We start from the raw sequence: 72,089 nt of genomic DNA on the forward strand, positions 1-72,089 counted from the left end.
TAAGTGGGATCCTAAAAAACACTGCAAGTATCACCAAGGAAAGGGTCACGACGCTGAGGAACGTTGAAAACTCAAAGAAGCTATTCAAGACCTGGTTGATGACAATAAAACTTCCAAGATTCTAGCCATCGCAGAAGATCAAACATCCTTCGATCCTTCACTCCTTATCACACCTGTAGGTGAGCCTATGATCGAGATAGCTTATATAACCTCTATTGATGAAGTGGCCATGATTGAAAAGGATGAAAGAATCTTCTTAAATAATACTTGGGAAAATTTGTCAAGTCTAAAAGAAGACGTTCGAAAACTGCAAGATGTCATTACCATGCTCTTGAATGTGGTAGAAGGACTAGCATATCGAATGATGGTTATCGAACAAAATTCTCACCAAGGATTTAATGAAGAACTCAATGCTCCTAAGCCACGGGCAAAACGGACCATTGAAGAATACACACCAATAGAAATGACTTATGATGAAGCTTTTAACTATCTTCATGATCAAGGTCTCATTCATCCCGTTGGCCCCAGTCAAGATCCACCACCTGAGAAACGATCTCCCAATTGGGATCCAAACTCTTATTGCAAATATCATAGAGGCCATGGTCACACCACCGAAAAGTGTTTTACCCTCAAGGATCTCATTGATTCAGATCACCTTCATGTTCCTCCGAGCAACATGAAGGCCAAGAATAGTAACAATAATAACAGTGGCTGGAAAGAAATGAAGAACGACAATCTTTCTTCTTCCAAAACTACCCACTCAAACCACGTTAGCAAGTTTAACTTGGATGAGGTCCTTGCCATGAACAAACGAGGGCAAAAGAGAAAATTCACACCTATTAGCATAAGTTATGACATAGCATTCGATCGCCTTCATGCTAAGGGTCTCATAACTCCTATTGGACCATTTGAAGATCCGCTAATCGAAAGGAGGACGGCTAGCTGAAACCTCAATGCACACTGGAAATACCATCAAGGTAGGGGTCATACTACTGAGAGTTGTTGGAAACTAAGGGAGGTCATCCAATATTTGATTGATAATAACAAGCTTCCCATACCTCCGGCCGGCAAAAAGACCGAGTGATAATAGGAGTGCAAGACACAAGGTGAGCTTCAACGACAAGATTTTGTGACCTCCTTTTCTATTTCTTTTATTCATTCTTTCCCCAATAAGTCTAGCATAGGCACCTTTTATTTTCCTTGAATCTTATTTTGTAGGGTTTTCCTTTTTACCTTTTAATAAAATGAGCATTTATTTTCTCGCATATGATCATCGCATTGCATTGCATTAGAAAAAAAAAAATTCATGTCGAACTAAGCTCAAGGTATACCAATGATTTCAGGCACCCCTTGTAGCCACATCAAATCATCTTTCACCCTTCAAATATTTAATCATTTCTTGATAAACCACTTTAAGCCTCGTCTAACGATATACCTTTATTTTTTCGACCCACATCTACCTAACCTTGGGATGGGATGATGTGCAATTTATGCAATTTTTAAAGAACAAAAGCTTGAGTGATTAAAAATAGCAAAATAATAGAAATAATAAAAAGTGTACAAAAGGGCAAGTGTTTCAATGTCATTGATATGAACATTTCTATGATAAAAACACGTCTCATATTGCGTCTCTTATCGAGTGCTCGGTACCGTGCTTGAGAAACATGAATGCCAAGTGAGTGATAGACCGCATGATTGGGATTTCCCACACTTATCAAAATAAGAAAAAATGCAAAAGCAAAAAGAAAAATAGAGCAAAAAATAATAAACAAAAAAAAGAGAGAGTTAAAAAGTGAAGAAACCTCAAGCATAAAAATATAAAGATTTCAAAAACAAGGTTGCACATCTTGGGGGATTATCTAGGGTATTGAGCTTTTATCCCCTTCGTCTTCAACCTTTAGCCTAACCATGTTACAACCCTTAAAAGACCTCTTTGAAGTATACACACACACTTGTGCGAGGTTCGGCTAGAGCTACGTTCAGCCTGATTCCTAACGGATACGTTAGCAACATCTCATTGGGGTGCGACCATAATAAAAATGCATTCATATTTACATTCATAATTGATCATATCAAGGGATCTCCTATGATCATCCCTATCCATTTAAGAGCTAGACTTGGGGGCTTGATCCCTACATCATAGCTTACCTAGCCTAAGAGTCACCATCATTTGACTTTTCTTGATATAATATCTTTCCATACATTTAGCCTTTGAGGCCTAACTTTAGAGTATCACTTTCACACACATCACAGATACATGACCAAATAATCCCACCTTTAGGAACCCTTTGTCATGAAATCTTAACATAACGTTGAAGCATGCATGCCTTGTCATATCAAAATCATTCATCGGTGTAATCATCATTGCATCACAAAGTATGAAGTGCTTAGCCTCCGTGCCTAAGTTACCCAAATACTTTCATCATCAAGTCAACAATTCAGATAGCCTAGGATGAATTAATCCTTTCACTATGAGATACAACGTGGACGCATACATTTGACTAAGCTCATTCAACATACCATCCAACACTTCACTTCTTCCTTTTTGTGATTTTCATTTTCGGGTGAAAGTCGGTACCCTCCACAAAAAATGACGGAAATTTTTTGCTTGCCTTTTTGCATTTTTGAGTCGCACAATCACATTATAATGCACACACAAGTCATGTACGTTGAGTCATGTCACCTTGAATTGAGTCTAACACGTGTGTCAAAACACATTAAGTCACACAAGAGTCATACATGTGTCAAAACACACTGAGTCAACCTCAAGTCAGTCAATCACCTTAGGTCAACCCTAAGAAAAACACTAACAAAGTCTTTTGCAATCTTTTGATTTTTACAGGATACAACCATTCAGCAAAGCTCTTGTTCGCAGCCAACCGGACAACCTCAATAAACATTCAAGAATCAAAGCTCTTTTGTTCAGAGACGCGTAGACATTCCAATCAAGCTCTTTTGCTCAGAGACGCGTGGGCATCCTATTTAAGCTCTTTTGTTCAGAGACGCGTAGACATATCAAAAAGCACTTTTGCTCAGAGACGCATGGGCATATCATTCAAAGCTCTTTGTTCAGAGACGCGTGAACATTTCTTTTCAAGCTCTTTTGCTCAGAGACGCCTGGGCATCCTATTTAAGCTCTTTTGTTCAGAGACGCGTGGACATATCAAAAAGCTCTTTTGCTCAAAGATGCGTTGGCATATCATTCAAAGCTCTTTGTTCAGATACTCGTGGACATTTCTTTTCAAGATCTTTTGCTCAGAGACGCGTGGGCATCCTATTAAAGCTCTTTTCTTCAGAGACGCGTGGACATTTCTTCTAAAATCTCCATTGTTCAGAGACGAGTGAACATCCCTCTAAAAGCTCCATTATTCAGAGACGAGTGAACATCCCTCCAAAAGCTCCATTGTTCAGAGACGAGTGAACATCCCTCTAAAAACTCCATTGTTCAAAGACGAGCGAACATTCCTCAAAAAGAAGCTCTTTTGTTCAGAGACGAGTGAACATCAACGGCGACGAAGCACGACCATAACATCAACAACGGCAAGATGGTGTTCCCTAGCTTGTAGAAGGTTGTCACAACAACAATGCAACAACAAAAATTGGTTACTCCAAAGACGTGTGCTCGACGGTGCAAGATACGTGTTTTTTAACATATTTAACTAACGCTACTTTTCAGGTATCGGCATCACAAGAATGATTTAGGATCGAAGAACGTTCTGAATCATTCTCTGCCCCTATCGCTACTTTAACTTTTGTTTTCGAAACTTGCGTTTCTCCAAACTCAGTCAAAGTGGGGGCTTCTGTAGACACCCAAATGTGTCTCCCCAAAACCAAACCCAGTGATAAATACCTTTCTTGTCATTTGATTATCGAATGAAGTAAAAGTGAGAAAGGTCCAGTGATGTGGATTTTTTTATTAAAATATCTCTCTTTCTATTAAAATGTTTCTTCTTTCACTCTATTTATGAAAATTTCCAATCCAATTTGGGTTGGTCTATGATAAGGGTCCAGTAATGGTGTAGTTATATCAGCTAGAAAATACCTTTTCAACGATATATTATAAGCCTAATTTCGATGAATAATGAGGAAGTTATGGCCAAAATACTAAACTGGGCCCAAACCGGATTTTACCTACGACCCAATGATCGTGTGGAGGGTCCAAAGGTTTAATCCTATTCTTGAAATAATTAGGATTTATTAGAAGATTCTATGAGTTTCTAAAAGATCTTAATTATCCTTTTTGAAAAGATATAATCAAAGAATTTGAAATTGAATAAAACTTTCCTTTTGTAAGTCCTAATTCTATTCGAATTTAAAGATGTTCAAAGACAGTCATATATTATTTTTGTGCCTCATAATCTTTATCCAAATCATAGTTAGTTGGATATATGTTGAAATTATCTTTCCAATGATATATTATAATATTAATTCCGAGCTATAACGAAAAAGATATGAAAGAAATACGAAACTCTATCCAAAACTGACACACTTCCACTATTTCGGCCATATCTTTTTATATACAAAATAGTTTAATCTGGTTCTAATTGAGTTGGAAATTAGACTTCAAGAGATTTCCAACGACATATTATATGACTACTTTGGACTTTTGGATCAAAAAATATGATAAAAACAAAATCCGCAAAAAAATTGTCCCAGCGCCAAACGACAAGTCTGTCGCCTGGCGCTGCTACCTATCACCTGGCGCTGCTCCTATCGTCTGGCGCTAACTCCTGTCGTTGACGGCAGGAGGTCTTTTATTCCGAATGGGACTCGAACTCTTTTCTATCGTATCCCGAGCTATTTTTTCAATAAATAGGGGTCGTATCTCCCCATTTTTAATCATTCACAACAATCATCTTTCTCTATTCTCTCTCTAAAAGCTAGAAGATTTCCTTCTCTCTTTATTCTTTTGTCTAAACCTTCCCTTTTACAAAATTCCACATACATTAGCTCTAGACACACCTAGCCAAGTTCGAGGTTGCCTTCGCCCTAGACGTGAAAGGTTGATAATTTATGAGGGTTTGGTCACTACTACAAAAAGGAGAATACACATCGCCTAAAATAGGCTATATAGAGCGCCTCTAAGGCGCTTCTCTGAGGGGGTGCCCTATAAAGTCTACACAACGCCTGTTTGAGGCGATTTATATCTAATAGAATATAGAACGCCTATCTTAGATAGGCGCTCTCTATTCCATGCATAAAATAATAAAAAAACATGGAAAACAGAGTTGTCATCTACGGATAGGAGCTCTGTAGTGATGTAAAACATGAACGCCGATCTAAGATAGGCGTTCTCTTTTCCATACTTATTTTTTTAAAAAAAAATATTATTATTATTGTTATTTATCAATAATAATAATAATAATAATAATAATAAAACACCATACTGAATTATAATAACAATTTTATTTATCAAAAAAATATATACAAATATCTCAATTACAATAAATTAATTTAGAGAAACAAAAAATATATTGCTAGTACAAGTTTAGACAACCACCACTGCCATTAATACCAAACGCCAACAACACCTCCAAGCACCGCACCAATCAGCTATACAACCACTTCCTTTGCACACGCGTTCTAATTTCTATAGCAACAATTCAGACAACCACCATTGCAATCAGAGCAGTCGCAACCCACACCCCTGCTCACGAATTAACCACCCACAAATCTTAACAACAACAACCAAGAACCAACACTTCAAAATAAAAAAGAAAAACAATACATAATTATTGTTATTGTGGGTACTCCAATTTACTTAGTAAAAAATAAAAATTAAACCAAATCAGAAATTTTGAGATTTAAAATTAATAATTGAGACTTAAAACAAAATGATCGATAATGAAAATTAAAAATTCGAATTAGAATAAAATCTAAATTAAAACATCGATAGAAAATTGATAAAAAAAAAAATTATAATATGAAAACCAAACACCCACAGAGAAACCGCACCAAAAACCCACAAATCTAAAACAATTGAGAAGTTAAACGAAATTTTAAAATGAAAATCAAATAAGATATCTGAAAAATAATGAAATTATGAACTTTAGATCGGAAAAAAAAAAAAAAAAAAGCCAAATAATTCATATCCATCACTTTAAAACAACGAAAAAACAAATTTGAACATTGAAATTAGAACACAAAAGAAATTAATGTTCATATACCTTATTGCATCTATAGACTTCTCAATGAGTTTTATTGCAACTTTATACATTGAAATTCGAACACAAATTTAAGCTTCTCCGGCTCGGTCGACGACGTCAGTTCGGTTTCGAAATTGGCTTTAATCTACTGCGGGTTGGAGCCTTGGAGGTGATGATGGCAGTAGAACATGGTGTAATTGAGAGATGAAGTTAGAACTTAGAACTTAGAAGAGAGATAACTTAGATAAAGAGTTAGTGTTAGAGGAGGGGGATGTGGAATGAAATAAGAAAGGATTTTGAGAAGTGACGGCTAGCTCTTAATTGAGAGGAAGGGAGTTAGGGTTAGTGACTTAGTGGTAAACATAATGCGGTTTTCTTTTTTCTTTTTAATTTTTTTTATAATACTTATAGAACGGTTGATCAAGAGAGGCGCTCTATATTTTCTAACGTAAATCTTGTATGTATCAAATAGAGCGGTTAACTTTGATGGGCGCTATCTAGGTTTAACATACAAAGCTCTTATCTTACATAGGCTCTCTGTATAATTCTAGAGATTGCCTATACAACTTGACAGTTGTGTATTGTGTGTTACTTATTCCTGTTTTTGTGGTAGTGGGTTCCAAACCTTATTACAATTCTTTGATTAGATTTATTGTTTTAATATGAAGTGACTAACGTGTGTATTTTGTTATTAGAAAGAGGTACGAGGCATCAAAGTAAGTAATTTAATTATTGATCTTTTGATGTGAAAATCATGCTTAGATTATTTTGTTGATTCCTAGTATCATGTTAGGATGTTATATTGCTTCCTAGTATCATGTTTAGGGTAATAACTAAAATTTCTAATATCATGTATATTATTATGATGCTTCTTATTTCTAACCTAATATTATGTTAGTATCATGTTAGGACTAAAGTCTTGATCTTTATTGTTTAGTGACATGATAGGATTTGTTATTAATCTTGTTAATATCATGCCTAGGATCTTGCTTATATTATTATGCTTTATTGAGATTGAGATTATTGTTATTATGATGATTTATGTTTATTATGTTGCTTGATATTATATTATTATTGTTATTGCTTGATCACACCTTTTATGCATGTTTAAAGGGAATTTGTACTTGTAATCACGCTTAACAAGATAATTAATAATCTTGTTTAGGTTAATATGATTATAATTCAAGTGATCGCCAAAAATAGTTTTGTTTGTGCATTAATATTCAACCAACATAGATAAATAGGTTTAGGGTTAATATATTGATTGTATGTTAGTCAGAAAGCGCACATGAATACTAGAAGAATAAAGTAGAGGCTTATTTTAATTTTAGGGCAAGTTCAATCTCTTTTAGGTTGGATTTATACCTTCATCCCCGAACTTCCAGTCATGGTTGTTCCAAACCTATTGGAGTTAACGATCTCCTAGATCGTTAAGGGGTGTAACCTTCACCCTATGAACGGTTTACAAGTTCCTAAAACTTGTTGGCGACTCTTTTACTCTAGCTTCCTTCCCTTTGGACGCCACCATGCTTAAGTATATGATCACAGTGGGGCTCAAGTGTGGGATGCTTGAAATATTCCCTACAACACTGTTCCAGCCATCAACAAATACATGGGGATCAATTTCTCTATCCCAAACTACTGCACTTAGCTTTTTTAAGAAGTCGGTTTCATTATTAAACTGAGTTCCATCCTTTTCAGGTACCTTCTTCATTATGTGCCACATACATATAACTTGTGTTAAGTCTTGGTAAAAACCTTTGTATGGCAATACCCATTGTAGGGGCTTGATCAGTGATTATACAAGAGGGTTCTCTTCCCATACACTTCAAAAAAGTTTGAAATAGCCACACAAAAGATTCTATATCTTCTTTAGATAATAAAGCAGCACAAATGTAACACATCTCTTATGATTATCAACTCCAATAAAAGGACAAAAAACCAGTGAATATTTATTTGTATCATAGGTAGTATCAAAAGATAGAGAATCCCCAAACAATTCATAATCTCTTCTACCAATAGCATCAGCCCAAAAAACATGAGTCAAGTGCATGTTTTCATCGACACTAAAATCAAAATAATAACCCCCTTTACTGGTTTTCACTTTTTGTTCAAGGTTTTGAACAAACATTGCACCATCAGCATTAGAGATATAAACTTTCAAGTCCCTAGAAAAATATTTGAAATCATTTTTACTACCCCTGGCATTTTGAAACCCACCACTAAGTTCTTTCATGATCCTATACGACATAACAGCCCCTATATTTAACTTTGAGTTGTCAAAAATAAACTTCTTATGAGTAAAATTTAAACCAACTTCATATTTAGTAACCTGCCTAGTAATAGGTGTAGAAAAAGGGTGAGAATGAGACTCATAAAAACAATAAATCATATACTTCCCACTAGTACAAAACCTAAATTTTATCTTAGCAGGACATCTAGCTCTCTTCACATTCTTTCTCATTAAACATGCACCTTCAACTTATTTACCAGCTTTTTTGTTATTTGTCACATACCCTTCTTTGCTACATAATAAATATTTAATTACAGTAACTCCTTTACCAGTAAGATCATCCTTATTCTTTTGTACTTTAGTAGTACTAGAACGGACTTTAAATCCACACTCATTAGCATATTTGTAATAAAAGATAATACCATATTCAAGAGTATCAAATGTCATTCCAACAAAAGGTATATTTTCTAAAGAACAACCAGGCATATCCTCTTTATCACCTCCAAAATTATAATATATCTTAGGAAGCACAGGCTAAGTAGGTGTTTTGAAAATTCTTACATTCTTATCTTCAGTAGTAACAGCAGCAAAACAATGATCTACACTTTCAGTCATGTTCCTAAAAAGTAAATGAACCGAAGGAAAAAGTAAATAAACTATAAAAAAAAAAGTAAATAAACTATAACAAAAAGTAAACAAAATTGAAAAAATATACTAATAAAAACTATTAGAGACATACTAAAACGTAAATGATTCAAAGCAAAAAGTAAAAAAAAAATGAAAACTTGAACAAACTACAAAAATGAAGTTATAAAATTAAGAAAAACTAATAATGAAAAACTAATGACTCAATGCAGAATGTAAATTTAAAACAACAATAAGTTATACTACTTTATTAATAACAGCAAGCCATATAGCAACTATATGCACAATATCTACCATGAATTCCGTAACTGTAAAACCATAAAATAGAAATTAAAAAACCTAAATCATAAAAATAAAACCCAAAATCAAACACTAAATTGTATAGAATAATTCAAAGAACAATTAATAAGTAAAAATTGATAAAAAAAATTACAATAAAAAACCCTAAATCGGAAAACTCGTAATAAGATAAACAATGAAATCAAAATAAACAACGAAAATACAAATATAATTAGAAAATTACCTCAATGGATGAAAAAATTCGAAGAATGAGAAATAATTGCAAATTAAAATTGAAGAAGCGAAGAATGAAGCTCGAACAAACTCGCAGCGAGAGAATACAATTCTAGAGAGAGAAAATGCTGAAGCGAAGAGAGAGAAAATGAAGTGAAGAGAGAGAAAAACGAGGGAGGTCATTCAAAGTGGCAAAATACCAAAATTCCATTACTGAAATGAAAAAGGCAGGTGAAGCAAGGACCGTTGGATTGAGAGTGATCAACGCTCCAGATTAGTTCCTAGTTCCTATTCTAGACTTAGGTTCTCACATGATCCCATTCTACTTGCTGAAAAGATTGTTCCGCCACTATTAAGGAGGATTTAATTTGGGAAAGGAACCAAGCTTGCATTATATTGAAGTTTTTACATCCATGAGTTGAGATTCCATTGGGTAATTTCAAATTATTAATGACATATTATATATGATAACATGTGTATGTATTAATTTTTATATGTTATAATTGTGTGTATTCGTCATGTATTCTCATATATTTAATCTTTTAAAGCTATTATTCTTTTCATTTCGATTATTGCTCTCCTTGGGTTCTTTGCCTTTATTTTGTTGGTTTTTGATTGGGAAGTATGGAGTTGATGAGTTGAAAAGAGCTATGAAGCATTGAAGGCATATTAAGGAAGAAAAGAACTAGGTGTTTGAAGTCTACTTCGCGGCCTACTTCAACAGTCTAGGCCTCCTTGCGGTGTAGCTCACAAAGGAGCAAGAAAATCATAATTAGCAGTTACCCATAGCTTGCGACTCTGCTCCGCAACCTAGTTTCTGTCACTCATTGACTTGACGAAATCTTGACATATTTAGAGTCCTAATCCTAAGAGAAGACGACTACTATTTTTTGAGCATATTAATAAGTTTTAGATAGTCTTTTATTTTATCACTTACACACATTATTATTTTAGAGAGTTTGGTATTACGTTCTTCTACATTGTTTCTAGGTTTTGTTTTCAAGATTCAAGATTTCATAATTGATTTCAAGTATTGATTTCTTCTCTCAATCCATTTATTATTGTTAACTAGTGATCGAGTAGCCCAGACTTTGCCCCGGGTTGCTATTTTTGTAATCGTGCAATTGAGTTATTTTTTTAAGAATTTTGAAATACATTACTGAATGTGTTTTTTTTAAAAAGAAAATAATTAAATCATTTGGTTTACACTCATGTATTCTTTTTCATATTTATAACATGCTTAATAATGGGCTAAGATGGTTAATAGCCAACTTTGTAATAAGTGGTTTGGTGTTCGAATCCCCTTAATCTTATACTCCCTTAGTCTTATAATATATTTCTTGTTTTCTTATTTTGCAGATCCAAAATGTTGTTCTTGTTTCTATTTTTGGATAGTATGTAAAGACCATTATATCCTCACTTTTCTAATTTTATTCATTGTACTTCCTAAATTACACTTAAATTTGACACAGGCCTTGTACTTTTTCTTATTGTCTCTCTCTAACCTTTGTCTATAATTGTATTTTATTTTTTACTTTTACCAATGTACCTCATCCACCTTTCCCTCCTTTTTCTTAAATACTGTGAAAAAACACATACAGGAAATATATTATGGGACGGAGGGAGTATTTTATATGAAGTAATATGGGTTTCTTAAGTGATGTGGCATAACGATTAAGGTTAATTCAGTGATCATGTGGCATAAAGAGATGTTGGGTGATGTGGCACCATGAAGTGTTTATGGAGTGACGTGTCGTAATTTAAAGGGATCTATGTAGCACATGGACGTTCTTATATACGCCTTTTAATATATTAGTATAGATTATGTCTTCTTTATTAAATATCATTCTTGATTTCATGACTATATGTGAAAGTTTCCTTATTTCAAGATCTAGCAGAAATTGAATATGGTTAATGCATGCTTTAATTCCTTAATTCTGTAATGATAATTGCGATTGATTTGCTTAATTGATTGTGCTCATGCCAATTCAAGATTAGGGATAATTAGTATTGTTGTTAATCCATTGTTTTAACCGCAACGGGAGTTGGGTTTTGACGGGTTTGAAGTTCTTCACGGAATTAGTTGAGTGGATAACTAGGAAGCTAAGTAATGTGCTTAATGTACTTAATTTGTATGATTTCACGGAATTAGGCTTAATTATGATTAGGGAAGCCATTGATAACTCAGGAGATCACCAAGTCACCATTAGAACTATTTAGGGATTACTTTTCCTCGTTAACCAATTGAATCATATGTTAGGGGTAGAATGATTATTGCATTAATTGTATTCGTGGTGATGCTTGTTCTTGGATGTTTTTAACATTTGGTTTATCATATCACTTAGATTTAATCGTTTCAATTAGTTCTTCGGTCATTAATTCTCACTATCGTTTTAAGAGTACCAATCTGGTCAATCATCTTAAAAAACAATTAGAATTGGGTTGTTTGTTGGAATAATAATAGGTTTTGACTAAATGTCGCCTGTGTTTATTTTGTTTACCAAACTGTTGTATGAGGTTAATTTTTTACCAAATTGTCGCTGAAGTAAATTTTTTTACCAAATTATTGCAAGAGGTTTTTTTTTTAATTTATGAGTACCAATCTGGTTAATTAGCAAGGTTTTACAACTTTTTTTTTTAATTTAGTAAATTGTATGTGCAGGTCTAAGTACAAGTTTGAAAGGGTATGAGTTTGATGGGTTCGCAAGTAGGGTATGAGTCTGAATACACTAAACTTGAACCTTAGCCTACCCGATACCATCGATATCCACACCCTACCTGTACTCATATTGTCTAGGCATGGTCCTGGACTTATTGACATCCTAAATCACGATAAATAAATAAAAAATTCAAAAGTATAATTATCCAAACACTATTTATAAAATAGGAAAAATTGATAAAAATAATCTCAACTTTCACCGGTTCGCTCAAAATAATCCAAACTTTGGATTATTTTTAAATAATCCTAAATTTAAGGGTTTGTTATTCGCTCAAAATAAAATTAAATAGGGTTTTTCTACATAGTACTCCTAAGGTATTCACTTTTCCAAGTTGTGCCTACCCATTTTCAAAATTCTATGTTATAACCCCAAGATACTTGTACTGTGTATGATGTAACCTTGCTGTTAAGTTGCCATTAGTTTTATATTTCCTCACCACCAAAACCCGGCCCTCACCACCCTAACTAATGCACCCAGCCACCGCCACACCTAGCAATCGCCACACACCAACAACCCCATCATCGCATATCGCCTCACCCACACCAAAGAAAGTGTTCGAATGAATGGACGAATTTTGTTCGAAAATTTGCAGAAAATTTCAACAAATTAGTTTAGGGCTTTAGTTTCATTGGATTCAAATTGCAAAATTAAGTTATTTTTTTTTATTTTTTTGTTGTTTCTTTGTTTGTTTTTTGTGTTCCACCCGGTTCATCCTTAGGGCTAATCCGGATTCGAAGATCAGTTCTAGGTGGTTAGGTTCCACTCCTCTCCCGATTGTTGTTGTGGGGGATCAAACACGAGTCCTCCCTATCAAGTGCAGTTCTAATCACCACTACACCAAATCCAATTGGTGCAAAATTAAGTTGTTAATGTTGTTTTCGCTTTGAAATCAAAGAGTTTGGTTCCAAGCAATAGAAAACCCTAATTTTTTTCCCCAATTTGATTTTCAATGTTAATTCATCAATTTTGGTTCAATTAGTTTGAGATTAAATACACACTTGTTTTAAAAGTTTTTTCCAATTAAATTTGCACGAATATGCATTTAATTTTTTGGTTGGAATTTTTCCAAGGAACGACGGTGGTGGCACATTAAGTGGCTAGGTGTAGTGGTTTGCTGGGTGAGCTTCGCAGAGTGGGTGCATTTTGTAGGGTGGGTGCGGTGTCTTAGGTGAAGTCCGGTGGCTGAGGTGGGTTCTATGGTTGGTTCGCTGGGTGGGTGGGTTTGGAGAAGGGAAGGGTTGGTGATGGGTGGGTTTGCAGTAGGGAAGGGTTTATTTTTATTTTTTTAACAGATATTTTAACAAAAGTTAACGGTGTTAACTTTAGGATTAGTGGAGGGGTTACAGATTGGAATTTTGAAAATGGGTGGGCACAGTTTGGAAAAGTGAATACCTTAGGGGTAGACCTGGCATGCAAACAGGTCGTTCGGGTCAGGTCAATTTCGGCCAATCAATATTCGGGTCGGGTTCGCGTCGGGTCGATTCAATTTGGGTTTCGGGTCAATGGTAATTCGGGTCGGGAATCAGGTCAACAGTTCGGGTCGAGTCGAATTCGGGTTGGGTCATTCTTCGGGTCTTACTATCTGGTCAAGTTCGAGTCGGGTCAAATTCGGGTCGGGTCAAATTCGGGTCGGGTTGAGTTCGAGTCAGGTCCATTCGGGTCAGGTCAATTTTCGTCTATGTCGATGTAGAAATTTGACCAATAATATATTATAATTATCAATACATACAATGTAATGTATAACAATTGAATATTAATAATATATTCATTAGACAATTCCAACATTACTATGTACACAAGACTATATTTCACATGTATGATCACTATCATTGATTAATTGGTCAAAAATTCAAATTAGATTAAGTGAATAGTAGAAAAAAATTCAATGTAACACTTAAAAGAAGCTAAGAGTAATAGTAACAATAACAATAAGGAAATTTTGATAATTACCACTATCTATTGTTGCCAAATTAAAAATACCACCTCAAGTTTTTTTTTTTTTTTTTTTTTTTTTTTTTTTTTTCACCTAGTTTTTTCCAAAAGTTTTTAAAATGCCACCACTTTGTGAGATGACATCATGGTAGGACCCACAAATTCGTTTTCCCTCTCCTTCCCTCGATTTCCCCTGTTCTTCTTCTCCCCTCTTTCAATTTCATCTCTAAAATTTGATATCATTTACAAAAATTTGCGCAAATTAGGTTATAATTTATACAACCTAACCTAAAACGAAGTGAATTGATTAGATTAATTAGGGTTTGGGTAATTAATTTGGGGGTTTTGCTATATTGGACAAATTAGGGTTTATGAAGTTAAAATTGAATGAATAATTAGACAATTAAACAAGTAATTACCATGAAAACACAATTAAACATCCAATTGGGGAAAAAACACTAACATTGTAGTGGTGATAAATCATTTCGATGATCATGTTCATATGCAAAAAAAAAAAAAAAAAAAAAAAAAAAAAAAAAAAAAAAAAAAAAAAAAAATTACAGCCAAAGATAAGGAGAGAAAGTGAAAAATGATTATTGAATGTTAGGGTTTGACTATAAATTTGGGTGAGTGAGAATACAGTAGTGGGTGTTGAAGATGATAGAGATGAAATTGAAAGAGGGGACTTGAGGAACAGGGGAAATCGAGGGAAGAGAAAGAGAAAGAGAGGGAAAACGAATTTGTGGGTCCTACAATGACGTCATCTCACAAAGTGGTGGGATTTTAAAAACTTTTGGAAAAAACTAGGTGGTAAAATTCAAAAAAAAAAAAAACTTGTTCAATTTTGGCAACAATAGATGGTGGCAATTATCAAAATTTCCTAACAATAATTAGTGTTCCTAATAAAATGGAACTCTTTATGAGTTACGAGTACTAAATTACAAGCACATTTCAACAGTATTATACATACAATACTATACTGTTTAATTTAGTTTAATTTCGATAAGTGTTTATTTGGGTAAAGTAATCAAGCCCTAAATTAGTTAGGTTATTTTGAGTATTTGTTAATTTTGGATTGGATCATTTCAGATATAGTTTGGGTCGCTTCGGATTTCGGGCATGTTCGACTCAATCAATTTGGGTCAAAATTGGGTCGGGTCGGGTCACTTCGGGTTTCGGATCAGTTCGGATTGGGTCGCTTCGCGTATGTGTTAATTTCGGCTCGGATCAATTCGGGTATCGGGTCAATTTTGGGTCGAGTTAATTTGGGTCGGGTCAATTCGAGTATCGGGTCAAGTTTGGGTCAACTCCACTTCGGATCGGTATGGGTCGGGTCACGTCAGTTTTGTGTTCTAGTCAATTTCAAGTTTACGTTTTCTAGTCAATTTTGGATCACGGATCGAGTCATTCAGATCGGATCAGGATTGCCAGATCTATTTAGGTGTATTGTGTAAAAAAACCCAATTAAATATTACCGAGTACCTCAAACTTTTTACAAGAAAAATAGAGATTTAACTTTTTTTTTTTAATAAAAAAGTTCTTTTATGTGTTAAAATCACTTTCTCTCTCTCTTAAAAATTCCTCCCTCTTCTTCCTTCTTGTTGGGAGTAGTGATAGACCACTACCAGGTATGGGCTCGTTGGGCCCATACCTAGGACAAAAACGTAATTTCATGCATTCCTTTTCACAGTAAGTCACAGAAGTTACTAAGCAGTAAAAAAAATCTTCTCTCTCCTCTTTACTACTTTATCAACTGAAAAACCGCTTCCCTCACCTCCTGTTCTTTAACTTTTCTCCTCTTTTCCTCTTTCTCAATTGCAGTGCTCATCGAGTCATCGGAAAACGGTTGGTGAATTTGTGTAAATGTTTTGTTTTTCATTGAATTGGGATTTGTTGATTAAATTGATACTAACGAGGTTGTAATACTTGTAAAATTTGTACTCATATTATTATTGGGATTTGGTTGATTTTTTTTTTTTTGTTTGGGTTTGGTTGGTTCGTCCCTCGTCGTGGCAGACCTGGCAGTAGAAGCCATGGATACAAGTATACAACATAAGCTTGGTGGTCTTGTTTCATAGTTTGAGATTTAATTGATATTTAATTATTATTTGTAAATTTTAATTTTATGTGCATACTTTGTACACTTATTAAATTAGTTGATGAATTTCAACCAGATTTTCTAGATGTAATTTACGGTTTTTTTTTCTCATTTATTCTACTCTGTATTATTTTTTTAATAATCAAACTATTGACTAAAAATCTACAATAGACAAGCATAAAGATAATACAAAAACTGGAAGGAGATTTAACTTGGGTTATAAAAAGTCAATTTTGTAAATTATGGCACTTGATTAGTACGCAGAATTTAGAAGTTCGGGTACGTTGTGACCCGACCCGGAAACATCAGGTACCCGAAACACGAGTCATGTCATGGGTCGGATTCCAAACTACCTAAAGATCTGGATACCCAAAAACGCGAATTTGAACACCCCTAACTTAGTAACTAAGTATGTTTGAGTAAATCGAATCAAATCGGATCGATTACAATTCGAAAAAGATAGGTTTTTTTCGGGTCGATTCGATTTTGACACCTCTACTTGTTGGTACAGTTATGGGGCTTATGGCCACGTTTACTATCGTAACATAGCTAATGTTATGACTAAACCAATATATAACAGTATCTATCTATAAATGATAGCATCTATTTCTAAATAATCGTATCTCTTTATAAATGACAGTATATCTTTCTATGTAACAATATCTCTTGACAATTTTTTGTATGCGTTACTCGAGTTACTCGGTCAGGGGTTACTCGAGTTGCCGAGGTTACTCAATTTTCTCGGTTAGGGGTTAGTCAAGTTGACGGGCTTACTCAAGTTACTCGGTAGGAGTCACTTTACACCCCCTCGAGTAATTCATGACCGAACCCCTCAAATAACTCTAACCAAGTAACCCCTGACTGACCCCTCAACTCCTCAAGTAACCCCTGATCGAACTAGTTCAATAACCTCTGACCGAGTAACTCGAGTCACCCATGACTGAGTAACCCCTCGAGTAACTCTTGACCGACTAACTCGAGTAACCCCTAATCGATTAACCCTTCAAGTAACCCTTGACTGAGTCAACCCCTCGACTAACCCATGTCCGACCTGATTTTACAATAAGATTAATTTAAACCCGTGGTAAATATACTCGCAATTGATGTTAAATTGAATATAGTGACCCTAATGTTAAAAAAAACTCATTAAAAAAAAAACCTCTTATGACTTTTATAATAGCACAATGATATAATAACCTTTATTTTAACATAATGACATTTTTTATATAAGGTAAAATGATCATAGTGTCTCTAATAGTGGTCCACAATAAAAATAATGTGGACCATATTTTTTTTTAGAAAAATGTGAACCCGATGTATTTAAGAGTTAATGACGGTACATCTTTCTATATAACTGTATTGTTTTGTAAATGAAAGTATATCTTTCTATATAACAGTTTCTATTTATAAGAAACAATGTTATGCAAAATTAATAAAAAATGAGAAAGAGATCTATTTATAAATGATAACCTCTATTATTTTATTTTAAAATTTAAGTATGATTCCACTTATTTAAGTGAATAACCCTTTTTCTCATTTAAGTGATGGAGTGCTTTCCCCTCACCTGACTGGATGTAGTTTGTTTATCGAGATGAATATGATTCGATCATAGTTTGTCTCAGTTATTTAGACTTAATTTTCTGTTGAAAGACTAAGCTAGCTTTCTTGTTGATGTTATGAGTATTCACATATATATAGCTTAATAAAACAATATAATCCATAACACATTTCTATATATCTACTTTTATTTTACCTACTGGTTATTGTTATTACATTCCTAAATTTTAAATTAATAATTTTTTTTTTCAAGTTTTAATTGTTTTGTTGAAAGTATAGTTTATTTTGTTGTATTGTATGTTGTAGGTGAAGTCTAGTTACAGGGAATTACAGGGAATTATTTGGAGTACGTGTTATGCTAGTTGTAACGGTGGCATTCGCAACCAACAATGCCAGTTACAAAAAGTCAATTTCGCGAGTTACAAATAGCATTTTTTCTACTAGTGCTTGTCCGACCCGATTTACAATAATATTAATGCAAACCCGTGGTTCATACGCTCGCATTGATGTTAAATTGAATATAGTGACCTTGATGTTAAAAAAACTCATTAAAAAAAAAATTAACCTCTTATGACTTTTATAATAGCACAATAATAAGAACCTTTATTTTAACATAATGACATTTTATATATAAGGTTAAACGACCATAGTGTCTCTAATAGTGGTCTATAATAAATTAATGTGGACAATATTTTTTTTTAGAAGAAATGTGAACTCGATGTATTTAAGAGTTAATGTTAAAAATGACAGTATATATTTCTATATAACTGTATTGTTTTGTAAATGACGGTATATCTTTCTATACAACAGTTTCTATTTATAAGAAACGATGTTATGCAAAATTAATAAAAATTGAGAAAGCTGATCTATTTATAAATGATAACTTATTAACTTCTATTATTTTGTTTTAAAATTTAAATATGATTCCACTTATTTAAGTGAATAACCTTTTTTTTTTCCTCATTTAAGCAATCTACATACTTTAAAGTAACTCTATTTGCGGCTCATTATTGTAACCCTTATTAATCGATTTATATGTGATTATGTCAATTGGTCATACCATGTGGCTAGCCACATATAAGAAATTGTGATATTAAAAACACAATTTTGAATTCATTTAGGAATTTTGAAGACTTTGTCATAAAATATTAGATATTTTGGTCGCTTGAGATTATTTTTTTTACTAAAATGTCGCTTGGAATTAGTTTTTTTTTTTTTTTTTTTTAATTTTTTTTAAAATTTTTTTTTTTTACCAATCTAGTCAATAGGTCGCATATATTTATACATAACATTATTTATTTACAAATAACAGTATCTAAACAAATATAACAGTTTGTCTTTATAAATAACAGTTTTCTTAATAGTTCATAACGGTTTATCGGTTACAATTAAACTTACAATTAAATTTGAAATTAACAACTTTAATTATTACAAATTTTCAACTTTAGTAATGTGAAATTAACAAAACATTACTATATTGATAATAAGTAATTTATCGTTTATCAACACATTACTACATTATAACAACTTTAGTGATTAGAAAATAAATTAACAACTAGGCATGACTTTATTGCCTTATACAAGACTTATTTTAGTTGTTTTTGGGGTTTTTACGGCTCTCGGGAATTGTGCCTTAGGCCTTTTTCATCCTACTATGAGCATGTGACACGTGTCATAACCTTCTTAAGAGCATGTTCTCATACGTTTATTTTTAGTTCAGTTCAGTTCAGCTCATAATTTCCTTCTCTTATAAAATATTTATTTCAGTTTAATTCAGTCAATGAGAACAGGCCCTAAGTCTGAACTATGGTTTTGAGGGACACGTGTCACTATGTTTGGTACATGTGTCCAATGTATGTTTATTGTAAACAATAGTCAAATTCCTAGAATAATGATATAACTTCAAATTAAGTACCCGTGTAATGGTATGATAACTATGATTATGTTAGTTACTACTGTAATCTAGTAATCTTACTATCACTCTCTATGTTAACCTTATGAATGTACTTTAGTTCCTATTAAAGTTTCTAAATATAATGTAGAGTAAATTTAAATTCATCAGAAATATCATTACACAATAGTATGCAACAATATATAACAGTTAATTAAGCTGCATATAACAGTATATGCAAACAAAATTACGCATCAGATATTAAAAAAAAAAAAAAATCCAATGCAACCATTTTTGTATAAGCTTCTTCCATTTCTGCAAAACAGAACATTCACTTTAGTTCAATTCTTTACTTCAGAAGACAAGAAAAAAAAATGATTTAAAAAATCCATAGTAGAAATAGAACACAAAAATTATAGTAGTATTGCAAGTGGAGCAGTACCTTCCCTGCAAGAATTGGGTTGATCCACATCATTGGCTCTATCACATTCTTTCCGGATGAAACTTTTTTCCCAAATTAAGGTGGTCGAACAAGATAAAATTATTGAGTAGATTAAACCAACACCATATTCAAAGGGAAAATTAAGCAAGCATATTCTTATGACTTTGATGCAAGACCCACTGATACGACCTTTCAAAAACCTTCCAATTCTCTCAAAGTTGTTCCAATTAAAAATTAAACTCTAAAACAAAACAACAATTTACCAGATAAAGAGGAATTTAGCTCTACGAAGAGCTACAGATCTTCACGGATCGGAGCTTCTTCTTTTCAAAGTTCAAAGGTAGCCGGAGCTAGGATCTCTTCTATGGAGCTTTACGGTTTAGTGGTTTTCCGACCAAAACAAAACCATTCTCGCGATTTCTGTGTTTTTTCACAGGTTATGATTTTTTACCCCCCTTCCATCACTTTAACCTACTCTTATTTCTTTTAACTTTAAAAAAATTGCAAATATTATTTTTTTATTCTGGTATGGACTTGACATATCCCATACCAGGTAGTGGGTAATACTTACTCTCTTGTTGGTACCCACTGCATTAAAGCGAGTGACACAACCAACAGAATATTAAAAAAAAAAAAAAAATAGAAAAGTGATTGCTTAACAAAAAGTGAGAAAGGAAGAGTAAGAGCTCTGTACCATTTCTTGCTGACTCCTGAGTCAACTCGTTCTTCCACCTCTCTCTACTCACTCACTTCACTCACTCACTTTCTTATTTCAAACCCTCAATTCTTTACACCCCATTTTCCTGCAAAATCATAGATTAATGAAGAACTAACACTAGCTTAATAATTATGTAAGTTTCTCTCTTTTTTACAACCCTAAATGATTTGGGTTTGATTGTTTTGAGCTGATTTTATTTTAATTTTTTTACTGTTTTTGTTAGCTTTGCTAGATTTTATGTGATGGGGTTTTGTAATTGATGTAATTTAAGAAATTTGTGTCATTTTTGGGTAATTATTGGGGGTTTTTGAGTTGAAATGATTGCTATTTAATGTGTTACTTTATATGGTTTTTAAATTTCTATTATGGGTGTTTAATTTGTTAATTAATTGTGTCTGAACTAGCTTGTAATTGATACTTTTTATCATGATTATGTTTTTTGCTTGTTGAAAACATGCAATGATATCCTTGTTGATGTTGAAATTATAGCTTTCTTACTTCACTAGTCGAATTGTATTCCGAGGTATGTTTTAGCTTTGTTGCTTGTTAAGTGTGATATTGTGTAGATTTCGAGTTTGGTAAACTCGAGTTTAGTGAGATCTGGGTTATTTTGTGAGATATATACTTATTGCATACAACTCTCGAATGCCCTTTAAGTTTCTGTGTTCTTTGAGTTGTATTAACGCGTCTGGTTTCAGTGTTTCACTATTTAGGTGTCCATTATCTACTATATATAATTTCATACAAAAATGTTGTCAATGCATGTTAAGAATCTTTTCATAGCCAATGGAGTCGAATATGCACAATTATTCTGCTTTTAGATTGTAAAAAACTATAAATGCAAGTGATCAATTCACTTTCAGCTCTTTTATTTATTAGGACTTAGCTGTGATCACTGTGTAGTGAATCAAGTCAATTGCCAAAAGCACCTCTCTTGGGAAATAGCTGTCTAAAGTTGACCCACCCTTACCTGAGATCCTCATTGGAGGCGTTGGAATGACGTTGATGCTGTATAGTTTCACTCTTTTCAGTACGTTTTAGAATTTAAGCTCTTCATGGCTTGTTGTGTCTGTATCTTCTGCTGATAAAGCTGACATTATGTGTCCTGCATTGCAGATAATTAGTAAGGGATTATTGCACTTAATCTTAACAGTGGGTGACTATGAGCTACATGATTCTTGGGGAAGATATGTGAACCACAGAAACATGGAATGGAGCTAAGAGGATTTTTTCTGGTTTTATACTATAGTTGTTAATCGCCGTGAGGGATGACAGAAAAAGCAGTGGTCAGAATTTAGACAGAAAATATTACTGCTGGAAACGATATGCTGTCATCATAGCTTTGGACTTGGTGGGGGGTTGAAACATTCAATAAAAACTACGATCAGCATGTCATATCCTGGATCACAAAAGCAATTTGGACTCAGTGACTTGCAACTTCTACAGCAGCAGCTTATGCTTGCAAGGTTACAAGAACTTCAGAAGCAGCAGCAACTTGGACAGTTGGGTGATGGAAAGCCATCAAGTTCTTTGAATATGCCTCTATATGCTAAACATACTGCAGGTGGTCAAATCCCTAGTGGAGCGGCTTTTAATGCATCAAATATGGTTGCTGCCAGTAATTTGAACTGGATGCATCACAATGGGTCTTCTTCCATGCCAGGAATAAACCAAGGTTCTGCATATTCCCATGGTGAAGGATTAATAATGAATTCTGCTTTGCAACAGCCTGATAGTTCTTATTACGGAACACCTATATCCAGTGGGCGAGGCAATTTGGGACATTACTCTTCTCAGCAAGGAGTACCTTATAGCTCTGTCTATACGTTGTCCGTTAATTCAAACGACAAGCTCGTCTCACCGTTGTCAGCATTTACTAATCCATTTATGGGTGATAAGCCTTCTGCTTCTCCAGGTCAAGGTCATTCCATAGATGGGTCTTTTATGCTAAGGCAAGGGGTGCAGGAAAAAGGTTTAGCTGGTCAAGCGTCTGCTCAAATGATAAGTAGTGGAATGTCTTTGAAAAATTTCCCACCGGTGAAGGCAAATGCCTCACTGAAAGCATACGACAGAGCAGATGGACAATGTAATGTTTCTAGATTCCTGCATGAACAAACCAAACAAACTAATGGTTCTCAAGGTACAGCTACATTGGATCCTCTAGAAGAGAAGATCTTGTTTGATACAGAAGACAATGGTTGGGACACTTCTTTCAGCAAGCTTGCTGCCATAGACTCTACAGACCTTATGGATGCTTCGGGTCATAAAAATTATATGGATTCATATTCTTCTATTCATAGTGGAAGCTGGAGTGCTCTGATGCAGTCTGCTGTTGCCGAGGCTTCTAGCAGTGACACTGGTATCCAAGAAGAGTTGAGTGGTTTAAGTTTCCAGAATTCTGATTCATGCATTAGGAAACAACCTACAAATCTCACGTCAAATGATCAGCAGCATGGTAGATGGATAGATAGTGAATTGAAGAGCTCTTCAAATAATCCGAGAGCTCCCCTGTCATCTGTTGATTCAGTGGTAAGCTCTGTATTCCCTGATTTTGACTAGTTCATACTTGATTTTTTTTTTTTTTTTTTTGTTTTGTTTGTTGTTGTTGTCCTCATGAATATGTAATAAACAACAATCTGAGCATCTTTCTTGGTTGCCAACTGTCAACAGCTTATAAACAGGTCTGTTCCAGCCGAACACCCAGTAAATCATTGGACTGTCATGAACGACAAGAATTCTAGAGGTAATGCACAGTCATTTATCATCTTCTAGTGCTAAAACCACTGGCCTGCTGATGTAACAAAGACTTTCTGCAAGAATGCAGATCTTTCTCAGGGGAGTTGGACTTCTGCTGTTTCAAGGTCAGGAATGATGAGGAATGATTTTGATAGTCATAGTTACGTGCCTGTCAACAATGGTACTGATCAGAAAGACTACATAAACATGGGACTTGACCACCAGTCAAGTAGTAACCCCATGGCTGTTAATGCGCTTTATAAAAAAGCAGCTGAGATATATGGAAATCAGAACCACTACAGAAGAGAAAATTCAAGTGACAGCTACAATTCAAAAGTTTCTCAAGCTTATGTAGCTCAAGCAGATAATGGATGCTTAAATGCAGAAGATTCTGAATCTTCTGCAAGGAGCAGCCACAAGTCACAAAACCAGGTTGGATGTCATTCTTTGTTGAAGGGAACTTCTTGTTTGTGTAGAGGTGAAGTTTGTATGATTTACCATGCTAAATGCTATGTGTAGGTCCTATGCGTATCCTCGCCTGGAGCTAACAGTCAGCAAGAGTGTTTCAGCCCCTTAAAGTCCAATGATGTTTTTCGCACAGATACTGATGATACAACGATGAAGGTAATCTATTACTTGACCTTAGATGAGAACACTTATCCCTTAAGTGCATGTTATGGCTAATTTATATTCCTTATGGGCATTGAACATCATTTCAGGGGAAGCCAAATTTGTCAGGTGATGCATTTTCAAAAGGCAGTCCAGCATCTGACATATCTGCTTCATTTGACAGGTCAGTTATTGGTACTACCCTCTAAATTACATGGGAACTAATGTTATTGAAGTTTGGCTGAAGCTGAATTTGTCCAGTATTTTTTTTAACTATCCTATTTGAGCTGCTCTATATAGTGCATTTGCAGTTCATTTTCCCCGCTGCATTTACTGATCCTTATAGTCTAAGTGTAGCTAATCTATGCAAATGCTTATGCTTTAACTTTTTTTTGTTCTTTTATGTGCAAAGCCTTATCTATTACTATATCTAAAGTAAATACTTCTTACATCACCTTTGTACACGGTTTATCCTGCCAAAATTGCTTATGACATCATTTTTTTTTCTTTCCTTTTTTTTTGTGTCTTTCCAAATTCAAAGATTGGGTAAATAGTTCTTTAAAAATAAATAAAAATGTGAATATCAATTAACCAAAACACATTAATCACCTTTTTGTTTCCCAAAAACCCTCTTTGAAGCGAGTTGTATAATTTGTTGCAAAATCAATTAGTTAATATTTTTATTTTAAGAATTTGAATTTTTTTATTCTAAATTACAGATTGTACGGGTACTTATTTAGCTAATATTTAATTTGGTGTCGGTTTTCTTTGTGAAGACTTGTCTATTTCACCTATCACATATTCTTTTGAGCATATTATAACTGGCTAAAATGTGTACAGTCAAAATACATCTGAGCCAAAAATTTCAGTTTCTCATGGGGATGCCAATCCAGAAAGATTTTCCTTTCAAAGCTCTGTACCAGGGGATTCAAGGATTGCTAGTTTGGGAAGTGATAAAAAAGGTCAAACTTGGTGGACACCGTCTTCTCTTGGGAATTCTTTCTCTCCTTTGCAAGGAGCTTCTCTATCACAAGGTGCAGTGGCAAGTCTCACATTTTCTAAAAACTGTAATTGTATCCTCAAACTTAAAAAGTAAAAGAAACTCACTTGAATGTTTAATTTCAGGTCATCTTCATGTGGACAGCCAGCTTGATGGAAAACACATATCTAAAGTGTCCGACACATATGAATCTATTCGAAGGAAGTTTCCTGGCATGAATCAACAAATATCTTCATCTGGTTTTTCCACTACTCAAGATGGTTATCCATTAAATGCAAGAGCTTTGCCAGTCACACAGTTGACAGCTATACAAGGTATGTACTGTCAAGGCGAGAAGCCACTTAATGTATGGAGGGATGTGCCAAGTCAGAAGAACATGATAGGTAATGCGTGCGGGGTTTCTTGTACTGTACATTCTTCCCCCACCCTATTTATAGCTAGTTGTGTAACCAATTTTGGTTCTCGTAATCTACCAGAGCTTTCATCATTGGCTGGTCTACCTTCTAGGATGGGCAAAGACAATCATGATGAGCAAAATACATCAAATATTCAGACTGTTGATTTCCATAAAGGTCATGAATCTTCAGACAAATACCTCATCATCTCTGCGGATGCATCGGCTTCTGCTGGGAGCTGTATAAATCATCGGGGCTATGTTAATAGTGGGTTTTCTCAGAAGATTTCCTCTGAGACAACCTTAAAAGCACTTTCCACCTATGGCAAATCCCAGCTATTACATAATGCAGGTAACTTCAACCAGCAAGAAGACATTGGTAATACTTATTTGAATAAGGTGGACTATAATTTATCTGCTATATATAACCTAAACAAGCAGTGGATTCCTGAATTCTCAGGGCTGCAATCACTGCATGAAATACATGAACTGGCCAAAGCTACTGCTGGCAGTCAATTTGATTCATGTTCATCTGACAACAACTTCATTCCTTCTTTGTCATCAGGGCTAAACAGAAGCATGAAGGAGATATCTTCAGAATCTTCAGCTTTGCAATATATAAATTTTGATAAGGTGCCAGTCTTTGCCCAGGGTTACTCTAATGGTAACATTATCCTATCTGATAGAATTAACCATATGCAGAATGAATACATGCAAAATAGGCAGATATTATCTCAGTGTGCTGCTCAAACTGCCAATAAGGCATCTGAGAATGTGCAGTTAAGTGGTACTATCACAGACCTTAACGGAATTCCAGCCAGCAGAAAACTTGGTATTCTGTCAAGTCTGGCTAACCAGATGGTCACCTGTGAACAATCACTGCCATCATCTGTGCATCATATGGATGCTACTATAAACCTGGGTGTTAGTAGAATAAAGAAGCGTAAATCTGCAATGTATGAGTGCCTTCCCTGGCACAAAGAGGTGATGAAAACTTGTCAGGTGCTTCCAGACATCAGGTGATTGCCCTCATCTAACACTTAGTGCCTCTGTCCTTACAAGTCTTATTTCATTTTGGATTATTGAAATGACTGTGGCTAGCTTGAAAAGTTAAAAAGGGGAATAGAACTTTCAATGGGGAGAGGTTTGTAACTATACATTCGTTAATTGCAACTAAACTTCATAATGTATTAATGTGGTTGGCTGGGAATCTTATAGTTGTGGGAACATTCAGCCACCACACTTCTGCCCATGGATATGCTAACCATGTGGTACAGTTCTAGTTGATAATATTTAAAAAGTAGTTCTGTCATGTCTGCCTAGTATATGGAAGTGATATTTTGGAGTTTGAGCAATCTTGAATAGTGGTAATGCATCTCATTTTACTATTTCTTACAATTGAAATGTTAAGGAGCGATAAAAGAACAGGGACTATTATATCAATCTCATTTTTCTGTCTCTAATACATCAGTTGTTCTGTTTCACAGTAATGCTGATCAAGAGTGGACAGAGGTTACAAATCGACTGATGGAGAAGGTTTGTCCTTATATAACTTTGTATCTCCGAAACTGACCATTTATCTTGACATCATTTTTTGAATTTAACAATGCATTCAATGCGTTATCTTAATTAGGAGTGTGTGGATGAAGATGAAAGGAATGACAAAATGCGACCAGCTTTACACGCCAAGAGAAGACTCATTTCAACTACAAAGCTCATGCAGCTGGTTTTTCGACCCCCACCATCAACTGTCCTTTCAGTAGATGCTAGTGTGGAATATGAGATAGTGACATACTCTACTACCAAGTTAGCTTTATCTGACGCATGCAGTTTGGCCAATAGAACAAGGACTGATTGTAACATGTCTCAAGAATTTGGTAACATGTAAGTTTCAGTATCTATGCTATCTCAAGGATGGTTGAGTTAATATATCCTTTTTATTCTTAGTTTTTTTAGCTCTTCTCTGAACTATAGTATCTTCAAACTTCATAAACTATTAAGGATTGTTGCCAGGAACAGAAATGGTAGGATGGTTGATTGCCTTTCTGACAAAGCTACTGAACTTTTTAAGCGAACCAAAGAGTTGGAAACCCATATGGAGAGGTAAGAAAGTTCTTCTATTCTTGCTGTGGTGGACCAAATTCTTTGTGTGTATCAGTACTAGCCTACTAGGAGTTTTGGTAGGCATTCATTATTCATGAGTTAACCAGATTTGGTTACAATACAGTTTTGTCCTGTCTTAAGTTTCTTTTTTTTTAAAAAAAAAAAAAAATCTGTTTGTGGAGTGAAAATTAATTCAGCAATGTGGCTCTTTAGTGAATATTTCATAATTTCTGATCTGCTATTTAATTGTCACAGATTGATCAAGGGTATCTCAGTTGTGGATATCCTGGTACAGTGCCAGGAGCTGGAGAAGTTTTGCCACATCAACCATTATGCAAGATACCATAGTCGTGTACCAGATCCAGTGGCAGCTAATTCAGAGTCTTCGCCAACTGGTGTGGCATCTGTCAAACCATTCCTTCAGAGATATGTTAGTGCAGTTCCCTTACCCCTGAAATTACCAGAAGGGGTACAATGTCTTTCACTTTGATACAAGTTTTTACTCACTCATTCGCCCTCGGTATATAATTTCTATCCTATCAAGCCTTCTCATAATCATGGGTTACATAGCAATGTCCTTGACTCCTTGCACCTATAAAGCTATCTAGGAGACCAACACAAGAAAAATGCTTGGACCCATGAGTTATCATAGAAACAAGGAATGTGCTTCCCTTTTGGAGGCCGATCGTCAATTTTTGACAGTATATAAGTCTTATGTATATCTTTTTAATTAGTAGAAACTAGGAAGAACTCAGAAGTAACCTCGTCTTTGTTACAAGTACGGATGTTATAAACTCAGCTCTGTCTAGATCTTCCAAAGGTAACTTAAACTATGTGAAGTTATTTATGTCATCAGTACTTTCATAATCAGACTAACTGTTGTCATCTGCTCTCAGTTCTCTCTTTACCATCTTCATTCAAGGGCTATCGAATTTACCCCTAAAGTCACACTTTCTCGCTTATTCCATCTAACATCGTCTTCTTTTGAAGGTACAGGAACCGAAACATGGTATCGAAACATACCTTTGAAAAAAATATTGCCCATGCTTAATTATATCAGTTATTTTGGCGGGGACAGTATTTGAAAATCAGTTAGAACCTTCTCATCTTGGACCCCCCTTTCCCTCTTTAATTTTATTGAAAAGTACATGCAACAAAATATGAGTTAAGCAAAGATCCTGTGCCCTTTTGTAGTGATAAAAGGGTGGGGATCTCATAATAAAAAGGACAAATAACAGTTATAATGTTGGGAAGTGGGCTATTTTTGTAGTAGTATGTAATAATAAAGCATAAAACACTCGACTTAGATCCTGTTTTTATTGTACTTGCTGTCTCTTTCTAATCTCGTATTTTGTCTGTTGCTAATTTTTATTGCTTTGATTGTTGTAGCACCACACGTGAGAATCATTGTACTATGAAAGTAAGTGAGTTGAGTTGAGTGTATCTAAATCTTAACTGAAAATGATGTAATAATAATGACAGACAAAAAGGTCTCTTTTATTATTATACCTGGTTTTTTTATTGGTAAAAGGAGCTTTCTAGCTGATGGAAGCATATTTTCATTCTCCATTGACAATTAAAGAGGATATATATCGTTTGTTCCTTCTTTTAATTTGTCTTAACGTGCGACCGTGCAGGGGATCGATTTGAAGAAAAGACTAATAGATTTGAAGAAAAGGAAAAATGCAAACTAAGAATTAAGCAATGTACTTATAATAATCCTAACTAAGGTTTATTGTTTAATAATCCTAATTATAGAGTCAGTTTGCCACTTAGTAGCCCTGGATGATCGGTAACCTAATAAGCAGGTTATTTTTTTTAATTACATGTGCCGCATTTCTATTGGTCTAGGAAAAAAAAGAGAAAAAGTTTCAAAACTAAAAAAAAAAAATAACTAAATAAAAAGTTTGAAAATTTTTTTTTAAAAAAAGAAAGAAAACCTGAAATACTAGCCCCTCCTCCCCCTTCCCCCACCGGCAACTCCATCGCCCAACACAATTTCGCTGGACCCCCACTCCCTAACCATCCCAGCCGTTGGCCTTCCCTCTTCCTTCTAAACCACATCCTCTGAACAACAAACCAAATCAAAAAAATTTAAACTTAGCCCAAAAAAAATTAAAAATAACAAAATAGGAGATACGGAGAGAGGTTGGGGAGTTTCGCAAGCAGAGCTAACCGAAAAGGAGATAAGAAGGTAGATTGGGGTTTTCGATTAAGAAAGCTAGCCAAAAAAGGTGCGAGGGGGTGGTTTTGCGAGCGGGCAAGCAGGAGGGAGGGTGGTGGTTTTGCGGATAGTATGCAGGGGGTTAGTTAAGGCGATTTCGGGGGTGGGGGAAGGGAGGGGATAATTTTAGGGTGGGTCGGGGGAGGTGGTTGTTTTTGGTTGGGTGGAAGGGGAAAAGGGAGGTTTTCGGCGAGGTAGCGGTGGATTCTGGCTAGGCTAAGGGGATGGGGGTGGTTGGTAGGGAGGAAAGATTTTTATTTTATTATATTTTATTTCCTGTTTTTCAATTATTTGTTTTTTACTATTTTTTTAATCACTCATCATGTGATTCCATGTGTCAACGCAACTTGCTGTTATATTAGGTTGATTACCGGTCAAGACTACTAGTGGCAAACTGACCCCATATTTAGGATTATTAGAAGTAAATCAGCAATAGTTGGGATTATTAAAGTGTATTTTTCCAAAAGGCTTCTCAAGGAAGTTGATACAAGGCTTCTCAAGGAAGCTGATATAAGGCTTCTTAAAGGAGTCTAACCAAAAACAGGAATATAAACCACCACATCTACGATGGCTTACAACAAGGCAACCACGACCAAGATCGGCAGTGAGGTGGTAACCAAGCATCAATGGAAACTAGAAGCAAATGTATGCAGCTAGCACCTAGTGGCAAGTTTCGGGGCCTGATTTAATATCGGACAAATCATGGGCAGCATTTGACCCTTATTGGTGATCTCAATGGAGGACCGACGATGAAATATAAATATTCGGTGACTTTGGTTAGGATGATCAAGAGCAAGATTTGAAAAAGCTTTCTAAATTTTGAAGTTCCTTGACCATCTAAGAATGATGACAGTGATGAGACGCTAGAGCTAGAGCATCTTCAAGCGATCATGCTAAATATCCCGACCCAAAATAAAATAAATAAATAATTGATACAAACATGAATATGAGAAAAAAAAACCAAAATCCATAGAGTGGATAATTATCAAAATTAGATTTCTCAACAATTCCAAAAATAATTGTCCATTAATGGTCAAAAAACAAAATCGGTAGCAAGTACTAAAATAAAGTCATAAACAAATTGTCATATACATCATTAAATGTAAGTGTCAAGGCTTTAAGCCATTCACAAGCAAGAAATTCTTCCTTAATTTCATAATGGAGGATCTGTAAAAACAACAATGACAAGTAATAGGCGGCGGACAAAAGAAAGATCTAAGGAAAAAGAAGTCGAGAGGCATGCATGGGAGAAAAGCTAAGAAATCTGAATATTTCTTACGAGAGAGTTTTTCTCTCAATGTGTGGGTGATTGATGGCGCTTGCACTCTTGCCTGTTGTTGTTTGGACCCCTTTGTGGGTCCATGTTCATTAAATACAGAAATTACCAAAATACCCTCGCTTAACCCTAAAATAGGAATGTTCTAGAATCGCGCACAACCCGAATATCAAAAAACCCTAATACGGCCTAGAATGGCCAGAAACCCTAATCTGAACCGTAAGAAATCAGCTTACCCTCTCTTCTAATTACCGGTCTACACATATTTGCCGGAAAATGAATTTTCTCTACTCTCTCTCTCTACAAATTAAACTTTCTCTCTCTCTAAATACGATTAATTGACTTGACTGTCGAAGGGAATTTCTCGGAAACATCCCCCGAGGCATTTGAATTTCTTTATTTGCAAGACTTAGTTTGACTACACAAGCAAAATCCCTCACAACTCAGATTTCTGAATTCTTTTGCAGAAACAATTGGCGATGTTTGTGGGGATACATCAAACTAAAAGCCATGGTAGTTAACCACTCGTCAAACCGATCTCCCTTAGAATGTTGGTGGGCAGAATCACACTTAAGATCAGTTATGCCCACCTCATCAGCCGTTGAATAATCCACAATCCAATCGTGAAGATCAAGGTGACAACATGGAGTTGAATAACCCGTTGATAAAGGAGAACATCAACCCGTGACCACATAAGATCTAGAAAAGCTAATCGAACAGTTCAACATGCACAACTATCTAACGCACCATTAAGTAGTTGTTAGGATCCATGAAGAACAACCAAACTGGGCCCTCTAAGTGTAGGAGTTTATAGGTACTATGCAGCGGAAAATCTCGAATCATATTTGATCTAGCACCTAATCCCAAGATCACATGCATAACACACAAGACACATAATTATACCTTTGAAGTGTGAATTCCACGTAGCAATTGATTGACAAATCAAAGAGAGAATAGAGCCCCAAGCGTTGCTCCTCTACTAAGTCCACGAGCTTTGAACGAGCCATCCATCAATACTAGATTGGTCGAGTGATTGAGGAAAACCACGATCACCACCTTTAATGGAATAACCGACCACCACGATCCATCACCACCAGGAACCACCACAACCGGTGCAAGGGAGGAGGAGAGAGCCGTGAGAGAGGGGAGAGTTTGAGAGGGCTTGGTCTTGTGTTTGGTAATTCGGGTTTTGATCTTACTGATCAATTGAATTACTATGTCATGCAAACCCTAGGCACCTATTCTATTTATAATAATTAGACTAGGGTTAAGAAGCCTAAAACCCTTCAATCTATTCCATGTGGCCGACCATACTAGGGGATGAGGCCCATCTTGGGCCTAGTCCTCTCGTGCCCTATCTAGACCCTTTGTGTGACCTTATAGGATCCGTCCAATTGGGCTTTTGGCTATTTTACTAGCCCAAAAATCGTTGGTACCTCTAGCTATGATAAAACGACAACCTAAATGTCCGAACTTAATTATCTCCATAATTTAATCCATTTATATATCTAGTAATTGCACACGACGAAGACATATATAATTCCTTCGATCTCCCACTTGTCTGAGACAAGTGTGCAATATTCAAATTCCTTAAGTTAATATTTGTCAATTTGATAATATGATTGCATCACATGTCGAGATCATATTAATTTACAAATCGTTTCTTGAAATCTGAGTTAGAATTACAAAACCAAATGATTACTGAGTAATGCATTTGAACACGGCCACGTATTTTCTGAATTCTCCCTTTTCAAGCGGCCATAACACATTTCCTAATTTAATAGGTAGGCTCAATCCAATCTTGTGGCAACAAGGCTCCCACTCAATTTTTGAAATAACCAGGAAACACCCTTTATCCAGTTACAGGTAGACGTTTGAGTGTGCCACAGTCATAACATCCATTGAATGAAATCAATGTTCCACTAATGTCAAAGGAATCCACTAATATATCTGGATGATCAATACTTGAACTTCAAAGTAGGTCATTAGTTTGATCATGCATCATTCATGCATATCCAAGTGATTGACCGAGTATCACTGATGAAACTGCGCTATCCAATCAATCTTACATGCTAGTCCATTTATTAAAATAATTTATGTCCACTTTAATGATTTTGAACTAGGAACTTAAATAATATACTTCCTTCGTTTTTATTTTATTGCACCATTTGGACTTTGACACTATTCACTTAATGTTCTTTGACCATCATTTGTGATTTATCCATTAGGAAAAATATAGTCATGAGAGATCTACTTAGATTCGTCTCGAAATCTTCTTTTCAAATATCAAATTTTTATAATTTTTACAAAAGTATAATAGAAGATATTAACAACTAAATTAATGCATTGACAAGCGTGAAATCTCTCATGGTGCAATAAAAAAAGAACGGAGGAAGTATGAATTTTGTTCACCTGTGGGGTTTCATTCACCATGTCATCAACCTGATGAGCCCATCAATTCATAATTATTTTGGACATTTTATTTAATTTCCAAAACCATAATTAAATAAGAGAAATGAAATTTCTGTTTAAACATAATTCTGCAAGTGATGCATTTCTTATGTAATATGTTTTCTCAAAACATATACAACTTAAATTACATAGCTGGCTTCAATCAAAGACTTTAATATGACTCTCATATCTTAGTCTATGGAAGGGGTTTAGTGATTTCTCACTCATAATAAAACTTTGCAGATCAGGACATCCCACTTGTCATTGATCTCATAAATGAGGGGATATCTCATATCTATTTGTTTGGATTTGTGATGTGATTCTGACTCCTTTGTTTTGGCAAAGGTATCCTTTTAGTCACAGGACAATTTGATCTAAAATTCCTCCTTAACTACTCTTACTATAGCTAAACACACATATTCTGACAATGAGTATGCAACAACATTCTGCTTTGAGCTCTTCAAGCTTACTATCCTTCACCATTCAAACACAAAAGTGTATTTAGATCAATATCTAAAGTCATCCTGCCTGTTTTGAAAACTTGCATCCGTATAACCTTTTGACAACTTGTTCACTTTTAACACCATAAACTAGAAACATTCCTTTATTCATTTTCAAGTACTCAAGGATTTGCTCTTGGCAACTTTCAGTATGCTTATTTTGAATTTACTTGAAACTTGCTACACATGCACAAGTCATATGTAAAATCTTGCTTTGTACATATCATGACACATATAATGGACCCTTTTGCAGAAGCATAAGGTACACTACCATACAACTCAACTCTACTAACTTTTGAAGGCACTGAGTGTTACAGAGCGTAATACCATGAAACATGAGAAGACATCCTCTTTTAGAGTCTTGCTTCATGAACTTGTCAAGAACCTTATCAGCATAAGTCTCTCAATTCATTCCAATCATTTTTTAAGATTCACTTTGTGGATCTTGATTCCCAGTATGTACTTAACATCTTTTAAGTTTATCATATAGAAACAAATCTTTAACCACATCTTGACTTATTCAAGTATTGATATTCCGTTTCACATGAATTGTATGTCAGCTACATACAAGACCAAGAAGACCAATTGCTCCCACTAAACTTCTTGTCTCTACAAGATACCTTATCGTTCTTTGAGGAAATAAAACTGTTTTATTGCCTAATCGAAAGAATGTTCCAACTCCTTGATGCTTACTTCAATCCATTACATGAATTTCTGAAGTTTGCAAAACTTTCTAGGAATTCTTGGATTTCAAAATTCTTAGGTTGTATCATATACGTATCCTCCATCAAGAACATTTCATGAAGGTGATTTTGATCTCCATTGCTAAACTTCGTAATGGAAATCAGCAATCACTAGAAGAATCCGAATAGGCTTATGCATGTAATAGGTTTGACCCTATTTGTAAGACTATCATGGACTAGCACATCTTTATAGACATGGAGTCCATACTGGATTTCTTGGCTTTAAGCCATTTCCTGAGTTGGCACTTATCGAAAGCTTGCTTGTGGGGCATGGATTCCAATAGGAAAATTTTAAAATCCACATTTTCTCAGAATTTCTACAAACTGTTTGTTTTGATCCCAAGTGACCTACAATAGGTATGAGCAACAATAGAATTATTCTCTTCAACTCTTTGAAGCCTTTCATTCAAGTGGGACGATAGAAGCCTCGCTACATGAATTAACTTGCTTCGACATATGATTTATCAAATTTGCTGATTTCATACGCCCTCGTCTTTGATGTAGTGTTAACCACATCCATTTGTTGCTCGTCTCGAATATCATCGAGATCTAATTTTAATCCCACTTGGCTTAATAGGAAGAGATTTCTTTCTATAAAGATATTATCGCGAGCAACAAACACTTTGTTTTCTACGCGATTGTTGGAATAATAACTCTTAGTTTCCATGGGATAACCCATGAAGAACTATGTTGATTTAGGGTCATCGTTTTAAATGCTTTACATTGATTTCATAACCTTTAATTTAATCCTGTTTGGAAAAGATAACTTTCGAACATTTCCAAGTCATAACTCTTATGACATCTTTTCTACCGCTTTGGTTAAGTTTCCTGTTTAGTATATTCGCAATTGTTGTTGTAATGCATATCCTCAAAACGATATTTGTAAATCATTAAAGCTAAGCTAGGATCGAACCATGACAAGCAAATTTTGATTCTTTCTTCATAACCATACATTTTAATTGTAATGTTTCTGGATTGTGAACTAATTCAATAATTCCCTTTTTGACGATCGTTGATTTTGAGTTAAATATTTATCACAACAATCATATTGTATTGTTAATTATTTATCTCAAACTGATTTTACATTTCATTTTGGAATTTTGAACATTCCAATGATTCTAAGCTTTACCTCATTAAGTAATTATCTCTATAGTTACTTAAATCGTTAGTAAAAGCAATGAAATAGTTAAATCTCTTTGCTAACTCTTAAACTTATTGGTTCACACACATCATATGTTTGTGTTCCAAAAGGTCATTAGCTCTTTTACCCTATCAACTAAAAGGCAACTTGGTCATTCTACCTTATCAAGCATGACTTCTAATTCTCAAGTGATTCATAATCATATAAGAATAAGAGTCCATCCAATTGTTACTTTAGATGTGCAAATGATTTATGTGACCTAACCTTACTTTGTTATAAGTAAGTTTACTTTAAATCATCTAACACTACAAAAATAAGTCATTTTAGCTACGGAAATTCAGCAACAGAATTATTTCCGTTTCTAATATAGCTACAGAAAATAAAAATTCTTCGCTAAATCAAGTCACCGACGGAAAATTAATATCCGTAGAAAAGTCTAGCGACGAATTCAAATTTTCTGTTGCTAAAGCAGCGACAGATTTATACAATCTGTCGCTTAAATTAAATTTCCTTTTTTTTTTATTTACAAAAGTTGGGTTTCTTAAAAAGAAAAGTCAGCAATTTTTAGAAACATTGGCGCTGAACTTTTTAATAACCCCACCTTAAAATTTTCGCCTCACCTTTTTTTCTTTGTAAACCTAAAAATTCACCCCAAAAACTCTTCACTCCAAAATTTCCATCTTTGCCGTGGTTTGTGGTCAGTGACGACGACGACGACGGTGAAGTTATCGGCTGTGGTTTGTGGTTGAAGACATCTCTGCTTGAAGGTAAGTTTAAAGCTCGTTTAAAGCTCGTTTAAAGTGTACATGTAAATTTGTTCTAGGGTTTTCTATGATTGGGAATTAGAAATTACAACTGTAATTCTTGTTTTACAAGTGTTACATACATTTTTGTTGATTTTTTTTTTTTTTTGGTTATTGATTTCTTACTGAGCTTAATTTCCCCCTTTTAATTTTTATGTTTGAATTATAAAGTCTTTGTAATGGATCTAGAAAATTTAAACTGAAAGAATAGAGTACCTAGTGATAAACATCATAAAATTGTTCTTTCTTTTACAAGCTAAGGTGAATTTCTTTTCTCTTTTGTTTTAATGGATTTTTGTTTGTTTGTGTTTTGGCGGTGAATTTTCTTGGGTGTTGGTGTGTTTTTGGGATAGAATTAGTTTGTGGGGTTGATTAGATTTATGGCTACCATTTATACCCATTTGAGAAAACTTGCACTGATGAGTATTTCTTCTTTAGTTTGATAATAATATGTATGATAGATTGATAGTTATCCTTAAGTCCACAAATTTAGTGAATTCTTCAAAATGAGAGTATGAACATTATTGGAGTTCTCTACATTATCAAAGTGAAATTATAAATGATTTAATTTTGTGGGGTGAGCACTAGTATTAAAAATTTAGTGAATTGTTCATAATGAGAACACTATTAGACATATATTTTCGTTTCTAATTTAATAAGTAAAGGGTAAATTGACGTTTTTTTGGGTTAAATGTTATAAAAATTTCTCTTTTAAGTAATTAAGAACTATTAAATGAAGATAAATAGTACGTATTTGTAAAACATGTATGCATTATTTGTTTTGTTTAGTATTGCTTTTTTTTCTTTCTTATAAATATATGTATATATATAGTGATTATTAATGTAGAATTGTATTTCAGAATGCTAATAAAACAATTATAGTGATCAAAGGGAGGATGATGAGGACAATAGTAGATCGTGAATGGATGTATGAAAGGGTTAATGGGAAATTTTTCAGTTCTACCTATGCAAAAAAAGTCGAGGAGTTTATTGAATTTGCTTGTAAGCAAGATAATGTCATGATTGATGGACTATTGAATTGTACATGTGCAAAATGTCGTAATGTTCCTTATATGAATCCCGATGAAGTAAAATTCCATCTCTATCAAAATGGGTTCCGTCCTAATTACCACAGATGGACTTTTCACGGAGAAGATGACTTCGACATTAACATTCCACATAGTGGTTACGCTTCAACCGAAGAAGTATCAAACCTATATAAGAGCATGGTTACAGATGCATTTGGACCTAATTACCAGTTGGAGTATTCATCAGAAGGATCATCTGATGTTGAAGAACCAATTTCCGAGTTCAAAAAGTTCATTAACATGCTCAAAGCTGCTGAGAAACCCTTATATGATGGTTGTAAATTGTCTATGTTATCCGTTACTGCAAGGATAACTAACTTGAAATGCTAGTACAACATGTCGCACAAAGCCATCGATTGTGTTGCTTTGTTGATCAAGGATATTTTTCCAGAAGTTAATAACATGACCGAGACCTTTTACAGAACTCGAAAATTACTTGATGGGCTAGAGCTACCTCACCATAAGATAGATGTATGTCCTAATGGGTGTATGTTGTTTTGGAAGGATAATAGTGATCTTGAAAATTGTCTGACTTGTAAAGTAAACCGCTACAAGACTTCAAGATCAAAAAGCAAAAAAAGTCCTAGAAAAGTGTTGTTCTACCTTCCCATTGCTCCGAGGTTGCAAATATTATATGAAACAAAGTCTATAGCAGAGCAAATGAGATGGCATGCGGAAAATCCTCGTGTGGAAGGTGTCATGTCTCATCCTTATGACGATGAAGCATGGAAACACTTTGATAAGTGTTTTCCATCTTTTTCCGCGGAGCCACGAAATGTTCGACTTGGGCTTTGCACGGATGGGTTTTCTCCTTTTGGAAAGTCAGGGCGACAATATTCATGTTGGCCGGTTATGTTAACTCCTTATAAATTGCCACCATGGTTATGTATGAAAAAGCCTTTCACATTCTTAAGTTTGATCATTTCAGGTCCAAAGAGTCCTAAAGGGAATCTAGATATCTTCTTACAACCTCTTATTGATGAGTTGAAGCTTCTATGGGAGGAAGGGGTTTCAACTTACGATGTCTCAAAAAATCAAAACTTTCAAATGAGGGCTATGTTACATTGGACTATTAGTGACTTTCCGGCATATGGAATGTTGTCTGGTTGGAGTACTGCTGGAAAGTTGGCGTGTCCATATTGCATGGAGCACACTAAGGCTTTTACCCTCACAAATGGAAAGAAGCAAACCTGGTTTGATTGCCATCGCCCATTCCTACTAAAAGATCATCCTTTTCGGCAAAATAAAAGTGCTTTCCGTAAAAATAAAGCTGAGTATTCTCCCGTCCCACAAAGATTAAGTGGTGAAGAAGTATGAGAACGTGTTTCAAAGCTGCCAAGAACAGGAGAATGTGAACATTCTCAATTCTTAAGCCTTCTTAAAGGCTTGGGAGTTCCTCATGATTGGAATAAACAAAGTATTTTCTGGCAACTCCCATATTGGAGCAAACTTTTAATTCGCCACAATCTTGATGTCATGCACATTGAAAAAAAATGTGTTTGATAATGTGTTTCATACTGTGATGAATGACAAGAAAAAGACAAAGGATAACTTGAAATCTAGGAAAGATTTGAAGAAGTTTTGCAAACGGAGAAAGTTAGAAGTTGATGATGATGCTATTGATGAGACTAATATGCCAACCGCTCCGTATGTCTTGTCTAATGAGAAGAGAAAGGCTTTTTGTGAATGGTTGGAAGGGTTGAAATTGCCGAATGGATATACATCTAATCTGAGTAGATGCGTAGACACCAAGGAGTACAAACTTTTTGGCATGAAAAGCCATGACTGTCATGTCCTTATGCAATGTTTACTTCTAATTACTTTCAAGGACTTGCTGCCTGTTAATGTGTGGAATGCTCTCATTGAGTTGAGCCAATTTTTTAGGGATATTTGTTCATCTTCTGTAAAAATAGAAGATATGATTCAGTTAGAAAAAAATATACCTGAAATTCTTTATAAGTTGGAGAAAATATTTCCTCCAAGTTTCTTCAACTCTATGGAGCATCTTCCTATCCATTTGCCATACGAAGCAAAAGTTGGAGGACCCGTTCAATATAGGTGGATGTATCCTTTTGAGAGGTAAATTATCGAACCTTTTTTTTTTAACTTGTCTCACCGACAAATTTTAATTGTATTGACGAATGCAAGGCTTCTATGTGTTATGGTTTTTGTAGTTTTTTATACCATCTTAAAAAAAAAAGGTGGGAAACAAAGCTCGAGTTGAGGCTTCTATATGTAATGCCTACTTATTAGAGGAGATCTCTACCTTTTGTTCCCACTATTTTGAAGATCATGTTAACACAAAAGTGGGCAGTCTAGGATTGAATCTTTATGTTGATAAGGAACCTATTAGTAAAGATCTACCTGAAGTTTTCAACTATAACACTGGTTATAGTCCATCAGAAGGTCAATTTGGTTATCTTACAGAAAAGGACTACAATGTTGCCCATTGCTATGTCCTTGGTAATTGTGAGCTGCTGTCTAATTTTGAAAGGTATGGCTTTAATTTTAGTTAGGTATCTGAGCCTTAGATTATATTCTTACTTTTATTAACTAATACACCAAGAAATTTTATAGTTTGTTTGAAGAGCATGTGATGAGAACTTATGGTTGCTTACATGTAGAAGATGTTAGGACCAAATATGATCAACAATTTTCAGATTGGTTCAAAGAACATGTAAGTCAATAAAATCATGTATTAAGATATAATATTTATTGGTTATTTAAATGAATAATTTTATATTGTGGTTATTTTTTAGGTATTGGATATGGGCACAAATGATGACATCATTTATTCATTAGCAATCGGTCCATCGACAAGGGTACGAAAATTTGATAAGTACCACATTAATGGCTACCAATTTCACACATTCAACTATGGTAAGGATAAATCAATCGCAAACTTTGGTGTTTGTGTGAAAAGTGTGGAGGGGAATGATTATTTTAGGACTCTTCAAGAAATAATCGAAGTAGTTTATATTGGTGCTAAAAGGAGTTATAAAACAGTTTTGTTCAAATGTGAGTGGATTGATCCTAGACAAGGTTCTCGAGTGCATGAAAAATATAAAATTGTATAGGTCAATCACCTGAAAAAAATACCCAAAATATGATCCATTTGTGCTGGCTTATCAGGTGGATCAGGTGTATTTTGCACCAAATCCAACTATGAAAAAAGAGAGGAATCCATGGCTACATGTCTTTAATGTCAAACCTAGAGGAATCATTGATGCCCCATTAGATGAGTTGGCATTTCAAGAGCTGGACATTCATAATCCTCCATCACTTTGTGAAGTTGAGCAAGATGAGATTGATGAGGTTGAGCAGCAAGAAGGAGAAGAAGAGGAATATGATGAAGAAGAAGAAGAAGAAGAAGAGGAGGAGGAGGAGGAGGAAGAAGAGGAAGAAGAAGAAGAGGAAGAAGAATTTACTGATGGAGAAGATGATGAAGATGAAGATGTTGAAAATTAAACTAATGACAAACCAGAAATTTAAACTATCTGATTTTAATTTAATTTGTTGTCTAATATGCTTATTAATTTAAACTTAATCTCGAGTCCATTGATATCTAGTTGGATTATTATCATATATGTTTTTTTTTTGCATATTACATATAATTTTAATGAGCTGTTATTATGCATGTATGTTTTTTTCTGTATGAAATGTGCAGATGGCTTATAGACGTAGAGGTGGTTTGAACGGAAGAGGTGCAATCATTCGACCTCCAGGCTATCGTAATACAGGGATAGCAACTCCCTACACTATGGCTGAAGAGTTGAGTCATGAGATGCCTGGTAATAGTACACCCACCCTGATTTCAAATACCCAGCTCCACACAACTACCAGCACACAAAATCAAATGTCTAAGATTGGAGCAGCCACGCAAGCACCCATGAACAATGTATCAAATGTCGTACTTAACCAGCCTGAGGTGCCTAATTCTATGACTTAGACAACAGCTCACCAGGAGCCTCAGATAGACCAAGTTGATTCACTGCATAATAATAGTAATACAAATGTATATGATGATACAGGTAATCCGGAAAAGGTTGATTCAGTGTTGCATCCTAATGGATTATGGTCAGTTGCATATACTAATAACAAAAAAAGTTCTATACACTTACTGTATTTTATTTTATTTTCAATGAGATTATTTTAATATTCAGCTTTAAATAGGTTTACCCTTCGAGATATGGTTGATAAAGTATCTGAGACATCATATAAGGCATACTTTAAGGGACCATATTGCAATTGGGGTATGACACCACTAGATGTACAACAGAGATGGTGGAATGCTTTCAAGGTTTGTCTTTTATAAGGTTTTTGTCCTAGTTTCTTTTTGCTTACTTTGTCATTTGGAAGCTGTAATATTTATTTTATACCCCAATTAATAATTGTAATAAAAATTACCTTTGGTTGATCTTGCTTATTTAACTATAGCAAGAGTTCTCATGGGATCCATCAATAGCTGTGCAAGTTAAGAAGGGCTGGAAATCAAAATGCAGTAGGCGTATTACTGATATGGTGTCAAATATTTGCACAGAATCTAACTATAATACACAATGGTGCCCTCCTACAATAAGGGAGCAAATGATTCAAATGAGATCTAAAGAAGATTTCCAAGAAAAGACAAAGCAATGTTCAAAAAATCGAATGGGCATCGGAAACCAAAAGATACACCATCGACAAGGATCTATATCTACTGAAGAAGTGAGGCTGAAATTGGTACTGATTTTTCCATGCCTGAAATTATAATTTGAATTGTTAAAACATTATGTTAAAATAAGATAAGATCTATATATATATATTTGATTTTATATCTCCTTAGTTATATATGCAATGCTAATGCTAATGCTAATGTTAGTGTTAATATATGAACTGGAAAAGAAACTGAAGCGTAAGCCAACTGCTGCCGAACTTTATTACGAATGTCATGCTAATAGCGGAGGTCAATTTGTTAATGCCAAGGCAGAAATGGTGTGGGTGAGTATTGTTCTCTACTCTTAACTAATAAATTTTAGCATCTTAAAACCAAGCTTTATTTGATGTCTTGTGTATTCGAGAAACAAGCATGATGAATATTGTCATATCCATGGATTTACATTGTAAGTACTTATTAATTTTTTTTTAATGCTTGATATGATTAATATTGAAACAAGTTAAAATGAAAACAAGTTATAGAAAATTTGATTGATGGATATTGCCTCATCCATGCATTTACTTTGTATGTAATGTACAGAACATATTATGGAAAATTAGCTTGATAAATATTTTTTTGATTGGAATGATTTAAAACAGGTTAACATTCAGGTAATAGAAAATTAGCTTCATTTTTAGGAGAAGTGCTGCCAAAGTTTTTAATCATTACCTAATGAGACTACTTTAACCTCGTATTCACTATGTTAGTTGTATATGTGAAGTTCATGTAAGTTTTGTTTTTCTTTATTTTTCTAGAATGAATTTTCAAGTAAAAAAGCTGCCAACCTTGAATGTGAAAGTGAGGATAAGAAAAAGAAGACGAGTTGTTCCTTAAGGCTGTAGGTGGGTGGAATGAGAAGGGAAGATTATTTGGTTTGGGAGCATCTGCTGACTCATACTATGAAAGACCAGGAACTGAAGTAAAGAGGGTAAAGAAATCAAGATTGCAGCATGCAATGGAGTTGGAGAACAAGTTTATTGACCTCCTTACGGAGAATGCAGAACAAAAGAAAGAGCTTGATGCAACAAAAGAGAGCCTAGTCGAAACTCAAAAAAGTCTTGCGGATACTCAAAACATTTTGAAGGCCCTTGAACAGCAAGTGCAAATGCTTTTACAAAACAACAAAATCTCAGTCACTCCTACATCTACATCTTCCCCAACTGATGGATGATCAACACTATAGTTGATTAACATGACTTTTTGTACATGCATGTGTAGTCACTAAGTTATTATATTATTTGACATGCTTCTAAAACAGGTTCAAGCTAGGTAGCATATTTTGTAATTATATATGGCACTAAATAGGTTCAAGTTAGGTAGCATATTTTGAGGGCTTCTTTTGTATTTCAGTTACAATTCTAACAGCTCTTTCCTTGAAGCTACACACGTAATTATGAGCTTGGCCTTTTTAATATTTGCTTAGATCATTGTATTGGTATAAATTCCTCTTTTTTGTTTTAACTTTCAAAGTAACAGTGCATATATATGTCATGTGACCATTTAATTAAGTGATGATAGAAAATTTATAATAATAAAGAAAAACCCAAAAAAGAGTAGAAGCGACGGATTGTATATTTCCATTTCTAATGTTAGAGACGGATTACATATTTCCGTTGCTAATTTTAGAAACGGATTATATATTTCCGTTGCTACTTTAGAAACGGATTATATATTTCCGTTGCTAAGTTTAGCAACGGATTATATATATCCGTAGCTAGGTTTAGAAACAGATTATATATTTCCGTTGCTAACTTTAGCAACGGATTATATATTTCCGTTGCTAGATTTAGAAACGGATTATATATTTCCATTGCTAAAGTTTGCAACGGAAGTTTTATTTCCGTTTCTAAGTCATTGCAACAGAATTTGAAACGAAAAATATTCCGTCTCTAAATAAGCTAGGGTTGTGCATGGTTTCTGTCGCTAAGCTCATTTAGCGACAAGCCTTTTAACAACGGAATGATTCCGTTGCTAAATCCGTTGCTAACTAAATCTAGCGACGAATAAAAGGAACATAGCAACAGATTCGATCTGTAGCTAAATGACCTGATTTTTGTAGTGTAATTTTGCTTTTGTGATCTACTTATATCAATGTCATAAAACAAAATAACTCATATCTAGCATGAATAAAAACAATGTATTACCTTGGTCATGGATCAACACTTGTCCAATCCTAGTAAAAACAAAATCAGTATTCAAACTAATACTGAAATTTGTCTCATCAAAACTGGAAATTGTTCTAGAATCATGATAAACTAATCAATAATAAAACTATGAAGCTATCTCTGGCAACTCAAACACTTCTAGTGCACCTTCAAGCTCCATTTCCATCCTAGCTTCACTTGTTTGCATATCCTACGCAACATTAATAATGTTAATAAGCACTACAAATTGGTATCACATACCTAAGTGAAAGTTAAAATGTTTATAACATAATACCTGAGGTTGACGCTCCATTCTTCTTGAGGAAGTAAAGGTATTTCTGGAAATTGCGTTTCCAATGCCCCTTCTTCTTACAGTAAAAGCATTCACTTTAACTTGCAGCCTTGGGTTTTGGACTCGCCTTAGGCTTATCAGGAGCCTTGGCAACTTTCTTGCCCTTGCTCTTGGCACTAGCCTTTTGCCCTTTCTTCTTGAACCCCTTTCCCTTTTGAATCATAAGAACTTCCTTCTTAGGTTCCTTAGGGATTTTCTTTTCAGCAATAAACAGCATTGCGTGCAATTGATTCATAGTATTTGCAGTCGCAATCATGTTAAAATTCATGATAAACTAGTTAAAACTTTCTAGAAGTGAGTTGAGAATCATGTCTGTTGCCATCTCATCACGGTATGGGTGCCCCAGTTTTTCCATATTTTCAATAAGGCCGATCATTTTGAAAACATGATCATGAACTGTGGCACCCTTCTCCAACCTACAATCCAGAATCTCACGATGGAGCTCGTACCTTTCAACTCTAGCTTGTTTCTGAAACAAAGCTTTGAGTTCTTGTATGATTGTGTACGCATCCTGATCCTCAAAACGCTTTTGAATACTAGGTTCCATGGAGGAAATCATCAAGCAAGTGATAGGCACAGTACAACTCTATCATGAGCTTTCTTGTGCTTCTTGACTTCTACCGTAGTTGCAGTTTCTGGTAGAGGTCCTGTCAATGGGGTGTCAATGACATCCTCTCTACCTTTAGATTTCAGAACGAGCCTTAGCGTTCTTTCCCAAGTGGAACAGTTTTCTCCTTTCAACTTATCCTTCTTAAGGAATGGTCGAAGATTGTAAGTGGTGTTGTCATTGCGATTACGGCTACCCATCTAATTCAAAATAAGGCAAAGTTTAATAATTATGTTCAATTAAAATTTAAAGTACCATAAACGAATTAATTAGGTAACTTTAAAGCACTTTATTCAACATTAATTGATCCCAATTGAATTTTAAGTGATTCCAAGATCCTTTATTTGTGTAATAGTTGACCGGACTGAGGCCCTACCATCAAGCATTACACTTTCAAGGTGAGTAAACTCTATATTTATTACAACTCTTGTAACTCTTGGTTGAATAATTAACCATAACATGCTTAATTATTACCCATTGCTTCAAGGTTCTAAACGCTTTAGGTAACCTTGTTGAGCATAACCAATTAAATATGTAGAACATGATTTACCCCACAATGCCTAAAATAACAGGTGACACTCTACGGAGGCCGACCTATCACTCATTATCCAAAGATTTTTGGGTATCTAACTAGAAAAGCAATCTTAATATTACTGGGACATTGATTCATTTATGTTGTGATTATTTACTGAACTTTAGTACATCATAAATCAACATAAATAAAATCTAACATGCATAATCTACTAATGCAATAAAACATGACATAGTATGGTCCCTTAGTCTTAAGAAAACTAGAAATGAAAAGCTCCCACTTGAATTATCCACCTTGCTCCTTTGGGCCTTCACTTCATGGGCTTCTTTGGACTAACACGATTTAAATAAATAACCTATTTACTTTAAATAAAAGTTACAAAAAATACTTAATGGTACGCAGACTGTATTTAGATTACAACAATACATATGATGCGCAAATCATATTTCAGAATCTATGGGTCATACTAGTCTATGTATAGCAACATAATATCATACATTATATAAAACTACCATATAATAAATCACTAAACATGCTTGTCTAAACTACAAAATCGAATGTTTAAAATTAAGGCAACACATTTCCTAAAATATCATATATTTTAAATCATAATTAGATAATATCATATATTATTCATGACCAATCATAAAATATCATATATTTTAATTTAGGCATGAGATAGAATCAAATCATATTTTAATCTAAAAAGATAAATCATATTTAATCTTCCATGATTATCCAAACAACTTTAGGAGATTCTATCTTAATTACTAGCCAATCAAATAGTTTTAAAATCAATTATAACCTAATCTAATTATGAGATAATCACATTATTTAAATCAATTATTATCCTTTTGGAATATGCTCAGAATATCCTAAACAATCTTATCCAAAATTAACCACTTTAATTATGGATAATTACCAATTTAACAACTTTAAATATGGATAATATCAAATATAACAACTTTTGAATATTTGAATTTATCCTAAACAAAATATTTTATCTAAAATAAAACCGATTTTATCCCAAAATAATTTTGTAATTATCTTGAAATAATTTTTAAAATAGATTTATTTTTGAAAACCGTGACCGCACGGTGCTGGCCACGGTGGCTGGGTACTTTGCAGTAGCCACTGTCGCAAGGCAGCAGCACCCCGTAACAGTGGCAGCCACGGCAGCAGCATACAACACTTGCACAGCTACTGCCCCAGCCACCTTGGACCGCCGCCCTCCCTTCCCCTCCCTCTTGGACTGACTTGCAGGTCGGTAGCCGCCGTGGCTGCGCCACCCAGCCGCAGCTGCCGACCTTAAAACTATTTTTTTAGTTTTTAATTTAATCAAAATAACTTTTATTAAAATTAAATTAAATCTGTCCAAATTTTAAAATTAAATCATCATTCAATATTATTAGGGTTCATCATAAATTAATCCCAATTTAATTCTAACTCTTAGAATTAAATCAATTATCATACACAAAACATTTTTATGCATAAATCAATCCGATTAAAATTATGAAACATAAAACAAACCGAATTAAATAAAAATCAAGCACAAAAGTCATATTTTAGGTTTTGAATTTTAGAAAATCCGAATATTTTAAGGGTTAAGGTTTTTCGAAAAATTCGAAACTAGGGTTCAAAATTTTCGAATGTTCTAGGGCTCAATTCGGTCCTCTTCATGGCTATTTGAGCATAGTTAAATCACATTTAATCAATCCCAAAAGTTTAATCAAATTAAATATAACAATTGAACCATAATTAAATTATTTCTCCCTCTTAATTGATTATATAATTTGTAACATGGACTTCAAATTAATCGTATTAATATGATCAAGCGCGTTCATGCAAGAGGCTAACTGATACCACTGTAGGAGTTTACTGATACCACTATAGGAGATTATAGGTACTACACAACGGAAAATCATGAATCATATTCAATCTAGCCCCTAATCCTAAGATCACATGCATAAAACACAAGACACATAATCATACCTTTGAAGCGTGAATTCCACATAGCAATTGATTGACAAATCAAGGAGAGAATAGAGCCCCAAGCGTTGCTCCTCTACTTAGTCCACGAGCTTCAAACAAGCCGTCCACCAATACTAGATTGGTCGAGTGATTGAGGAAAACCGCGATCATCACCTTTAATGGACTAACCGACCACCACGATCCACCACCACCACAAACCACCACAACCGACACAAGGGAGGAGGAGATAGCTGTGAGAGAGAGGAGAGATTGGGAGGGCTTGGTCTCGTGTTTTCTAATTCGGGTTTTGATCTTACTGATCAGCTGAATTACTATGTCATGCAAACCCTAGGCACCTAGTCTATTTATAATCACATTATAATAAGACTAGGGTTAGGAGGCCCAAAATCCTTCAATCCATTTCATGTGGACGACCATAATAGGGGATGAGGCCCATCTTGGGCCTCGTCCTCTCGTGCTCGATTTAGACTCTTTGTGTGACCCTATAGGAACCGTCCAATTGGGCTTTGGGATATTTTACTAGCCCAAAGATCATTAATCTCTAGCTATGATAAAACGATGACCCAAATGTCCGAACTTAATTATCTCCATAATTTGATCCATTTATATATCTAGTAATTGCACACGACGAAGACATAATTCCTTCACTAATCGGCTGCTACAAGATCAAGGATGCCAAGTGTTATAGAACAATTAGAGGGCATAATACCATGAAGAACAATTAGAGGGCATAATACCATGTTAGGATCTATGAAGAACAACCAAACGGGGCCCATTAACCGTCTAGAACAAGATCAAGGATGCCAAGTGTTATAGAATAATTAGAGGGCATAATACCATGATGTTTCCCCAACATCGAAGTGGAGGGAAAATGGTAGGTCACAGACCTTCGGTGCAACTAGGTGTGTTCACACTTGATTTAGAAACTATTGTCAATCCTCTCACAATCGATCGTCATATCACATGTCCGCATAGAGCCCAGCCAGTAATCTATTGCAAGTCGACACTGGAGAGAAGTTGAATTGACCAATCGAGTCAGAGCTCCGGATGCTTGGAAACTTATTTATGAGATGCACCTGTAACAACACGAGAGCTCATTAGCGATTGTCGGGTAATAGATTAATGCCAGGCCTCTGAAATTGATACGAGTCAGAGATCCGGTTGCATAATCATCGATTGCCCTATTGTCGACGAGAGGATCAAACGTAAGAGAATTAAAAGATCCACTGAGATACGACAGGTCATAGTGGGTTCTTTTATCTTGCAACACAAGCCATAGAACAAACTCGAGATGAAGGAGGAATTCGAGAGCAAGATGAACTTCCAATACCGTTGCCCTCACATGTATCTACACCATTGACCCATCTCATTCAAGTTCTTATAAATGCTCCAAAGGTGGACAAGGTTAAGATGCCTACCATAAAGCCTTTTGCTTAAATAATTGATCCAGATGAGTATCTAGCCGTATATTCAGCTTAGATGAGTGAACAAATAATAAGTTGCGAGGCCACATGGTATAAATATTTCCCCACTGTAAGGAGAGTGATCCCATCGTAAAGGGGTCCTTCCTTAGATGCCCATTGGCCCTTTAGAAGCCTAGGACTTTACACTTGTTAGGGTGTAGTAGGATTTGAATTCCTAACTGCTTGGGAGACCTTGAATTAGAAATGATACCCTCATCACGCTTTTTTATAAGAAACAAGTAGGAGTCGCCAATGATTTTTAGGAAAACTCATAAACCTCGTTCATGCCTTTCTTCCATGTGGAGTTCATGGAATAATTAGCACGAATCATAAGTTTACCCATGCCCAAATTGGTCTACATAAACCAGAAATGAGTTCGGGAGTGTAGGGAATATTTCAAGCATTACCCCAAACTTGAACCCCACTGTGATCATACACTAAAGTACGGTGGCGTCCAAAGGGAAGGAAGCTAGAGCAAACGAGTCGCCAACAAGTTTTAGGAACTTGTAAACCTTTATCGAGGTGAAGGTTACACCCCTTAATGATCCAGGAGATCGTTAACTCTAATAGGTCTGGAACCATGACTGGTATTTCGGGGATGAAGGTACAAATCCAACCTAAAAGAGATTGAACCTGCCCTAATAATAGGCCTCTACTTTATTCTGATCGTATTCATGTGCGCTTTCTGACTAACATGAAATCAATAGGTTTAACCCTAAACTTGTTTATCTATGTTGGCTGAATATTAATGCACAAATAAACTATTATAGGCGATCACTTGGATTATAATCAAATTAACCCTAAACAAGATTATTAATTATCTTATTAAGCGTGATTACAAGTACCAAATTCCCTTTAAACATGCATAAAAGGCGTGATCAAGCAATAACAATAAATATATATCAAGAACCATAATTATCATAACAATTATAATAATAATCATGTTAAAGCATAATAATAGAAAGATCATAGGCATGATACTAACAAGATTAATAACAAACCCTAGCATGTCACTAAACATTAAAATTCAAAGCTTTTACCCTAACATGATACTAAGATGAATATTAGGAAGAAATAGAAAGCATCACAACAATCACAATCGTCATACTTCATATTAGAAATTATAGTTATTACCCTAAACATGATACTAGAAAGATCAAAACGCCCTAACATGATACTAGGAATCATAATAACAACCTAGACATGATTTCTATATCATAATATTAATGCAAACAATTAAAGCACTTACTTGGATGCCTCGTATCTCTTTCTAATAAAAAAATACATGCGTTAGTACCTTCAAGGAAAATAATAAACAAACGATTAAATTAAATAATTAAAATAGAAATTTGGGATCAAACCCTCAGAAATCAAAACCTTTCACGTCTAGGGCGAAGACAACTTTGAACTTGGATAGGTGTTTCTAGATCTTGTGAATACGAAATTTTGTATGCAAAAAGCTAGTTTAGAAAAGAGAGAAAGAGAGAGAGAGAGAGAGAGAGAGAGAGAGAGAGAGAGAAAGAGAGAGAGAAAGAGAGTAATCAAGAAATTCTTGATGAGAATTTGTGAGAATAATTAGAGAGAACAAGAATTGATGAGAATTTATAGTTGAACACGGATGTTTTAGGAGGCTATTTATAGAGAAAATTAGCCGGATATGATAAAAAACGAATCATAGTTTTGAAAAGAATAAAACACGACCACAGCGCCAAACACGCGCGTGTTGCCAGACGTTGGAGTGCAGCGCCAAACGTCGGGCGCCAGACGCTGGTCCTGTCGCCAGACGTTGGAAATAAATTTCCACGCGTTTTCTTATTATGATAAAATTTAGCCGTACGAGAGGGCAAAATTGTATTTTCCTTAAAAACACTTCTTTTATTCTGATTAAAACTCTTAAAAGTCAACTAAAGTCAATTATCAATGCTAATTAAATAGGAATGAAAAGAACCTTCTAGAAGAATCTAGAAGATTGTAATCAATTCTAATTTCATTAGGAATGATAAATCAATAATAGACCATCCTCTAGATCATTGGGCCGTATATAAATATCAAACCGAGCCCAGTTTAGTAATTTGGCCATAACTTCCTCATTATACATTCGAATTGGGCTTATAATATATCGTTGGAAAGCTCTTTTTGAACCTGAGCTAACTACACTATTATTGGACCCTTTTCATGGACCAAACTAAACTAGATTGGCTGTTTTCTTAAAATAGGTTTTCAAAATCAGAGAGAAAGAAAAAAAAAAAAAAACTAAACGCAACACTAGACTTTCCACACTTTCACTTCATTCGATTATGATTCGACGTGAAAGTTACTCATCACTGGGTTTGGTTTTAAGGAGACACAAATGGGTGTCTACAGAAGCCCCCACTTTGACTGAGTTTGGAGAAACATAAGTTTCGAAAACAAAAGTCAAAGTAGCGATAGGGACGGAGAATGATTTAGAACGTTCTACGATCCTAAATCACTCCTTTAACACCGATACCTGCAAAACTAGCATTAGTTTAACAGATAAAAGAGTAAAGAAACGCGTATCTTGAACCGTCGAGCACACATCTCTGGAGGTAACCGATTTGTTGCTTCATTGTTGTGACAACCTTCCACAAGCTAGGGAACGCTATCCTGCTGCTTTAACGATCTTCCCCAAGCTAGAGGATACCGCCTGATGACTACTACGCTTGTAACTGCCTCCAATTTCTAGTGTGATAGTCTTCTGCAAGCTAGAGAACACTATCGAAGATTTCTTCGCTTGAAACGATCTTCTACCGCTTTGTGACCATCTTCCGCAAGCCAGGGAATATGATCGAAGATAACTTCGCTTGAAATCACCTCCAGTTGTTTGTGACAACCCTCCGCAAGCTAGGGAATGATGTTGAAGATATCTTCGCTTAAAGTCATCTCTAGTGGTTGCGATAATATTCCGAAGAAAATTACCGAAGATCAACGCTTGTCAATCCTTAAAAACTCGCTTGAACTTTGCTTCCGCTATGCCAGTACGTCGACGCTTTTGCTGCTTGTGAACCATTATGTCGGTGCCTCTATTGTTTATGAATCATTATGTCGGTGCCTCCGATGAGCCAATGCTTAGGCGCTTTAAGCTAAGTGAGACGATCATTTATCAGGTCGATCACTTAATGTGATTGTAATAGGGTTGATTACTAGATCATGTCAAGTTGCTTAGAGGGGCTAACTGGCATACCAAGGAACCCAAACTGCTGCACAAGGTCCACATTACAGGGCCACACACTTTGTCGCCGTACCAGCGCCTCTGGAAGGACTTGTCGCCGTGTTTTTTGCTTGTCGCCAGACGACGAGCTTGTCGCTGGGCGATAATTTCATCATCAGGAATTGCACTCGGGATTTTCAGATAAATCCTCTTTCCTTATGCTGCTGCTGTTCATTGCCTGGTTTCGCTCCGAACCTTTAACTTGGTTGTTTCCTTTCAATCAAATCTGCTTAAATTGAAGCTCTTCATCTCTAATTTGTAAGTTTTGCTTAACCCCCTCTTATCCTCGTTTTCTCTTTGGATTGTACCTGTATATATATTTTTTACTATAGGACTTTGCTCATCTCTTTAATTATCTTAGGACTATCCCAAGGCTCAATTAAGACTTAATGTGTTTTTAGCACATATGACTTGTCATGACTCGACTCAAAGTGTTTAACACATGCGTTAGACTAAACTCGAGATGATATGACACGACATGACTCAATGTACATGACTCGTGTGTGCATAAAAAAGCAAAAAAATTTCTTCATTTTTTGTGGAGGGTACCGACTTTAAAAAAAAAAAGAAAGACACAAAAAGGAAGAAGTTTTTGAAGGTGCATATTGAATGAGCTTAGCCAAGTATATGCACTTGATGCTGTCTCTCAAGGTGCAAAGGTTAATTCATCCTAGGCTATCCTAGTTGACTCAATAATGAAAGTATGTAGGTAACTTAGGCACGGAGGCTAAGCACTTCATTCTTCGTGATGCGATAACGATTACAAGTGATGAGATATTTTGATATGACAAGGCATGCTTCAATGTCGTGTTAAGATTTCATGACAGAGGGTTCCTAAGAGGAAGACTATTTGGTCATGTATCTGTGCAGTGTGTGAAAGTGACACAAAGGTAAGGCTGCAAGGGCTAAGTGTGTGGAAAATATATTGAAACGAGTCAAATGATGGTGATTCTTAGGTTGGGTAAGCTAATAATGTAGGGATCAAGCCCCCGAGTCTAGCTCTAAGTATATAGGAATGAGCATAGGGGATCCTTTGATATGACCAATTATGAATGTAAATGTGAATGCATGTTTATTACGGCCGCACCTCGATGCGAGGTTGTCTACGTATCCGTTAGGAATCAGGCCGAACGTAGCTCTAGCCGAACCTCGCACAAGTGTGTGTATACCTCAAAAAGGTCTTTTTAAGGGTTGTAGCGTGGTTAGGCTAAAGGTTGAAGAAGAAGGGGATAAAAGGCTCAAGACCCTAGATAAGCCCCCAAGGTGTGCAACTTTGCTTTTGAATATTTGTATTTTCATGCTTGAGGTTTCTCACTCTTTTTTTTTTTTGTTTTTTTTAATTAATTTATTTTATTTTAATAAGTGTGGGCAATCCCGATCATTCGGTCTATCACTCACTTGGCATTCATGTTTCTCAGGCACGGTACCGAGCGCTCGATAAGAGACGCAATACGAGATGTGTTCTTATCGAAGATATTTTTATATCAAAGACATTGGAATACTTGCCCTTTTGTACACTTTATTTATTATTATTATTATTATTATTATTATTATTATTATTATTATTATTATTATTATTATTATTATTATTATTATTATTTATTTTTTTCTATTTTAATCTTTTGAAGTCACTCAAGGTTTTTATGAAATTGAAAATTGTATAAGTTGCACACAATCCCATCCCAAAGTTAGGTAGATATGGGTTGAAAAATGAAGGGTTTATCGTTAGACGAGACTCAAAGTGGTTTACCAAAAACGGATTGCATATTTGAAGGGTGAAAGGTGATATGATGTGTGTAGACACCCAAATGTGTCTCCCCAAAACCGAACCCGGTGATGAGTACCTTTCACGTCGAATCATAATCAAATGAAGTGAAAGTGTGGAAAGTCTAGTGTTGCGGATAGTTTTAATTTCTTTTCTTTTCTCTCTGTTTTTGGAAACCTATTTTAGGAAAACAGCCAATACAGTTTGGTTGGTCAATGATATGGGTCCAATAGTTGTGTAGTTGGATGGGGCTTGAAAAGAGCTTTCCAACGATATATTATAAGCCCAATTCCGATGAATATTGTGGAAGTTATGGCCAAATTACTAAACTGGGTCCGGTTTGAACCTTATATGCGGCCCGATGATCTAAGGGAGGGCCTAAGATGGATTTATCATTCCTAATGCAATTAGGAATGGTTTTAGTCTTCTAGATTCTTCTAGAAGGTTCTTTTCATTCCTAATTCAATAAGCATTGATAAATTGACTTTTGTTGACTTTTTGGATTTTTAATCAGAATAAAAGAGTGTTTTTGAGGAAAATACGATTTTATCCTCCTGTACGGTTAAATTCTATCTGATTTTAGAAAACGCGTCAAAAACCTGATTAGCGCCTAACGCCAGCATTAGCGCCTGGCGCTAAGCTTGGCGCTTGGCGCTAGCATTATCGTCTGGCGCTAACTTTGTCTTTTCATGTCAGAGTTATGGTTCGATTTTCTATCTTTTTGGCTTATTTTCTCTATAAAAAGCCTCCTAGAAACTCCGTTTTCAATCACGAATTCTCATTAATTCTCATCTATAATCTACAATCATCAATTCCTTAGTTCTCTAATTCTTTTCTCTCTCAAAGCTAGAAGCTTTTTCTCTCTATCTTTTCTAAACCAACTCTTTTACATACAAAATTCCGCATTCACAAGACCTAGATACACCTAGCCAAGTTCGAAGTTGCCTTCGCCCTAAACGTGAAAGGTTTTAATTTCTGAGGGTTTGGTCCCAAATCTCTATTTCAATTATTTAATTTAATTGTTTGATTTATTTTCCTTGAAGTTACTAACGCGTGTATTTTGTTATTAGAAAGAGGTACGAGACATCCAAGTAAGTGCTTTAATGGTTTTTATAGATATTATGATGTAGAAATCATGCTTAGGTTGTTATTATGATTCCTAGCGTCATGTTAGGGTGTTTTGATCTTCCTAGTGTCATGTTTAGGGTAACAACTAAAAAATGCTAATATCAAGTATGATTAAAAGTATGATTCCTTTTATATTCTTCCTAATATTTATGATTGTTAGTATCATGTTAGGGCTAAAACTTTGATCTTTATTGTTTAGTGACATGCTAGGGTTTGTTATTAATCTTGTTAGTATCATGCCTAGGATCCTGCTGTTATTATGCTTTAACATGATTATTTTAATTATTATGATTGTTATTATTATGATTATGATTATTTTAATTATTATGATTTACTATGTTGCTTGATATATATTATTTATTGCTTTATGATGCCTTTTATGCATGTTTAAAGGGAATTGGTACTTGTAATCACGCTTTAATAAGATAATTAGTAATCTTGTTTAGGTTAATTTGATTATAATTCAAGTGATCGCCAATAATAGATTTATTTGTGCATTAATATTCAACCAACATAGATAAACAAATTTAGGGTAAACCTATCACTACAAGAAAATAACCTTTTCGTAGCGATTATTTTAACCTTTAGTATTGATTGTAATTGCAACAAAAAGCTTTCCCAACAAATGGTCATTCGATACAATATCCCCCGTTGCCTTAGCCTTTAGTAGTGGTTTTCAATATCGCTGGGGTTGTCCTCAATAATCGATACGAAAAACTACATCCAATTGTGGTGATTATTGTAGTGATTACAATCGCTATAAATGTTCAACTCATTTTCTTCAAAAAAAAAAAAAAAACATGCGTATGATCTTTACAAGATTCGAACATGCAACCTCAAACTCTAATATTAAATGTTTCACAAATAAGCTATGACATATTTTATGTATTCTTTGTCAAACAATATTTATATATCTAGTGTTGAAAAGGCTTTTCGTATCGATTTTTAGGATTTAGTGGCGATTGTAAATGATACGATTTCTCAAAATTATATAAATGTGTAAAAATAGTGTGGATATGTATTATTATGCTTTCCGTATCGATTTTATATGGGAAAACCATGGCGATTGTAAAAATGATACGACATCCTTAATTATTTCACAAACATACTTGCATATTGTAGCGAATGAACAATCGCTACGAAATAATCGCTACGAAAAGTGATTTTTCTTGTAGTGAATTGATTGCATGTTAGTCAAAAAGCGCACATGAATACGATCCGAATAAAGTAGAGGCCTATTATTAGGGCAGGTTCAATCTCTTTTAGGTTGGATTTGTACCTTCATCCCCGAACTACCAGTCATGGTTCAAGATCTATTGGAGTTGACGATCTCCTGGATCGTTAAGGGGTGTAACCTTCACCCTGTGAACAGTTTACAAGTTCCTAAAACTTGTTGGCGACTCTTTTGCTCTATCTTCTTTCCCTTTGGACGCCACCGTAGTTTAGTGTATGATCATAGTGGGGTTCAAGCTAGGGATAATGCTTGAAATATTCCCTACAGTTTTTTGGCGACTCCACTGGGGAGGATTTCTATTTCAATTCCTAAACTTTATTTTGGCAATTATTTAGAATGAGTGGATGAGATTCGAAAAGTTCTAAGTATTTCATGTGCGTAATTTTGATTAACATTATTGTCATATGCATAAAAAAGATCTCATTGGAAAGACCATCCGTAATGAGTTAAAACATAGGATTTTTACACGTAGGAAATTTGAGGAATATCTTTCACAACTAGGATCGAAATAATGCTGCGCGAAATTGGAAAATTTTATCGAGCACAGAAAGCTGCTGAGACATGTAGGAACTAGCGTCAGGGAACAAAGATTAGCGCCAACGTTTTGACGTTAGCGCCAGGCAACAACTTCTGTCGTCAGGTGCTAAAGCAAAAAAATGGCGCTGGCCTCTGTTTGCTGGCGCCAAGTTCTTCCAATACCGAGCCAGAAATATACGTTCTAATTTCGACCAGTTTTAGCACTGTTTGCTCGATCCTACTTCCCGATTAAGTTTTCTCACTTTTCTGAAACCCATATGTGTTCTACATATGGACACAACCCTCTGGGAATTCATGCTCCATCTACCTGATTGAACGCTCTAAGCAACAAAGGGTACATCCGAGAATGTTGAATTCACCAAACCATGGAAGCGAGTTTTTCTAAACTCGCGGTATCCCATCCACTCGCGCCAACCCTTCACGGTTAGGCTTCCGCGCAGTGCATCCGGACAATTAACCATGGACCCTCTATTGACTAACCCATATCCCGAACTTTAGAGAACTAGAGCCATGGTTAGGTTGCAAACTCATTGCATCATGTTGTGCCTACTTGATTAATTGTGCATTATTGGTTGTGCATACTCTATGTGTTTTTCTTTGTTTGACTTGTGCTAAGATTAAATAAATTAATTCATGACTAAAAGAACTTTGCCTAATTAATTAATTAATTAATTTGAGTAAATAAAGTCTAATATTTAATCAGAGTTGACTTAGTACGACTTTAGGCATACCCATGTAGAGTAATAATACTGAAAACAGTTTCAGATTGACGCTCCAGCAATGGCGCCAAATTTGAACTGTAGCGCCACTCTGTGGAGTGTAGCGCCTAACGACAGTCCTGTCGTTTGGCGCTACACTGCAAAGAGAGGCGCCAGTCTTGTCGCTTTGACGACAGTTCGGTTTATTGCTCGAATCATCACCTTATGTCTAATTGAACAGTTTTCTAGTTGATTTGGTTAATCTTTATTGGTAATTATACCTTGCCAAGTCATTAATTAAGTCTAAGCACTAAGTCCCATGGTCTTACACAAGAGTCAAAGCATGTCACTTACACTCACTATATAAAGCACACACTAATACACAGTTTTGACCATGTCTAAGGGAGTCTTGTATGCGCGTTTTTCCGTCATTTTTTTAGGGGGGTAAGTCGGATATTAATCCTCCAATTAAATCAACTTGTTTAAACCCTATACTTAATTGCCTAAAATATATACCTTATTTTTGCCAAAAATATGCACCTATTTTTTTTTTTACTTTTCCTCTTTTAAACCGTAAAGTCAAGGTCAACTTGAGTCAAATAATTAAAACAAAAAAATGGTTTGATTTACAGCGCGTGGTCAAGAAAAGAAGGACATTTAATCAAAGACAACCTTTTTATCCAAGTCCAACTTTTCGATAAACCCATCGCTCGTAAGAGGAAAGCTAGAACAATAATGGCAACTCAAGAAGAAGCTAATGAGCTCAGGAACCAACTGATTACTGTGACTGAGGCATTAAAGGTTCTAACCCTCAAGATTGATGATCCTGTGAAACAACAACAGATGGACCTCATGCAAGCGAGTCTGAGCAAACTGTCTATCGACTACAAGTTTCAAGGGATTAGCTCACAAGGGATCTCGGTGGACAAGGATCTTCTTCCGCAGAAGTTCAACGCCAATGACATCCCGAAATTCAAAGCAACTGATAACCCTTACTTTCATTTAAGAGCCTTTAAAATAATAATGAAAATTAAGGGTATCGACAAGAAGGTGTTTCCCTCTCTGTTCTCACTATCTCTCGAAACCGTTTGCCAACAATGGTTCTTTTCTCTTGAGAAAGAAAGAACCTCCACTTGGGAGTCCATAGTAAACGCTTTCATCGATAGATACAAATGCATTATTCAAGTTGAGACCGACTATAGGGAACTTGAAATCCTCAAGCAGAAGAAGAATGAAGGTTTCACCTCTTTCTTTAACAAATGGAGAGAAACCTCAGCTAAGATGATTGAGGTGCCAAGCAAAAAAGAGTCCGTAAGGTTATTCATCAAAAATCTTCAAGAGAAGTACTCCAAGCATCTCAAATACCAGAATAATCTCCATACCTTCAAGGCCGTCTACGACATTGGAATAAATATTGAAGACGACCTGGCTAAGTTGAAAGCTGCTAACAATAACTTCAACAGTGGCTGGAAGGGTAAGAAGAACAACAATCCTTGTTCTTCCCAAACCACCCACTCAAATAATGTTGGTACCTTTAACTTAAGTGAAGTCCTTGCTATGAATAATCAAGGACAAAAGAAACCATTTAGGAGGAACTTTACTCCTATTTGTATGAGTTATGACACCACATTTGACCGATTAAATGCAAAAGGTCTTATAACTCCCATTGGACCATTTGGGGACCCACCAGTCGAGAAGAGGACGGCTAACTGGAACCCCAATGCACATTGCAAGTATCACCAAGGTAGGGGCCCTCTTACTGAGAACTGTTGAAAGCTTAAAGAAGCTATCCAAGACTTAATTGACAATAACAAGCTACCATTGCCCCCTTCCAGTAAGAAGACAAGTATTGATAATGCGCCTCTCGCTCACTCCTTGGCCATCTATGATGAGGAAAACGAGGTTGATCCCTCATCCCTTATCAAACCTGTTGAAGAAGTCCATGCTATCGAATAAGAGGAGGAGATCTTTTTCGATGCCATGGATAACCTTCCAGATTTAGCAAGTAAAGAGGATATACAATTGCTTACGCTGTCCATGTTGGAAGGGTCAAACTTGCTACGCGAAGCCCTCAAGGTTGTGAAGGAACTTCAAAAAAAGTATGACGAGGTTCCACCCTTGAAAAACAAACCTAGGAAAGAGTTCACACCCATGGGAACGCTTATGATGCGAAACACTTTCCTTTACAAGTCATCGATAAACCCAAGAAGAGTAATAGACTGTACACGCCAATTGGGATTCCATACGCACGAATGTTCAAAATGCTCTTCGAGAGTGGCGAGATCAAACCTCTCGAACCGAAACCATTTGAATCATTAAAAAAGACAGATAGATTTTATTGTCAATATCATCAATCAGGGGGTCACACTATTGAAAATTGTTTTAAATTTAAGGGTTTAATTCAGAAAATGATTGATGACAAGAGGCTAGTCCAAGTTCCACAAGAAGAAGACGTAAATATTAATGGAGTTTGGGATAGCAATGAAGAAGAAATTTATTTGAAAGACATGGTAGAACCTCCACCTTCGGTATTATATACCATGGATGACTTTTGGGTTGAAGAAGATTCATCAATAGACGTCCTCACAAGATCCGGGAGAATGCAACTTCCTATTTCGACACAACCTATGCCAACCACACAACAAGTTCCCATACCTATCATAGAAGACAATGACATTGTCAAACAGTTCAAGAAAACCAAGGTTGAAATGAACGTATGGAAGCTTCTGGCAACATCTCGAGAGCATAGGTTGGCTGTAATGAATGCCTTGGATAAGATAGGGATAGATTCTGACACCACTCCTGAGGGGTTGACTAACTTCCTTACGAGTGATCTCCCTATTCCTATCAACTTGATCACCTTTTCCGACAAGGATTTACTTCCATAAGGTGACAAGCATTATAAGACATTAAAGCTCACAGTGGTTTGTAAGAGAATGAACATCCCTATGACTCTTGTAGACAATGGATCAGCCATTAATGTCTGTCCACTTAGAACTGCGAGAATGCTAGGCATAAGGGATGAAGACCTAACCCCGTCAACGCAAGGAATAAGAGCCTATGACAACACTTGTCGTCAAGCTCTTGGTAAAATTACTATGAATGTGACGGCGGGAGCGATAGAACACGCTACTACGTTCCAAGTAGTAGATATTAAAGCTTCGTTCAATCTATTGTTGGGACGCCCTTGGCTTCATGACCTAAAGGCCGTCCCCTCATCTCTCCACCACCAGGTAAAGGCTATAGTTGGAGGAATTCCCATTACGATCGATGCTTCACCCATGAGAATTAAAGCTATAGAGAATCCAATAATTAATGCGGAGCACGATGAAGACGATGAAGACATGTGGGGATTTAATGAAGGGGTCTCCTTAATCGAGGAGGATGAAAGGACCCCTCTCTGCCACGACCCCCACTCCAATATGATCGTGAACGCTATTCTGAAGAAGCAAGGAGATTTTCCTGGGATGACCCTAGGAAAGAAGAAAGGAATATCATAACCGCTGGAATCACATGTCCTCCCTAAATTATACACTTTTGGACTTGGTTTCGAACCGACTCAGAAAGATCTCAAGCGAGCCCAGGAAAAGTCAAAGGCACGTAGGGACGTTCGCATCCAAAATAAAGCAATCCTAATGGATCAGTATCCTCTTACCCTTAATGGACAATTTATAAAAGAAGGAGAGGACTATCCATGCTATGAATTTCTCGAACCATTTGCCGTAAATGGCATAAGGCAACCGGGATTCAAAGTTTTCTTAGATTGCTACTTCATAGACGAAATCCCAACTCCTGTCCACAAGGAGAAAGCACCCCCATGCTTTGACTTTAATGTCATGGGATTACTATTCTGGTGAGAAAAAGATGAGCCAACATACAAAGAGGATAACTCCTCGCTCATCAAAACAGTCCTACAAAATGAAAGATCCCTCGAAGCTAATCACTCCAGCGGAAGGTTCACTACAAGGGTGGCGCAAGACCGTCAAGGTGACTACTCCGAGCGGAAGAAAAATCTCCATGACAACGGGGCAAGGACTGATGTTTGAAGAGTCGTCTGAGTCAGAGTCTGAGTTAGAGTCTCTCCCTATAGAGTCATCTAAATCTTTAGTTATAGCACCCCCTCCTTCTATCTTTTCCCCTAGGATAGTTAGTGATCAAGTCCTTGAGGACATATCCCTCTTTGATGTAATGATCTCAGAATTTAATAATATGGCTTCTTCTCCTTACTTCTTGTGTTCTTCTCTAACCCAAGATGACGAGCATTGCTTAACTAAAAATGAACAGGACAAAGAACTTATTAAAGCAATGGAAACACTTGAAAAGAAAACACCGATAATTGAGGAAACTGAGACGGTTGATATCTCAAATGATTCAACCAATATAAGAGAAGTTAAAATCGGGCTAACACTTAATGAACAAGAAAGAACCGATTTAATTAACTTGCTTAAAGAATTTATCGATGTATTCGCTTGGTCATATGAAGATATGCCAGGCATTAATAGAGAAATAGCTCAACACACCATACCACTAATTCCAAGAATGAAACCTGTAAAACAAAAGTTACGTCGAATGAAACCCGACGTAGCTCTTAAAATAAAAGAAGAAGTTCAAAAACAAATAACTGCAGGTTTCATCAAGGTATCCAAATACCCCGGATGGGTCGCCAACGTTTGTTCCAGTTCCGAAAAAGGATGGAAGGTTAAGAATGTGTGTTGACTATCGAGACTTAAATAAGGCAAGTCCAAAGGATGACTTCCCTTTACCACACATCGATATTCTGGTAGATAACACAGCAAATCATGCACTTCTCTCGTTCATGGATGGATATGCGGGCTATAATCACATTCTCATGGCGGAAGAAGACATGGAGAAAACAACCTTCATAACACCATGGGGTACTTACTGCTACACGGTAATGCCATTCGGGTTGAAAAACGCGGGTGCTACTTACCAACGAACAACGACTACCTTGCTCCATGACATGATGCATAAGGAAGTTGAAGTATACGTGGACGACATGATTGTGAAATCAAAAGATCACCCAGGCCATCAAGTAGCCTTAAGAAAATTCTTCGAAAGGCTAAGAAAATACAACATGAGGTTGAATCCATCTAAGTGTGCTTTTGGAGTCACCTCAGGCAAGCTTTTGGGTTATGTCATAAGCTCTAGAGGAATAGAGATAGACCCAACCAAGATCAAGGCAATCATTTCAATGCCACCGCCCAAAACCGAGAAGCAAATTCGAGAATTTATTGGCCGGTTGCAATACATAAGCAGGTTCATATCAAAATTGACAACAATATGTGAACCAATCTTAAAAAGCTTAAAAAGAATGTACCAGTGATATGGGATGACGAGTGTCAAAAAGCCTTTGGAAATATCAAAGCTTATCTCGCAAATCCTCCCGTATTAGCACCAGCACTTCCGGGAATACCTCTTAGGCTGTACTTAACAATTACCAAAGAGACAATGGGAGCCATGCTAGCGCAAGAAGTAGAAGGTAAAGAAAATGCGATCTACTATCTAAGAAAGAAGATGCTCGAGTATGAAGCACGCTATACACCACTTGAGAAATTGTGCCTCGCTTTGGTGTGGGCCACAACCAAGTTAAGACATTACATGCTTGTGCATACAGTCTTTGTAGTTTCCCGATTAGATCCACTCAAATATTTATTCGAGATGTCTACACTCAATGGGCGCATATCGAGATGGATAGTCAACTTAGCCCAGTTCGATGTAAGGTTCATGCCACAAATGGCTATCAAAGGATCTGTGGTGTTGGATTTTCTAGCAGACTTTCCAATAGAAGACTCGACGCCAATACACGACAATGAATTTCCAAACGAAGACTTGATGGTCACTGAATATGATACTTGGACCTTGTACTTCGACGGAGCCTCAAAACAAAAAGGATGTGGCGTTGGAGTATTACTAGTATCACCTAAAGAAGAGCATGTCCCAATCTCTATAAAGCTTGATTTCGACGTTACCAACAACGCTGCTGAATACGAAGCGTGCGTGGTAGGCCTTGAAATAGCTTTGGCATTGGGAGTAAAAAAGTTACGGATATTCGGAGACTCTTCATTGATCATCAATCAAATCTCCAAAAGGTAGAAAGTAAGGAGCGAAAGTCTAGCCCCTTACCAAACTTATCTGGAAACCCTTACTAATCAGTTAGAAAAGGTAGAATACACATATCTACCGAGTGAACAAAATCAATTTGCTGATGCCTTGGCGAGACTAGCCTCAATGGTTAGGATTCCTAAGGAAATCTAGCGAATGCCTCTAACTATAGAAAAAAGGCACAAACCGGCCTATATTCAAGCTATAGAAGATGATGAAGTAATCCAGGATGAAGAAGAAGAAGAAGAAGAACCATGGTATACGGATATACTCAATTATGTCACCAAAGGAGAAATACCCTCCATACGCTGACAAAAGAGCAAAACGAGCATCAAGACACTTGGCTTCCCAATACATACTCATAGACAACGAGCTACACAAAAGGGTACCTAAGGTTCGAGCTCTCTGATGTGTAGGAAAAAGGGATGCTCAAACAGCAATGAGGATAGTCCATGAAGGAATTTATGGAACACACGTAAATGGCAAAATGTTAGTTCAAAAGATAATGCGAGAAGGATACTATTGGACTACAATGAATAGGGATTGCCATCAATACGTATAAAGATGCCCTAAGTGCGAAATCTACGCTAATTTACAACATGTTCCTCCATCTTTGCTCTACACCTACACGTCGCCATGGCCATTTTCCACATGGGGAATTGACATCATCGGCAAAATCACCCCCCCCCCCAGGAACAGGAGGTCACGAATATATCTTAGTGGCAATTGATTACTTCACAAAGTGGGTCGAAGCACAATCATAGACCAAACTCACTGCAAAACATGTAGCACTCTTTATCGAAAGAAATATTATTTGTCGATATGGAGTCCCACATGAAATGATAAGTGACAACAAAACTCACTTTCAAACCGAATGTGAAGAATTTCTACAAAAATATGGTATTCAACATCATCATTCTTCTCCTTATAGACCTTAGGCAAATGGAGCAGTCGAAGTAGCTAATAAAAATTTAAAGATTATCATTGAGAAAATGACATAAAATTACAAAGATTAGCCTGACAAACTTTAATTCGCATTGTGGGGTTATCGCACGTCAATTCGTACATCAACAAGAAATACGTCATTTTCCTTGGTTTATGGAATGGATGCCGTACAACCTGTTGAGCTAGAGATTCCATCTCTACGCATCGCATTAGAGAGCAAACTCGATGAAGTTAAATGGACTGGGGCAAGATATGAGGAGCTAATTCTACTTGATGAAAAACGACTAGAAGCTTTACATCACACTCAATGTTACCAAACTCGTATGGCTAGGCATTTTAATAAGAAGGTCAAGACAAGAAACAACAAAGTAGGAGATTTGGTGTTAAAAGCATTAAGGAAAAATGTTTTAGATCCAAGGGGAAAATTCAGACCTAATTGGTCTGGCCCTACATTGTCAAAACAATCCTGTCAGGAGGTGCAACAAAATTAACTGATATGGATGGCAATGAGTTCTCAAACATGACAAATCTTGACCAACTCAAAAAATACTACCCATAATCACTTGAGTAGGACACTCAAGAGAGCTACGTTTGGCCTGATTTCTTAAGAAAGGATACTTAGGCAACCCTTTACGGGTGCGACCACTTTATTTTTTCAAACCTCGCATCCCAGACTTAATAAAAAATTTAACAGAAGATCGACGAAACATTGGCGTCACAGAAAAAATTCTGGCGCCAGACGATTAACATTAGTGCCAGACGACAATTCCTGTCGCCAAACTGCCACAAGTGGCGCCAGTCGCAAAATCGCATCGCCAACGTTCTGAAAAATATCGGGGAATATTTCCGTGTTTTTCGGAAATTTTTTGACTTCCGTACTCGAAAAATTTATGGAAAATTAAATTTTCGGTTTTTATTGCTTTGATAAATTAAATTTAAAGTAAATAATTTAATTAAGAAGCTGGAATTTCATTAATAAAATAAATTACATTATTGATGGAATTTAAATAAAGCTTAAATAAATTAACTTCGAATTTAATAACTAAGTCTAATAATTGAAAGTTAAGCAATGCTCTTAATATTTTTTCTCTTTCTTAGGCCTCTTCCAATTCTTATCTGCATCTTCTTCCTCATCCATAACCTTAGCTAGTAGGCATCCTTTAGAGGACCTACATTCAATCTTTGAATAAATAGTTTCTCCCTTAGCTAGGACCCCGTGCTTCTTTTCTACCCAAGCCTTCTTCTCTGTGGTGTCAACTTTCCTTTTTCCTTTATCCTTCGCGGAACTTTTCTTCTTAGGCATTGTAGGTGTTTTGAACTCAACTCTTTCACCCAAGCGTTCCTTAACAGGAATCACTTTGTCACCTAGACGACTCTTCACATCAGTTTTACTCTGATTTTTCTTCACGTCCTTTGAAGGTTTCTTTAGAAGCCACTTTTTCACATCATTGGGCAAAGAAGGAGGAACCTTTTGGGTAGTCACTTCCCATAAAGGTCTAGCGCTCCAATAAGCATCAAATTTGTCTACTTCCTGAGAGATAGGGAATTCATAGAGACGACGAAGATCCCCAGGAGGAATTGTTTGAAGTAGGTCGTTGTAGGCGTCGTTCGAAGTGCGCCTACGTTAAAAGCATGTGTGAATATGCTTAGCACTCATAGGAAGTGGGAATTGACATATACGATTAGGGACAAATAATGTAGGGAGCCGCCAACAAGTTTTTAAGGAACTTGTAAACTGTTCACAGATCATAAAAAGGCAACCACGATAAGGGACAACGATAGGCAACAACGTTTGACCCGTGAAGGTTACACCCCATTAATAATCCATGAGATTACTAACTCCATATGGTTCGGAACCACGAAAGGAGGATCGGGGATGATGGTACGAAGTGAGTCATGGAGTCACATTCGCCCGTATTGGCCTCTACTCGATTCTTATAGTGAAAAAACATTCCTGCGATCTCAAAGGCATACAAACAAAATATTCAATTCGCTCCAAACTATTATTAAGCTAAGTTGGTTGAATATTAATGCAACACATAATTCTAAAATATTTGTGACCACTTGATTAAACAATAAGATTAAAAAGGATCCTAAACCGGTTGTCCAAATTATCTTATTAGGCGTGATTTTCAATTACATATTCCCTTTTAACATGCAATATGGTGATCATAATAAAACAATAGAATATACATTAATATTGGAAGCAATTTAACCATAATTCCAACAATATAAAATCGTTAGAAAAATAATAGAAATAAAAGGAAGATAATTCATACTTTGATTCTGTTTGTTTGCAACTACAAAATAATAAACGAGTTAGTAACTTCAAGGAAATAATAATAAAACAATAATTAAATTAAATTAAATTAAGTAGAGTTTATTTGGGGCCAAACCCTCAAACAATTCTACCTTTCACGCCTTGGCTTAAGGAAAGAACCACGAGTAAAGTATGGACTCCTTGGAGTACTTGAAAAAAGAATTTTGAAATAAGAAGGGTAGGCTAGTGTTTAGGCTAAAGCATAGAAGAAAGAAAAAAACTAGAGAATTAATTGATTCCCCGTACATCAGAAATGAGGGGGTATTTATAGAGAAAATGTGCTGAGGGAACACACGGAACCCTAAAATGATAAAAACCCTAAAAAAGTATCCCGCGACACGGCAAACTGTACCGTGACATGGGAAGTGCCACCGTCAGACGAGAAACGTTCCCGTGACACGGTGCAATTTTTGAGTGACGCGGGAAATTTTTAGTAAACGGGGAAGAAAACACGTTAAGGGTTTACGTGGAAAGGACACAGAAATTCCCGTGTCACAGCAAGATTCCCGTGTCACGAGAAATCCCACCGTCAGACGGGAATAATTCTCGTGACACGCTGGATTCCTGCCGTGGCGCGGGAATTTTCAGCCCGCTTTTCCATCTAAATACATTTTAACCCTAATTTCGTTCAACATTTTAAGTGCCGATTGATAATTTCGAGCCTTTTTCTAATTTATTATTATTTGGGCTAAAATAAGAAAATAAGTAAATAAAATAAATAAAAGGTTTGGGCCAAAAATAAATAATAAAATAATAAAATAAAGGAAAATTTGCGAGGAAGGTCCTTTTATGAGGTCGACCTTGTGTGGAAGGTCCTTTTATGAAAAAGGTGGCATGAAAGGTCCTTATATGAACATTGGGTTGCGAGGAGGGTCCTTTGACCAAATTCCGGCGTTGACCAAAATTTTCCGACCATTTAAAATCACGTGCAAATCACGTGACCCCTTAAGTTACCCTTTATTTTTCCCTTTCCCCTCTTTTCTCACGATTTTCCCTCTTTCCCCATTTCTCCCTTATGAAACCCTAATTTCAGAACAAAATTAATCCCAAATCTTCAATTCATATCCCTAAAATTACAATTGAAGGCCAATCAAAGCCATTCAACCATAGCCGGTGCTGCGTGCTCTTCTTTCCTCCTCACCTTAGCGTTGTTAGTTGCTTGAACTTTTCCCCATCGTCTTCTTCGTTCTTTAAATTTCGCCGGTTATTGGTGGGTGGGTGTTCGTGGGGGTGGTGGGGTTCGGTTATAGTGGGGTGGATGTTCGAGGTGTGGGTTTTATTGGGTGGTTTTCGTAGGTGACCGGTTCTGGTTCTGGTGGTTCTGAAATCAAACACCATAACAATTAACAACCATAATTCTAATTGTTGTTTCCAAGCTTAATTTAAAAGGGGGGGGGGGGGAAGGGAAATCAAGGGAAAAGAAGGAAAAAGGAAAAAAAACCCTCATTTAACTGGGCACGTGCACATCACGTGATTATTTTTGTTCGGAAAAAATTGGTCAACGCCGGAACTTGGTCAAAGGACCCTCCTCGCAACCCAATGTTCATACAAGGACCTTTCGTGCCACCTTTTTCATAAAAGGACCTTCCACACAAGGTCGACTTCATAAAGGACCTTCCTTGCAAAATTTCCTAAAATAAAAAAGGTTTAGGCTGAAATTAAATAATAAGTTTGGGCTGAAATTAAAACTATGCTTTTACCAAACATCAAGACTAATCCATGGACTGTTCAAAAATACGAATTTAATCAAATATGAATTTTTCAGCACTCTCGGGATTAAATACTGAACCCGACCAATAGTAGCGGTGAAAGGTTGTTCATCATCGGGTTTGGTTTTGGGGAGACATTTTTAGGTGTCTACAATCGTACTGTCTTTTTACCCTGCAGGGATAATAAAAATTCATTCGGGACAAGCTTGGAAGACGGTAGAAAGGTTGCTTGTTAACACCAACCATTTTTTCTATTTTCCACCAAGGGATGACCCACTTGATGGCAAAATTGCAAGACCCTAAGACCTTCTTCCATTCATGGCCCCCCATCTTAGAGAAGCGTTTCTTCCTTCTCACAAAGCAATTTGGAGTGTACTTTTCAATATTGCCTGGAGGACTAATTAATTCTAGTCTTTCCATTAGCCACATCTGTAAAAAAATTCAATGCAAATAAATTATTATTACTCTACAAAAATATGTTTTTAATTTTTGTAATTAAAAATATTATTTTTCTACCTGTAATAAAATTGGAGAGCCCCGAAAAGGCGCTTTTGGATTTTTCTTTAATTCATCAAGACTAAGCATAGTCTCTCCAACTATTAATGGCATTGGATTTCTCCCATATTCTATTTTCTCTAAAACAGTAGATATGAGTGCTTGACCCTCATTAGTTCAACCACTAGTGAGAAGATATTGGTTAAGCATGCAAAAAAGAAAAGCCCTTCATCTATAAACATGAAACGACTCAGAATAGGGTCTATCAAAATAATGGCGAGCAAATTCTTTCAAATTAACTATGCTACCATCTACTATTTTTGTTAGATCTTTGTCTTTTAAATTGAAGAAGCGTTCAAAATCCTTATAATAATACTCGTTTATTCTAGGGATTATTACAAGATCTAATGCAGGGAAGCCTAAAATAGCACCGAATTCTTCCGGCAAAGGGCTAATTTCATCATACACTACCACAAAAACTAGAATAAGTAACACACAATACACAACTGTCAAGTTGCATAGGTAATCTCTAGAATGATATAGAGCGCCTATATGAGATAAGCGCTTTGTATGTTGAACCTATAGAGCGCCTGCCAAAGTTAACCGCTCTATAGGACATATCAAAATTTTACACCATACAATATAGAGCGCCTCTCTTAGCTAACCGTTTTATGATATTATAATAATATAAAAAAAATTAAAAAATAAAAACAAAAAGAAAAGCATATACTAGTACGAAGTTACCCTAACTCATTTCCTATCAAGAGCTAGCCGTCACCTTCTGTTTTCTTCATTCCCCATCTTTCTCCTCTAACCCTAACTCCTTCCCTCTCTTCTAACTTCATCCCTCATACCACCATGTTCTGCAGCCATCAGCACCTCCAATTGCTCCAACCCGCAATAGATCAAAGCCAACCCAGAAACCCCCGTTCACCACCATAGAAGCCCTTTCAATCACCACCAAAAACCCTTCGACCAAGGAGTCTTATAGCGCGCGCGTTGTCTGATCGGTTTGTCCGCGGTGGGTTGAACTGATTCTTTCCACGAATTGCCGCCATTGACCGAGCCAGGCCTGAATCTATGTTCGACTTTCAATGTTTAAATGTTGCTCTAAAACGGATTGAGAAGTCTAAAGATGCAAAAAGGTATATGAAGATTAATCTCATTTTTGTTCGAATTTCCATGTTCTAATTCGATTTTTTGTTTCAAACTTGCAATGTTCGAATTCGTTTTTTTTTTTAATGTTACAAAGTGATTGATATGATTTGTTTTTGGGTTTTTTGTTTACATTTTAAAATTTCGTTTTACTTCTCAATTATTATTAGATTTGTGGGTGTTTGATGCGGTTACTTTGTGGCTGTTTATTAATCATGTTATAATTTTCTGATTTTTCATCTTTTATCAATCACTTTCCATGTTTTAATTTCCGATTTTGCAATTTTCGATCGATCTAAAATTAGATTTTTTTTTTTCTGATTTAAATTTCTGATATTCATTTTACAATTCGTTTTGAACGATTTCCCTTAATATTGTTAAAATAGAAATTAATTTCCATTATGCTTGGTTTTAAAAACAAATTCCCAAAGTAGTGTCCACGTAGGATTGATTTTCAGTTCAACTTAAAACCGCTAACGGTTTTAGCGGGTTTGCAATTTTTGTAAAATAAAGTCAAAGAGACCACCTTTTATTAAAAGGCGGTCTCTTTGAAGTTATAAGTGTAATTGTCAGCGCTCTCTTTTCTTGTTGTGGGATAAGAATTAACAAGGACACAAAGAGACCTGTCGTATTGAAAGGCGGTCTCTTTGAAATAATTTTCCTGTAGACTATGCCTTGTGAATTAACCAAGGATGCAAAGAGACCTGTTATTGTTAGAGGCGGTCTCTTTTTTAAAACCGCTATTACCATTAGCGGTTTTAAGTTGAACCAAAAGCAAAAAAAAAAAACGATCCTACGTGAACACTATGTAGGGAATTTATTTTTAAATCAATGTATTATGGGAATTGATTTTTATTTCAACAATATTATGGGAAATCGTTCATTCGTTTTAATCCTCAAATATTGATTTTAAATCTCAAATTTTTTATTTTCGATCACCTTTAGATTTGGTTTGATTTTTTTATTTTGCTAATTATATTGGAGTAGTAACAATAACACTAA

At 35.6% G+C, this 72,089-nt stretch overlaps 1 protein-coding gene and 2 long non-coding RNA genes across 6 annotated transcripts; 2 read left to right on the forward strand and 1 right to left on the reverse strand.

Moving 5' to 3' along the window:
- Positions 1–5,387: 5,387 nt before the first annotated feature.
- LOC145555909 (uncharacterized) lies at positions 5,388–6,482 on the reverse strand. Its single transcript, XR_014091617.1, has 2 exons — positions 6,168–6,482; positions 5,388–5,701 (listed from the first exon to the last, which is right to left on the reverse strand). It is a non-coding gene; the product is annotated as an uncharacterized LOC145555909 (long non-coding RNA).
- Positions 6,483–20,792: 14,310 nt separating this feature from the next.
- On the forward strand, positions 20,793–28,589 carry LOC145555910 (uncharacterized). 4 transcript variants are annotated; one of them, XM_081617621.1, is made up of 15 exons: positions 20,793–21,028; positions 21,775–21,925; positions 22,012–23,424; positions 23,566–23,638; positions 23,720–24,063; positions 24,151–24,255; positions 24,351–24,424; positions 25,081–25,274; positions 25,366–25,623; positions 25,717–25,986; positions 26,200–26,653; positions 27,122–27,170; positions 27,268–27,518; positions 27,648–27,737; positions 27,993–28,589. In XM_081617621.1, exons 3-15 carry the CDS (start codon positions 22,285–22,287, stop codon positions 28,225–28,227), a joined length of 3,537 nt encoding a protein of 1,178 aa, XP_081473747.1. In that variant the 5' UTR covers positions 20,793–21,028; positions 21,775–21,925; positions 22,012–22,284; the 3' UTR covers positions 28,228–28,589. The 4 variants fall into 4 exon arrangements, with proteins under 4 accessions (XP_081473747.1, XP_081473749.1, XP_081473746.1 ...); XM_081617623.1 differs by lacking the exon at positions 21,775–21,925 and having other exon boundaries at positions 26,200–26,267; positions 26,337–26,653; XM_081617620.1 differs by lacking the exon at positions 21,775–21,925.
- Positions 28,590–36,493: 7,904 nt separating this feature from the next.
- Positions 36,494–41,337, forward strand: LOC145555912 (uncharacterized). Its single transcript, XR_014091618.1, has 3 exons — positions 36,494–36,839; positions 40,723–41,005; positions 41,096–41,337. It is a non-coding gene; the product is annotated as an uncharacterized LOC145555912 (long non-coding RNA).
- The last annotated feature ends 30,752 nt before the right edge of the window (positions 41,338–72,089 follow it).

The sequence above is a fragment of the Chenopodium album genome, chromosome 8 (assembly GCF_948465745.1).
Source record: "Chenopodium album chromosome 8, dcCheAlbu1.1, whole genome shotgun sequence".
NCBI lineage: Eukaryota > Viridiplantae > Streptophyta > Magnoliopsida > Caryophyllales > Amaranthaceae > Chenopodium > Chenopodium album.

Bases quoted from the DNA above. Each gene is read 5' to 3' on its own strand.
- LOC145555910 (XM_081617621.1), top strand. From the start codon at position 22,285: ATGTCATATCCTGGATCACAAAAGCAATTTGGACTCAGTGACTTGCAA. The intron at 27,171-27,267 runs GTTTGTCCTTAT...TATCTTAATTAG, and splicing joins CAAATCGACTGATGGAGAAG to GAGTGTGTGGATGAAGATGA. The intron at 27,738-27,992 runs GTAAGAAAGTTC...TAATTGTCACAG, and splicing joins TTGGAAACCCATATGGAGAG to ATTGATCAAGGGTATCTCAG.